At 48.2% G+C, this 70,698-nt stretch overlaps 4 protein-coding genes across 4 annotated transcripts; 3 read left to right on the top strand and 1 right to left on the bottom strand.

Moving 5' to 3' along the window:
- Positions 1-7,647: 7,647 nt before the first annotated feature.
- Gdf10 (growth differentiation factor 10) lies at positions 7,648-20,464 on the top strand. The gene is made up of 3 exons (XM_020153862.2): positions 7,648-8,252; positions 16,965-17,893; positions 19,496-20,464. Exons 1-3 carry the CDS (start codon positions 7,940-7,942, stop codon positions 19,685-19,687), a joined length of 1,434 nt encoding a protein of 477 aa, XP_020009451.1. The 5' UTR covers positions 7,648-7,939; the 3' UTR covers positions 19,688-20,464.
- Positions 20,465-30,552: 10,088 nt separating this feature from the next.
- Gdf2 (growth differentiation factor 2) lies at positions 30,553-36,122 on the top strand. The gene is made up of 2 exons (XM_020153864.2): positions 30,553-31,091; positions 33,646-36,122. The coding sequence occupies exons 1-2, from the start codon at positions 30,749-30,751 to the stop codon at positions 34,593-34,595; spliced, it is 1,293 nt and encodes a 430-aa protein (XP_020009453.1). The 5' UTR covers positions 30,553-30,748; the 3' UTR covers positions 34,596-36,122.
- A 3,914-nt stretch (positions 36,123-40,036) lies between these two features.
- On the top strand, positions 40,037-51,179 carry Rbp3 (retinol binding protein 3). Its single transcript, XM_020153863.2, has 4 exons — positions 40,037-43,913; positions 45,860-46,050; positions 47,686-47,828; positions 49,293-51,179. Exons 1-4 carry the CDS (start codon positions 40,866-40,868, stop codon positions 49,613-49,615), a joined length of 3,705 nt encoding a protein of 1,234 aa, XP_020009452.1. The 5' UTR covers positions 40,037-40,865; the 3' UTR covers positions 49,616-51,179.
- A 2,351-nt stretch (positions 51,180-53,530) lies between these two features.
- Znf488 (zinc finger protein 488) lies at positions 53,531-58,238 on the bottom strand. Its single transcript, XM_074077921.1, has one exon. It carries the CDS (start codon positions 58,092-58,094, stop codon positions 57,123-57,125), a length of 972 nt encoding a protein of 323 aa, XP_073934022.1. The 5' UTR covers positions 58,095-58,238; the 3' UTR covers positions 53,531-57,122.
- Between the last annotated feature and the right edge of the window lie 12,460 nt (positions 58,239-70,698).

Below are 70,698 nucleotides of genomic sequence, written 5' to 3'. Positions count from 1 at the left end.
CCCAAACCTTCATGGGACCTCTCTCCCACCCTCTGGAGCATGTTTAAGTCCTTAACACTTTTTGCCGATTCAATCTGATTTATAGAATGTCATCAATACCAAAGCAAAGCTCAGTGGACTATCCAGATGGTCCAGATCTATGTGAACTATCATGACAGACGTGATAGTGTTAATACTGCCCTAGGTGATAAAATACATATGCCAGTAAATGTATCCTGGTACCTGCTCTATGTCAATGGCAGCTACTTTTGAGTCTTTGAATGGGATGGAAAAGAACACATTTACCAAATCAACAGCTGCATGCCATGTACCTGAGGCCATGTCAGTGTGCTCAAGCCAAGATGCCCCACCAGGCATGGTTGCTGTAATTAGGGCTATTGACACCATACCTGGTTCAGTTTGCAGTCATACACTGTCATTCCTTGGTATCTGCTTGGTGTCTGCAGGATCCAGACCAGTGAATTAAATGGGGTATGATGGGAGTCATCACAGCTGCAACCTTTATGCTTTGAAGTATGGTTTCAGTGCTACCATTCTCCCTTGGGATACAAGGCTAGAGCAGAGGTGAGGGAATGGTTTCAGAATCATCTTCTTTGACTTCCCTAATATGGCAACTCTTACCCCTCGAGCTTCACCTTGCCTTCCCCCCATCCTAGATCTTACTCTGTTGGCAAGGAACCAATACAAAATCCATTTAAGGTTTGGGGAAATGGCTACTCAAGAGTCCATGGCTCCAGTAATCTGGGCCAGAGCAGGCATCCATTTATACAAAACTTCACTCTAACAGAGGAGTTATAATGATGCCTGGGTCCTAAGATCAGTGTCAACATGGTCCCTCTGTCCTTGAAGAGCCTGGATGTCCCCATGTTCATTTGTCACCTGAGTAAATGATCACAGGTCCCTTTGAGGAAGGATGAGGTATCATTACCTTCTCTTCTTATTGAGATGTGACAGGCACCTCTGAGGACTTGGCCTCTCCTTCTCTCTGTGTTCCAGGTCCAAAACCTGGTTCAGATCTGAAATTGGGCAGGAGAGTATGACTCTTATTGCAGCGGCTGCCCTCAACCTTATTTATTCAGGCTTGATTTATTTTTGACTACACAATTTGAGCAATATTCTTGTTGGCTGCCCAGAAACATGTCCCCTGAGGGCTCCACATTTTACTAAGCACCTCCATAGCACTGTGTGAGTTATGAAGCCTGGCTTCTCTAACTGTGCCTCTCATTTTGATATTTTTTTCCACCTTGATGTGGACAGTTGAACACTCTGTTACTTTGTGATCCTTGCATTCTCATTTCTGCTAGGAAGCCCAATTCAATAATAACGTCTCCCACCCTGAGCTCCAGAACACAGCCATCACTGAGCTTTTCACAATGCACACAGTCCCTCCTCTAGTGGCGTCCTTATCAATTTGCTAGGTGAAGAATCCTCCATTCTTCCACGTAACATAGGGATTGGTGGTTTTCTGGTTTTCTGTTCTGTTCATATCTCTAAGCATTTAATCTGTTTAATCTCCATCATTTGTTGTAGCAATTTTGGCATTGATACTTCATTCAGTGTAGGCCACTGCTTTTTCCAATGCCTAAGAGCCAGCCCATAAGCTGATCAACCACATCCACTGGTGCCCTGGCCTGGGTGTAAACCCTGCACCATGGGAGAGCACTTCTGTGTTGGTAAACCTGTCCATCCTCTTCCATATCCCATCTCCTTGATCCAGCACCATCAGGATCTGGTTCCAATTATTCTCTCCCATGTCCTGCAGGTGTATGTCCACCGGTCTACAGTGTCCTCCCCCCCATCCTTAGTGGCCCCAGCACTTTCCTGCATATGTTAGGAAGTGACACCACTTTCTGTTTCATTTGGCAGGTATGAGTAGAACATGAGAGGGACTTATGTTACTGTTGCATTGTCTTCAAGCAAAAGAGCAGGGGCTCCCTTGGCCTAAGAATGTTCATAGAAATGTAGAGTTTTAAGACTCTTAAGTACATCACCATGGTACTCTGGTGCTCACAATTCTTAGGGACCCCTCCTTCCCAACTAGGGCCCTGACTTTGGCACAACAGACTTGCTGGGGTTAAGAATAAATCATCTCTGGAGCTCTGCCACTTTCCTATTTAAATGTTGGGCCTGATCCCCAGCTGAACCAGCTGTAAGAACTGAGGGCTTCTTGCTGCCAAGAAGGCTCTCTGATGTTCACATTTCACCTTCAATTAGTGATTAGTCCTCCACTTCTCATGGTCTATCTCCAATGCCCCCATGACACTCTGCAGAGCCAACTGTGGTCTTCCACATCATTCCTTTCCCTGAAGCTCTGGAAGATTTGAGATACTGATCCCTCTGGCTCTTCAAGGCAGAACCAGAGGTCATCCAGACACTAGCTGCACCAGTCACAGAGTCTTCACTGCCACGGAGCAGCATATGGCTCAGGCCTCAGATCCATCTCAGAGCCCACCCCCTCAGATCCTTCTTGGAACCAGCGGTATCAGGGCAGGTGTCCCAGGAACCAGAGAGTGATGGAAAGGTGAGTGCAGAGGTGTGTGGAGAGTGCTGGGTGCCACAACTACAGGGGCTGGAGGGGACAGGATTAGCTGGAAGAAGCCAACTGTGATACAGCTGCAAAGGGAGACTTAGCAGAGCACACAGGGAGTTCTGGAGCCCACTGCCTAATTGCCCTTCAGAGCTGTCCAGGCCTCTGCACCCTACCTTATCTAGTCATTGAATTTGGCTGTCCCCAGGGAAGGAGGAAACTTTGGGTGAGGCAGCTCTCATCTGCCCACTGACAGCACTCCTGGGGAGGGAGGCTCAGTTGTGAATCCTCAGTTGGTGGCAAGAGGGCATGGGTCTTGGAGGGACATTAGGTGGTGGATAGCAGTATCCACAATTGGGGGGAGGGCTGGGAAAGCAATGCAGGCTGCTGTGAATTTTGGGGCAGGAGAGGACAGCAGGAAGAGACTGGAAAAAGACTCGAGCAAGACAGACAGGACAGATGGGAAGGGTGTGAATGCCAGGACAAGGATAGAAGGCTTTGTCCCTTCCACAAAGGAGATAAGTCAAAGATTTTGAGGAAGATTATTTTGTGGCTGTAAGAAGGCTGTGTAGCCCCAAAGGAGTCCTAATTTCCAAAGTGTCCCTTTGGCTGCCTCCCCCTCAGTCTCCTCTTAACTGGCTGGCTCTTGCCAACTCAAACACACACAGACACACACACAACCCGCCACCCTTCTCCCCCTAAATCGGCTCCCTTCAAATTGTCACTCCCCACAGTGCCGCATTCATGCATCAGTTCTAAATAGTCCCACTGTTCAGTTTTAACGAGAAGTAAGACCAATTCCCATGTTTGCTCAGAGAGCTCCATATTTCATCAAACCAGAGCCCATGCCGGCTCAGATTACTGCCCGAGACAATGTTCTGTAATCCTGGTTTATTCACATGTCACGGGTATTTTAGCAAAACAGAAATGAATGGTCCTCACCACCCTAGGAAGTAGCGAGAGAGTTGGGTTCCCGCCCAGGGGAAGTCATGCTTTCCCCGGCCACAGTTCTCAGCGGAGCTGACTCTGATTCTCTGAGTTTTCCCAACTCTGAGAAAGAGAATACAGGCTGAGGAGGAGTCACAAACTGGGTAGTTATTTTCCTATAAAATGTGAACTCCACGGATGGATTTTGCCAGAGCAAAAATAAAATCTGTCATTGATTATAAAGTTCTTTGTGCTTGTTATTTCACAGATTTATTACACTTTGGCCCGGCGGCATGGGGAGGCCCTGGAATTCTTGTCTCTAGCGCCCCACAGCTCATGCCCCCAACAGGAACAGGGACTTGCTGGCATTTCTTTTGTCCTTAAGGAAAAAGAGCTGTGAATCACCTTCCCACAGACACTGATAACAACAGCTTGGCAGGAGAAGGCTAAGGCTTCCTAATCAAGGAAACATTCTCCTTCCTTCTTCTTTCCTTCTCAGCTCCTGGCACTGTGCTCTAAGAAATATATTTCCTCTGCAGAGCAAAAAACAGTCAGGCTGAGCCTCTCATCAAATCTTCTAGAGTCTGGGTCTACTTTGAATGTGCGATAGCTTCTTCTTTCAAACCCACCATAGAAAGAACAGCAACAATGCCATCAATTCGATTTGTTCCATCTCCTGTTAAAACCTTACTAAAAAAAATCCCCAAAACACCCTGCTTGTGTCCCCAGTTTAGAGTTGAAGAAACTGAAACCCAGAGAAGGCAAGTAAGTTGCTAAAGGTCACACAGCTAGGTAGTGGCGAAAATAGGGACGTGAACCTAATCTCTATTGATTCCACAGGGTCACATGGAGCCTCCCACTTCCAAGAACAGGTTGACAGAAGGACACAGACCTAACATAGAGTCTAGGAGGTGAAACAGGGACTGGGAATCAGCCTTACAAGATTCAGAGAGGCCAAGGGGCTGCCCCAGGGTTACAGAGCTGGTTAGAATCAGCTCAGTCACAAATTAACAGGATAATACCATGAAACAACTGCATGGGAACATTTCATATTTTATTTTTATTGGGGAGAAGTTCTTGATAAAACTCAAACTTAGCTTCCTTTTCAGAGCTATGTGATAGCTCTGTCCTTCACATGGGCACAGAACTTCCAACTATGGAACCGCCTTACTCCTTCTTACCATTTTCTGAGCTTGATGATACTCTGCTATCCCAAAGTGTGTGACAGAGGAGCTGGAAGACTGAGGAGCCCCAAACAAGCTTCCCTTCTCTGGAGAGAATACTCCTTGCCCAATCTGCAAGTTCAAGACCTCAGCGTCCCTGCTCATAACCATAAGCTATTCCCAGGAGAGGAGTAATTGTGTAGGAAGCTGGCAGAAATCGTAGATCGGAAGACATAGCCACAGTCTGCGATCTCGTCTCTTTTTTTGAGCTGCAGCCCGAGCTATTAAAAACAAAACATGCTCGTTGGCAAGATCTACAATTAGCCTCGTTTCCACGCTAGAAATGTTGTTTGACATGAGCTACATTTGCACAGAGATTGCTTCTTGTCTTAGCTATGCTGTTTCAAGGGCTGTGCTGGGAGCCAGCGAGGATGTGACCCAGTGGTAATCTGAATTGCTTCACCAAACACATTTTTATCCCATCATCGCGGCCACATGAAAGGGGGCCACAGTGTTCCAGCGTTCAGAACTTTACAGTCCTGCTGTTCAGCAATAAAATGAGGCAAGAAATATTAGCCGTCCCTGGCTGATGCCTTAATTCTTTCCCAACAATGTCAGAGAATCTGTACCCTACAGGTTTTAGTGCCTGCTAAAGCCTGACCCTCAGGCTAGCTTGAATGGAGTGGGAATGAGTTAAGGGGGACGAGGAGGCTTTAATGGACACAGATCCGAATAGCCCAGCTTGTGCCGGCCTCCCGCAGACTCACCCTCCTTTTCACAGGCCTTGATTGTGTATGGCCCCAGCAGAGACAAAACTACCCCTGAGCAGAGGTTACCCCCAACCAGGGCAGGTCAGAGGCATTCTGGGGGAGAAGGGAAGAGGGGAAGTGAGGGGCACAGGGAGAAGGAGGGAGGTGGGGGAGGGGAAGGGATAGTAAAAGATGATCTGATGGTCCTGATCACTTGTAAGGAGAGATTCAAGTCCGAAGTTGTGATTTGATTATCTTAGCTCCAGGAAAACTGCTTTTGGAAAACCAGTTCACAGAACAATGGAAGTTATACACTAATGGGAGGTTCAATCCAGTGTGAACTAATTTTCAAAATAAGTAAAACACTCCTCTAGTTTTCCAAAAGCTACAGGCCTGAAGTTCAGAGGCTCTGGAAGGATGGCCTTTAATTTGACAGTTTGAGATTTTTAAAAATTACAAATGCGTTGTGCACACCAACAGAAGCTTTTTTTTCAGCAATTTTTCAATTATTGCATTCTGAGTCCTTCAAGAAAAGTAACTATTTTGGTTCACATAGCCCAAAGTTACTAAGTAAAGGGAAGAGTGCATTCACAAGTTTGCAGATTGTTCTTTGAAATGTAGCATAGATGGTAATCCTGGAGCTTTCTGGGTTTGAAGGGGATTCTGTCTTTCCCTCAAAAGGATTCTTAAATTTTTAGTCTGGTAAACCCTGTGGACCCTTTCTCTGTCACCTGCAATCCCAGCTACTTAGGAGGCAAAGATCCAGAGGTTCCAGGCCAGCTCAATTAGGGAGACCCCATTTCAACCAATAAACTGGGGGTGGTTGGGGCACACCTATGACCCTAGCTGGATTGCAGTCCGAAGCCAGCCAAAAAAATAACTAAATAAGCAAAAAAGGGCTGGGGGTTGGTGGTATGGCTCAAGCAATAGAGTACCTGCCTAGCGAGTGTGAGAAGCCCTGAGTTCAAACCCCAGTACTACATAAAAATAATGTTTTTAAAACGCATAAAATGAAATATGCAGGATTGCAAAGAAAACTAACTGCATAAGAGTCTAGCTGTCAAAGTATTTTTAAAACAACTTTGCAACATAGTGACAGTAATGTATGTCTTCTTTCATTAAATTCCTTAGCTAGCAGGGCCTGACAGTTACTATAATTTCAAAGTAGCAATGAGCAAGAAATATGAAACCACTTTTTTGTGATATGAAAATGTCCATGGATGGTGTCCATTGGTGACAAAGTCACAGGTCACTGAGGTTGGTTGCTTGTATGTATAACATTAGGCAATGCTAAATTTCAGTTAAAGTTAGTGAAAATAAAGATCTAATTTTCCCCCTCAAGTTTTCAGAGCCCTGGATTCTATCCATGGGGAAGTAACCTTGCTAGAAGCAAAACAAAGTTCAGAAGCTTCCGTCCTAGGGCTAAGCTGGCAGCTAGAGGCAGGGCCTCACTGCACTGCGCTTCCTACACATGCTCTTCTCTGAGAACCCTTTCTGGGAGTCATGGGCTTCTCTCTTCCTCCTCTGATGCTTTGGAAAGATTTTTTAAATTATTTTTTTAAAAGCAAGGTCTTTTTAAAAGCATGTCTTTTTTTCTTGCAATCCTGTCCAAAGATTTATAAGGACCTTTGATGTATTTTTTCAACAGCTGGAATCACTGTTGCCAAATAAAGGGTCGGTTAATCGACTAATTATAATTCTGGATTTGGATCTTGCTCCCATGGCCTTAGGATGGTTTTTAATTTTTAATTTCAGAGGCCGCTCAGGAAAGATCCGTGTTCCCAGCCTGCACTCTTACATTTTGGACACAGGCTGGCTCAGAGACAACTGGGCACACACACATCCCCTCTCTGGTCCTCATGGGGGAGCTGTCATCTTCCAACCACATAGCCATCGCATGCCATTACAGGGGCAACCCGGCAGGCGGGCCCCCTTCCAGAGGCAGCCCAGCCCCCGCGCAGCCCCGACCAGGCTGCCGGCGCCGACACACAGGAGCCGACCACGGGGCTGGGTCTCCGGCTCTCAGCAGGGGAGCGAGGAGCGCGCTCGCCCACACCCACGCCCCCCGCACTCGCGGGCGCACACCGGGATCATATCCCGGCGCGCGCACGCCGCACACAAGGGCGCAGGCATACCGCATCCCGGCCACGGACTGCGGGGTGGGTGGCGGCCACCAGTGGTCCAGTCCGGGGCGCGCAGCCGGGTCCCCCGAGGGCGCCGCCGGCCGCCCCGCCCCGCCCCGCTCCGCCCCTCGAACCCGCCAGGCTGGGCGCGTCGTGGGCTGCAAAGTTTCGCGGCGCAAGTCAGCCAAGGCAGCGCGCTGGCTCGGGCTCGGCTGTGCTCCACGACGCTGGGACGGCAGTGACCGCTGGCCAGGGTTCAGACGGAGTGGATGCACCGCGAACCCCGCTGCCGTGCCCGCGCGGATCTCGGTACCCAGCGTCTCACGTCCCCGGTTCCCTGCGCCCCTCACACGCCCTCCAGCCGCGGAGTCGATCTGCAGCCTCCGGTGAGCCCGCGCTCCCCATACTCCTCCTGGGCTCCGTCTGGCCCTTCGTCGCCATCACCCCGCCATGGCTAGTTGCCCTGCTCAGACCAGCCTGGTGTCCAGACTGCTACCGCTGCTGCCACTGCTCCTGCTGCTGCGAGGCGCTGGCTGCAACCACATGGCTGTGCACCCCTCCTGGTCCGCGCTGCCAGCGGCTGCCGACGGCCTGCAGGGAGACAAGGACTCCCAGCAATCCCCTGGGGACATGGCAGCCGCGCTGGGCCCAGGCGCCCAGGACATGGTTGCTGTCCACATGCTCCGGCTTTATGAGAAGTACAGCCGGCGGGGCGCGCGGCCAGGAGGAGGCAACACAGTCCGCAGCTTTCGTGCCCGGCTGGGTAAGTAGAGGGTGCTCCCGGAGACCCCTTTCGCCTCATTCTCCCCCTTCCTCTCACTTGTTTGAACTCCCCATCCCTATACCTCTGCTTTTCCTCTTCCTTCTATTCATTGACTCATTCATTCGTTCTTAAACTAGTGAGCCACTCAGTACTCTGTCACAGACTAGATCCTCCAGCGGGGACACCAAAGTGATACTCAGTGGCACAAAATTCCTGCCCATGGTGGCCTCCCATACCTGCTGGACAAAAAGCACCCATTCACAGCTTTAGGTAGAAATGAGCGTGGGCTGGGGGAGTGTCCATGTCATTAGGGCCAGTTGTGATGGCACTTGCAGGATGAGAGAGGAGCATAAGATCAGCCTGATAGAAGTAGGAAGCACCATGCCCAGGTAGGGAGCACAAACCTCCAGCCTGAGGCAGTTAATGGTTTTAGTGGTAGGCAAGCAGTGTGCACAAAGAAGGATTCTGGTCCCCTGGACTGAGGACTTAGGGCCACTGCCATGAAGTGTTCAGGCTACAGGGGTTTAAGAAGCTGTCCAGAAGCTTGGTTAGGAGGAGCACCCAGCCGTCTGCTGTCCGAGCCCACCTTTCCATTTTCTTCACACCTTGGATGGAGCTGGACAGATGTCCTCCTTGCCCTAGGCTTTCTGGGCCCCAGCATCAGCAGCCCACCAACTGGGCTGATGGAGCCTCTACAAGCCCTGGGGCAAGCAGAGGAGGCACAGCCTGGGCAGCAGGGGTGGTGGAAAGACCCTTGTTGCCATGGTGACTGCTCATGGTTGCAGAATGCTGTTCCAGAAAATGTGGGTGGGGGTCTCCTGTAGCCCTTTGAGAGAAGAGGATATTCATCAGCAGAAAACAGTTCAGTTTGCAGACTACTCTCCAGAGATGGAGGGGAGCAGACCCAGACAGCTTTGGAGCTATACAGTCTGGGGTCATGTCTGTCACCTGGTGCTCACTGGCTGTGTTACTCTAGGTAACATCATAGTTTCGGAGCTACATGTGGGAAGCTTGGGAGCATCAAGCTTACAGGGCAGCACCTGCCCGCAAACAGGACCATCTCATCCTCCACTGAGCAGACTCACAAGGATAATGTCCCCATGTTCCTGACCAATCACATGGAGCACTGTCCTCCCTAGCACCTTTTATTCACTACCTTGGGTCCATTTCTGGAGCAACATTACAAAATTAAGTCATGTAAGAACCATTTGGCATGAACACGACCTTAGGAAATCACCAAAGCCACGTGGACTTCATTGTATTGTCTATAAAATGGACACAGCATGCTAGTATATCCCCTATGGGGTTTGAAGAAAGATGAAATGAAGTAGTATGTGTAAACTCTGAGCACTGGCCACATTAGGTATTGTTGCATGATTTCCCCCTGGGAGCACTCTGTGTTCATATGGGTTTAAACTTGACCTTGCTTGCCCATTAACTCAATCCTCAAAGCCTGTACTTGAGGAAGTAAGGCCAGCAAGGTCACTGCTGTAACAAGGAGTCAGCCCAACCACCTGTGTGGTCTAGGCACAGAATGGGGATAGTACAAGTAACAGTGAGTACGCGATTTTAACCCCCAAAGGACCTGGAGATACCACCACTCCCATTTTACAGATAAGGAAACTGAGACAGGGGAGGCTATTCATAGTGGCCGTGGTGGATACCTCCATCTACCAAGGCCAATCCATACCATTCTCACAGCCACATACCTCTGCCATCTCCATCAGAACCAAGCCCAGGGCCTGGGAAGAGTAAGGTAAATTCTGGAACAGTCTGGAACTACCTGACAAATCCTTCTTCTTTGGAACCCTGAGACAAACTTGGGCACAAACCCCACAGCTACTGGCTGTGTGCTGTGACACGTGCTACTTTCCTATTGGAGCATCAGACTCCTCGTGTACACTGAGAGGAGATGAGGATTGTATGGGAAAAGGTAGGTTTTGTGTCTGGCATAGAATGGGTGGATTTCTTATCCCCCTCCCTTGATTCACCTAATTGTTTAATACCCAGCCCTGACCAGCCCACAGGTATGCCTGCCTCCATCCAGAGAGCCACCTGTGAGGCGGTGTGAGCCTGGGCAGGGATCCCCCATCTCATGGATGAGGCCACGAATGTAGAAGACTTTAGCCCCGGTCTTGGAACACACCCATCCCAGGCTGATCTGTGATGGTGGCTCTCTGCTGCTATCAGGGATGGTGCCTTCTCCCAACCAACCTATGCATCCATTGCTGCAACCTCATTCCAACAACTGCGCCTCACCTACAGCACGGCTCAGGTGCGAAGTGCAAGCTGGCAACTCCATGATTTGGGGTTGTTTTCTTTTCACTTCTCAAATCTGGCTGATAATGTTCCCTTCCTGACTGATGAAAATTTTTTAGTTAATGAACTCAGATATGGCAAGTGCTTATAACAGTTCCTGGCACGTGTGCCCACAGTTTCTTGACTCATTACACCAGCCTTTCCTCCTATTTCTCCCATTGCTCTCAGAAGTGCATTTTTCTTCCCTAATATGCATCAGAGGACAGTGCCTTGAGCCTGACCCTAAGGGTTAAGGATAGACTATCCACCCCCATGCTCTCACCAATGACCTGTTTAAACTAAGCTTCAATACCTGACACTGTGATAATGAGCTTGTTTACTTTATCTCTAAAATGAGAGCGATACTATATGCCAATCTGTCAAAACTACCAAAAGTCAAATTCATTTCAGTTCCCCAACTGTGTTGGTCTATTTTGTGTTGCTATAACAAAATGCCAGAGGCCATGTAACTCAAAAGAAGAGAGGTTTATTTAGCTCATAGTTTTGGAGGCTGAAGGTTCAAACAGCACGGTGCCAGCTGTGATGAGGAACCCGCTGGCTCTGTCACAGCATAGCACATGGCATCATGGTTGAGGACATGTGAAAGGGAGAGATCACATGGAAAGACAGGAAGTCAAAGATGAGAGTGGCCAGTGAAGACTTCACTGGGCAGGGGAGGCCCAGGAGACTTTGGCCAACAGGTCACATAATCACTCCCTGAGGAGCTAACTGTTGGGAGGAGTCCCAGGAAAATTATGTAAATCCTTTCTGAGGGCAGCACCTGCAGTGGTCTAATGACCTTCAATTAGGTCCCACCTCTTAAAGCTTATACTACCTTTTAATATTGTTATACTAGAGTGATGATTAAATGAAAGAAGGTGAGTTTTGTGCCCTAGCAGATGAATCTTTGGGGGACAAGCCACATCCAAGACACAGTCCCTCATTTAGTAGGAGGTAAGCCCAGTATTGGCCCTACTCAGAAGACTCTGGGAAGTGGCAGGGCAGGGAGAGTAAGCAGAAGCAGAGTGAGGCTACAGAGTGATGAAGAGTGGAGTGCTCCTCAGGAGCCTCAAGGGCAGCACTGGCCCAAAAGATAGGGAACAGTGAGGCTTTCAGAGCAGGGGAGACCCCAGCAGACTCTGATGCACTGGGAGTCTCAGCCAGGGGTAGACATTAGCCACTGTGTCTGAGAACTGTGAGGCAATTCTCAAGGGAGAGAGATAAGGCACAGAGGTGAAGAAGCAGGTCTCAGCTGGACCACAGAGAGCCTTAAGTTTGCCTATATGTGTACGTGCCTGAGAGAGAAAGAGAGAGACAGATTGAAAGGGAGAGGGGAGGAGAATAAAGAAGAGGAGGGAGACAGGCTGTCTAAAACAATCACAGTAACAAACATAAATCATCCCTGATTATATACCCAGAGATAAACAGAGTTAATGTGGCATTTTGGTGAGATTATTTCAGAACCACTATATATAATAGCAATGGGGACATAACTCAAGAGGTAGCAGATTTGCCTATATAAATATATAAAATACATGTGCATATATAGACATACACATAGGCTTTGCTGTAATGGGCCATATTTTCAACATTCCCATTTGAAATTACTTTTTCCATTCCTGGTCATCCTGAACTGTTTCCCATTTCCCATGTCTGTTGGCCATTTGCAAGTTCTCCTATGAAAACTGCCTCCTCTTATGGGGGGGGTTGTTTTTCTTTACTGGTCTGCAGAGGTTCTTTACATAGCGAGGCTATTAACCCTCATCTCTCAGAGGTGATTTGCTTTTGAAGCATCTGTGTGACATGGGGGGGTGACAGTCCTGGGATGGCTATCATAGTGGAGGCTGGCCCTGAATGAGGTCATGGTGTGTAAAAACTGGCTACAAAGTCAACAGGGACTGAGAGTTGATTAGGAGCAGAGGGGAGGAGGGCAAGAAGTTCTCGGGCTCTGCTGGAGGGGTTGGGTGGATAGCAGATCTCCCACTTGACAGGCCTGCATGCTTCAAAAGCAAATCACCTGTGAGAGATAAGGGTTAATATCTTGAGGATATAAAGAACCTCTGCTAATCAATAAGGAAAAAAACAGTTCAGGATGACCAGGAATGGAAAAAGTAATTTCAAATGAGAATGCCAAATGTTTTACCTGCATGATGAAAATGCGATCACATGAGGGGAAAACTCACAAGTCTGTATGTGTATATATAGGGAGCAGGGGTGGAGTAGCCTGAAGGTAGTGACAACCTCGGCAACCACTTGGCCGTGTGTTCTGAGCATGTCCCAGGTGCCAGACACTGATCTGAACAAGCTCTGCAGAGCCAATGTCACAACTTCAGGAGGTGCATACAAACACTCTGTTAAGTTTATGAATGAGGAAACTGAGGCACAGAGCAGTTTCATGTCTTGCCTAAGGTCCCATAGCTGTTAAGTGATGCCAGGAGGGGTGAAACCTCACCCTGGGAGCCTGTGTGAAATAGAAGCTCAGCCTGTTCTACTCCTGCCTCTCCGCAGCCCATGAGTGGGACCTCCACTTCCTGTCTCCAGCTTGTGTTGGTGTTTGCATTTTCAGCCCAGCACTCTTACTCTGGTCTTCTTGATGGCTACTTAAGGGTCAATGAATGAAGGGATAAATCTCTGGGCAGCTTGGATTCTATTTCTATAGGGCAGGGTCATCTGAGGGACTGCTCTTGGCCTGAGGGTTGGTCAGCAGGGAGCTGTCCCATTCCCACTAACCTTGGGGAGAAGCATAAGTACCCAGTCAGGTGGTCAGGGTCCTGAGAATGCCAAAGACCCATAGAGAGATCAACTTGTATAATAAATTCAGTCCTTTTCTTCTGGCAGAGTTACAACTCAAAAACATCCAAAATAATGGCTTGTGTTTGCAAAACCTATTGAAGTTTACAGAAGGTAAGGTTAGTCGGTTCATTCTTAGGCATGTCACAACAATAGTAAGAGCAATTATGAGGGAGCAGTGGGCTTGGGCTATGTGCCCTAGCTCTGCCCCTTCCCAGCTGTGTGACTTTAGGCTCAGTATACACCCTCTTTGAAGGTCCAGCTCTTCGCACAGAGAACGAGTGACCCATCCCTGTTCCTCTTCTTGCATAAGTGAGGAATATGCATGCCAAGGACTCAGAACTCCATAACTGGCAAAATATATTACAGGTTCCCAGATTGAAAATCCTAATTCCAAAATGCTCCAAAATCCAGAACATTGTGTGCACTGACGTGATGCCACACATGGAAAATTCCACACCCAACTTCATGTGATGTGTAAAGATGCAGACAAACTGAAACTATCGTACAAAATGACCTTCAGGCTACATGTACAAGGTGTATGTGAAACTCATGTTTGGACTTGGGTCCCATTCCCAAGATAGCTCTATGGATATGCATATATTCCAAACCCCAAAAAGAATCAAAACAGTTTTGGTCCCAAGCATTTCAGATAAGGGCTACTCAACCTGTTTAAAGATGAAAAAATTGAGTTCCAGGGAATTCACTGGCGAAAGATCCAGCTGCTCAGTGTCTCTGGTTGGATTTGCATCATCAATAATATCTTTCAGAAGAATGAACCTTTCTGGATCCCCAAAGGGTATGGCTCCTCAACTCCAGGACAGCAGGCAAGAACCCCCCAACCTTTTTTTTTAACTGAAATGACAACCCCACTCTTGCTCTGTCCCTTCCTGCCCTCATACAATACAGGAGCCACTTGGGCAGGATGTGCACCAAAAATCCCATGATCTAATACCTATTTCAGCCCATTGCAATCACTCAAGCCTAGTGCTGGGATCTAAGGCTACAGCAGATCACACAACTGGAAAGGCCCTGTCCTTTCCAGTATATGTCTGGAGGGAAAGGCAAACAATTAGATGAATGTACATCAGATGTCAGGAAGTTTTCTGGAGATAAATGGAGCAGGGGTGGACAGACTGACAGGTGACTCTCAGCCACAGGAGGCACCCTTTGTTGGGGATGCCATATGAGTGAAGACCTGAAGGAGGGTTGAGGGAGATCCAGAGGAGAGTCATGAAGGCAGAGGGAACAGCCAAGGCAAAGCCCAGAGACAGAAGCCACATTCAGGCAGGGCAAGAAGCCAGTGTTACCAGACAGAAAAATGAGGTTGAGGCAGATGAAAGTGGACAGGTTGGCAGGTCAGATGGAGTAGGGCCTTGGTAATGGTTGGAGTTTTGTTTGGGGCAATGGACGGCTCTGAGCAGGGGGTGACCTGTAATTGAATGTTCCCAGCACACAGGGTCTCACTTGGATAGTGCTCTACAAAGCTATGAGGTGACAGGTTCGTGAGGATGGCTGTTGTCACCATTACCAGTTTGTGTCCCCGCTAGGTTGAGTTCTTCCAGGGCATCTTTGGTAGATGAAAGCAGAGAGTAAGGGAAGAAGGACTTCTTCTCCCTGACTGTAGGACATGAGCCACAGAGCACCAGCACCGTTCATGGGAAATGGGAAATGGGGACTTCTCTGGCCTGGGCATGTCTTAGCTAGAAACTTAAGGGAGATGTCCCTGCTCTTAGCCACAGTCTAGAGCCCTGCATTGCAAGCACACATGTTCAGAGAGGGCCAGTCTTTTGACCCTCAAGGTCTGGGGTTGGGAATGTGACCTCAACAGTTCCTGGCGGGGGCGGGGGTAGGGGCGGGAGGGGGGCAGTCTTCACATGGTAGGATGCCCAGTAAGGGGTGAATGCCCTCTCATCAGAGGGATTCAAGCCAAACTAAGACACTTCTCACCTGACCTCTAAGACTCACCTGACCTCTAAGACTCCTCCCCACTCAGAACAGTCAATTCCGGTAAGTAGCTCAAAGATAAACAGCTGCTGGATTAGCTGGTCACAAACCAGATGATACTCTGATGATCAGTGAGGGGTCGGGGGGGAGTGCTCAAGTCAGTGCAGGAGGAGTTTGCTCTGCCACCCTCAGTCCTCTCGTTGAAAGTGGCAGAGAAGAACTCTCTGAGGCACCTCCCTCCTACCTGGCACATCACATTGGCTCTTTCTTTTATCCTGCAGTAATCAGATGAGATAGATTCCATTGTCCCTATGAGGTTGATGAAGAAAGTAAGGTTTAAAGTGTGGTAGTGTCCTATGGGGCCTGGGAACTTGTTTCCTAGGGTGTTTTCTAACTGCATTGTTAGTGAGTGTCCCCACCCATGGGTTAGTGAGCAGGAGGCAGGAGGAACCAAAGGCTGGTCCCCTCTCTGGATATAACACAGGGGCCTTAGGCTATACCTTAAGAGCAGGACACCACTCCAAAGTTTCCAGGTAAGAGGTGCTACAGATACACAGCCTCCACCACTTGAAGTGCTTCCCAAACTTCCTCATGTTTAGAACCCAGGGGTGCTGGTTGGCATGACATTCAAAGCCACAGTGTTTGGCAAAGCCAAGTTTAAATGTACAGCAAGAACCAGCACTGCTTCATACGTGCAAAGCATGTGGATGGGCCGTGATACCTACGTTGTGGATGTGTTGTGAGCATCTTTAGCCTTTACTGGCACCTCTCCCTTGCTCTTTCCCTTCCTCTCAGGGCCCATTAATGGTATGTGAACATTCCCTTTGGAACCAGGCAAGAAGGACTGGATGATCAGCTGTCCTAGGGAAGCAGAGACCATCTCCACACTGCAGATATGATGGCTGAGTGGTCCTAGTCCTGACATGGCTAGTGTTTCCAGAGGGCAACTTGGCCCTTGTAGGTTTTGTGGAGCGTGACCTTTGCAATCCTGAAACTGCCTGTGTGTGTGTGTGTGTGTGTGTGTGTGTGTGTGTAACAATCTTAAAAATCCTAGGATAGAACAAACAGCAGATGCCAAACAACTGCACTCTTAACCCCAGATTCCCTTAAAAGGGGTTCAAAATGCAGTGGAAGCTATGAAGGTGTCTTTGTTTCATCTCACTTGGAAAAATCACATTTAATGGAATTGCATTTAATGTTTGCATTTAAAAACTGACTGCATAGAATAGAGGGCTGTGCAAACACTGAAGGGCAAGGCTTGACCCAACCCCAAGCCACCTTGAGTGCTTAACGAAAGTGTCAGTGACACTTTATCTGTTCTTTGAGAGGCAGTGAAGGGAGGGCGGGGAGGAAACAAGCAGGATTTTTAGCCTCTATCAGGCCTGAGTGCTCACTCTACTGCCTTCTCTTTAACTCTCTGTACCCACATTCCTACTATGTGAAGGCTCCCTACCTATCTGACCTCAGTTGTGCATATTGATTGAGGGCATCAAAGGGCGCCCCCATCAGTTTATTGTGAGTAGTGCAGGAGAGGAAGAAAGCAAAGTGTGGGCCCAACCTGGAAGTGCTGGGTCAGGGAACATTGCTCCACCACCCCAGTCCTGGCAGGAAACCCCGTGATCAAGGTGTAATTCCTAGAGCAAACCTAACAGCCTGTGGTCTGCCCTTCCCAAACAGAAGTGGTCAACCAGAAGACTGTATACTTCTTCAATCTGACGTCCATGCAGGACTCAGAAATGATCCTCACGGCCACCTTCCACTTCTACTCAGAGCCACCTCGGTGGCCGCGGGCGCGAGAGGTGTTTTGCAAGCCTCGGGTCAAGAACATGTCCTGTCGCCTGCTGCCTCCAGGCCCACCAGCACGCCTGCACCTACTCTTCCGCAGCCTCTCGCAGAACACAGCAACACAGGGGCTTCTCCGTGGGGCCATGGCCCTAATGCCCCCGCCACGTGGCTTGTGGCAGGCCAAGGACATCTCCTCCATCATCAAGGCTGCCCGCCGGGATGGCGAGCTGCTGCTCTCTGCCCAGCTGGATTCTGGGGAGAAGGACACTGGGGCACACAGGCACAGCCCCCACATGCCCTATATCCTTGTCTATGCCAATGACCTGGCCATCTCAGAGCCCAACAGCGTGGCAGTGACGTTGCAGAGGTACGACCCCTTCCCAGCTGGAGATCCCGAGCCCCGGGCAGCCCCCAACAGCTCAGCAGACCCCCGTGTGCGCCGGGCCACTCAGGCCTCAGGACCGCTCCAGGACAATGAGCTGCCGGGACTGGACGAGAGACCAGCGCACGTACCCCATGCCCAGCACTACCATAAGCATGAGTTGTGGCCCAGCCCTTTCCGGGCGCTGAAGCCCCGGCCAGGGCGCAAGGACCGCAGGAAGAAGGGCCAGGACACATTTGCCGCCTCTTCTCAGGTGCTGGACTTTGATGAGAAGACAATGCAAAAAGCCCGGCGACGGCAGTGGGATGAGCCTCGGGTCTGCTCCCGAAGGTATCTGAAGGTGGACTTCGCAGACATTGGGTGGAATGAATGGATCATCTCGCCCAAATCTTTTGATGCCTACTACTGCTCGGGAGCTTGTGAGTTCCCCATGCCCAAGGTAGGATGGGTTTGAGTACCACGATTTGTTCTACTTGTTGTCTCATCCTAACTCTCTGTTCTGCCCCTATTGGCACATCCCTCTGCCTGCCTCACCTCTGTTTTACCGTCTACAAAATGGAATAACACCTCCCATCTATAGAGAGAGGCAGGGAGTAGATAGACAGACTTTGCCAAGTGGCAGCCTGATGGATGGACACAGTCCACAGAAGTATTTGGTTTGGCTATGTTTTTGAAAGTGTTGGCTTAGCTAAATTGGAGTTTTAAAATCAGAACAGCAAGGAATAGCAGGAGGATCCATGTGTTTGGAAGTGCCTTCCCATATAGTGACCATCTACAGCAGTTGGGTGCACAGGGCAATTTCCTGGCCTGGACCCTGGGGCACTGTGACCAGCAGGTGTTAGTCTCAATGGCTCTCCCATGGTGAGCTCCCTCTGGTTCTGGACACCCACAGGGCAGCCCAGATTCTCATCTTCCCTTCAGGCTGGGGTGTGGCTCTGTCCATCCATCTTCCTGCATCCTGTGTGGATATCAACTCTCACACCCAGTGCAGTTTCTTCCTGCTTAGTTACTCTGCGGAGTCCTCCTGGCTTGCTCTCCAAGAAGGGAAATCAGTGCATAAATCCAACTTGAACCTCACTAAATCAGGCAGGTGGGAAAGCCCAAGACCCAGATCTGGTACCACATTAATCTGTTCAGGAATTAAGGGGCTTCTCTTCAAAGCCATACATGTACAAGACAGAGGAAGGGAGGTACCTCCTGACAGAGACTAGGTCTGCTTAAAGGGCTTCACATGAGCTTAGGGCAGATACAAGACCTGAACTCTGCACAGACTTACAGCTGGCTGACCCCAGGCTTATCTTATCAACCTGTATTGCTGCCTACTCACCTTTCCAGGATACCAGCCAGGACACTACTCAGAGGCCCACACATGCAGATGTGTTTGCCCTGTTCTTGATGCCCCTCCCCCCACCCCAACAAGAAAAGGCTTCCTTGTTAACTGCACCTGTTTGGCCAGCCTTGAGCTGAAGCTGGTGACTTGGCTGAATCAGAGGTTTTCAAGCTTTCTGACTGAGGGGTCTTGGTTAATTCACTTAGTCATTTTAAACCTTAGTGTTTTCACCAGTAAAATGAAGGTCATATCCTCCCCATAAAATTCATAAGATAGCTTAATGGGATGATGGGATAACACTGTGCCTGCCACCCCAATTCAGGCACATTCTAGCCCATGCACACACCAGGTGCTCCCCTTCAGTCTCAACCACAGGATGACACCAGGCATGTCTGCTGCCAGGCCTCCTCTGCTTTCCCTCTGGACAGCTTCTGCCCAGCTACAGGTGTTCCTGGGAGATGTGTGACATGCAGGCGCCCCCACATGGCCAGTGCTATGTAAGGGATGTGCTATCTCAGGGAGGTGACAGTGAATGGTGACTCCGGGAGCTGCTATAGGCCTCCACTGTCTTTATGGCTGACTCCAGAGGAAACCTGTGTCCAGTCCTGGGCACTCACCTTTCCTTCTAGGCCACCATTGGCTGGCTTCAGTCAAGGAACAGCAGCAGAGCATGAGGTCTGTGAACTAACTCTATTCCTTTCTCACCTGCAGATTGTCCGCCCATCCAACCACGCCACCATCCAGAGCATTGTCAGGGCTGTGGGCATTGTCCCTGGTATCCCAGAGCCCTGCTGTGTTCCAGACAAGATGAGCTCCCTTGGGGTCCTTTTCCTGGATGAGAATAAGAATGTGGTTCTGAAGGTATACCCCAACATGTCCGTGGAGACCTGTGCCTGCCGGTAAGACAGCTCCAGGGTGGTTGGCAATACTGCCCCATCCCTGCCCAGCAGAGCTGCATTCTTGGAGCCTACTGGAGCCAGGACTTAACAAGAGGCAGCTGCAGGTGCAGGGCAACCCTGCTGGGACCTAGAAAGAGCTGTCCATCGGGGCATCCTTCTGGGGTCTTTCTCTGCTAGTGACTTAGCCTCTAAGTTCCCTGAAGGCATCTGCAATTAGCCCTGGCCTGAAGGTTGCCCATCAACCTTGCCCACTGTTCTCAAGACCTGGAAATGGCACCTGTCCACAATGTTGGCTCTGTGCATTCATCATCTCAAAACCTAGAAAGACTATGCAAATCTTGGGGCACTCACTCTTGTCACATGGAAAGAACCTCTGTCTAAATGCTCAGTTTAAAGTCCTTTGGACCACATACTGGAAAACGGGGCTTAAATTATGGCATAGTGGCTGTTTTCTGTTACACTCCACTACAAAAGCTTTTTATACATACAGTATGCACATATAACCAATGTGGGTTTCTTTCTCTTAATATATATTTTACTTTAAAACAAAAAAGAAGGGAATTGACACCATTTCCTAAAGAGATAATCATGGTGGTTAGGTGTGGGTTGATTAAACATGCATACAGAAATAACACATACAGTAATATGTTGGAATACTAAAAAATAACCAAGATTTTTTATATTTTTGTAAGTTATACTTTGTATACTGTAGATCGTGTGTGTTCTGTGTTTTATGGAAAGATAATAAATTAAAGGTACAGTAGTATCTTGAAAAACTGAATATCACCCATTGCAAAATCAGTGGGCCCCCATCAATCCATATGGACATCGGAGTGTCTCCTGGGAGCATAGCACCCTATAGGATCAGTAGAGTACTCCAGGTTATCTCCATATTCTCTGACTTGTCACAACCTGCAGAAACCGAGTGGCTTCTAGGCCTTCTAGAATCCTGTCCCACCCCTCTGACCTGCAGATCCCTCTTGGACTGGCATCAAGATAGGCACAGTGGCCTTTTGGAGTTTCCTCATTTGTCTAGCTCAGAGAGGACCTCAATTGATTGGGAGGTCTCTGAGGCATTTCAAGAAACATCTGTGGTTCCTTCTCTTTTAGCAACAGGAATGGAGCTTTTTTACTTAGGGTAATTCAAAAGGAAGAACAGTCAAGGGGTCTCTCCAGAGGACCAGAGATTCAGAAGGGTCTCCTTGTTTATAGGATGAACAGCTGTCACTCAGCAGCCCTGTAGAAAACTAGCCACCCCCAAATGGCTCTCCTATGCCTGGCATTGACATCGCCTTGCTTATGGCCATTGTGCCTGAAGCCTATGGATAGGCACTTCTGGAGGATCTGGGTCCGATTTGGGGTAGGTGAACTACATTCTCATCGGCAGGACTTGAGAGAACGACATGGCCCTGCTTCTTACCTGCAAAGACTGCCAAGCTGCCTGGGCTTCTCTACAGGGAGAATTATTAGAGAAGCATCCCAAGGCATCTGGCTTAGGCAGGGCTCCCGAGATCAGGGCTCCCGTGTGAGGGGTGGGTAGGAAGAGACACAGGTACGAATGGGTAAAGCAGGGAGGAGGCCAGGTGCTATGCATCCCTGCCACATTCATCTGAGCCTCTGGGGAGCTCTGAAGCCTGCATCACTCCTCAGAGGAAGTCCAACATTGAAGACAGAGAACTGGATGTGCAGTGCCTCCCAGCTTCAGGCTGCCTCTCGGTGGGGAGCTGTCAACTCCCAGTTCTCTAGCCCTCTGCTAGTGCAGCTACAGTGGCTGAGGGAGCCCATGCAACCTCTGAAGAAGGCAGCAGTGACAGCCAGTTGAGGCTGAGTGACTGAGCCTCAAGAGAGCACCCAGAACAGGTAAGTAGGGATTGAGCGCACCTGAAGGAACCTGGCAACACTGGCACAGCCCCTCCTCTGTGGTGCTCCCTTTGGTTCTGGGACAGGTGCATGAACAGATGCTCCTGAGCCCAGCTGTAGGCGGCATCTGCCTAAAGGTCAGGTGAGGCAGAGGGATGGTCCTCCCACCACATGCTTCCTAGTCTCTTACTCCTGAAGGACTATGCATGCAACTAGCTGGTTCCTTAGAAGCTGCTATAGATGGATCTCAAACTGGCCTGCAGACTTGGTGCTTGGTTTGCCATGTCTAGTCCTTTTTGGAACATGGCAGGATGTAAATGGATAGCAAAATAAAGTAAAATGATGGAGCTTGAAAAGACTCAGAGTCCCCTTCCTCCAAATATTAGATCTTTCATGTTGCCTCCCCACTCCAATTTTTCCCATCAGACTTCTCTCTCTCCATCATTGATAAAGGTGCATGTCCCATTTTTTTCTTTTTGGCAATTGTAGTTTCCAAGAGACCTTGGCGAGTCCCTAAATTCCTGGGACTTCTGAGTCTTCATCTTTGGAATTTTAGGATGTGGGAAGAGCAGCCTGGTAGAGTCCCTGGGGTTCAGCCATGGACAGGAAGACGCAGACCTGTTTGGGATGGACAGTTCTCAGTGAATGCCATCTTTCCTGGGCATGCAGTAATGACTGGGGTTTGGAGAACAAGATATGTGGATGATCCATGTCCCCACTCTGCCATGGAAGGACCTGGTGTCATTAGTGACCCCCTCTAATAAACAGAGCAGCCTGCATCTCACTTTGTCTCATTGCAGCCTTGCTACCTAAGGGGTATTGCAGAAGAACAGTCTCAGAAAGGATAAGTAATATGTACACCAATGTCCTACCAAGGTCACGGGCAACTTCAGGTTTCATGCCAAAGGCTGCCTGAGTCATAGCCTGCATGGCTAGTACAGTCTCTGAACTTCCCAGCTAGTGAGTCAACTAGCATTTCCTTCCCATGAGTCTACTGACATTGTCCCAAAGGCATGTGTGCTGTCACAGTAAAGTAAGGTCTAAGAAGAAATGTATGCATGGAATTACTTCTTTTCCCTTAAAAACAAAATATCAATATTGCATTGTCACAAGAGTTAAAAGGCTCAGGCACACTGCCTAGATATTCATGGGGCCTGAGGTCCCTCAGTTGGGCCTGTGGCAATCTAGAGGAAGCAGTAGGGTGGCCTGCCACTGGGTCATGTTCCTGAACTCTGTACCCTTTAGAAGGGTTCCATTGTCTTAGAGATGAGCTCGTGTGACCAATAGCACAACTAAGAATTAACTTGAAGGTTGGAGAAAGCTTTGGGAAGCTTCTGATTCAACTCTTTTCCTAAAGAGGCGGGGAAAGTCCTGGTACTGCTAGGTATTGTGCCCAAGGCGCCAGGCACCTTTCTATGTCTAAGTCACTCATAAAACGTGATCAAATGCCAGTGACCTCTGTGGCCAGGATGGAGAGGAAATTGTGAGGGAGGAATTTACAAGTGTCTGGGGAGGAGGGGGCAGGGCAAAAGTAGGGGTGTCCAGAGGAGGAGGGAGGTAGATGACTCCACAGACAGGCTGACTTCGGGGATAACCAGGTAGGAAGAGCCAGACTTGGCTGCTGGAGTAAGGACATTGCAGATTGTAAAGAGTGTTTAATGGCAGCACATCAAGGAGGGCTGGAGCTGGTCTGGGTGGGAGACCAGGATGCAGACCAGCTTTCCAGCTCTGGTAAGTACACCACCTCTATTGAAGTTAGAGTTCAAAACTATTTCCCTTTACCAAAACCTGGAAACAGAAAGTCATTCAAAAGTTACCAAGACTTCTGAGATTTCCATTCACCTCTCCCTTCTACTCCCCAAGATGGTGATGCACATTCAAGCTTTGGTCCCCTTACCCTGGTTCTGTCACGCAAGTCTATGCCAGTCCTAGACTCCCTTCTCCAATCTCTCTGGACAGTCTTGTTTGTATAAGTTAGGAATGTAACAAAGGGAGAGCAGGAGAATGGACTTGTGCATTTATTCAATTATCTAGTATCTACCATGTGCCAAATATTGTGTTCAGCAATACAGCTGGCTCTCAATAGCTACAGGTCACACTTCCTCAGATTCAACCAGCCTTGGATCAAAAATATTTGAAAAATAATTGCACCTATACTCAACATGTGCAGTCCCTTTCCTTTTGTCTTGCCATTTTCCCTGGAACAATACAGTATAACAATTGTTTGTTGTATTACTCATTCTAATTAATCTTGAGATGATTTAAAGTATATGGGAGAATGTGGGTAGGTTTTATACAAATACTATACTATTTTATTTTTAAATACCTTTTTAATTGCAGCATAGTAATTGTACATGTTCGTGGGGTGCAGTGTAGTACCTCGATACCTATGCACAATGTAATGTGCATAGGCTCATTTATCATCTCAAATATATACTGTGTCTTTGTGTTGGTGACATTTAAAATCTTCTCTAGTAACTATTTCAAAATATTCAATTAATTGTTGCAGACCATTGTTGTCCTACAGTGCCATAGGGCACTATATTAGCAGAAGTTACTCTCCTACCCAGCTGCACCCCTGTACCCACTAACTAGTCTGCATGCCATGCTATAAAGGGGACTTATGCGTCCACAGAGTTTGGTATCTGTGGGGGTCCTGGAACCAATTTTTCATGGCTACCAAGGTAAAATTATATATTCATATTTTATTTATTAAAAGGCTCATATGAATTCTCTTTTATCAAAATCATTGTGCTTAAAGAGGATGGTTACTCTGTGCAAGGCCCTGGGTTCAGTCTTCAGCACCAAAAAACAAAATGTGCAAATTTGAATAGGAATCACCCCAAGGACTTGACACAGGTTGCTGCTGGGCCCATCCCTAGCAACAGATTTCTGGTCTAGGCTGAGACTTTGTATTTCTAACCAGTTCTCAGGTACTGTTGGTGCTGCTGGTGGTCCAGGGACCACACTTTAAGAATCACTGTTCTAGGGAATGTGCTGACTCTCTGGCCATAGTCACAGGCCAGGAGCTCTCAGTGGCTGAGTACTTATGGTTTGCCAAATGGAAGCAGGCTCTCAAGGAGGCTCTGCACAGAGTTGGAAAGTCATCCATTCTAGCTCTCTCTGGCTTGGCCTCTCTCTATGCAGCTTCAGGGTAAATCTAGTCTTCATTCCTCTGAGAAACCTGGGGTTGGATGGGGATCTCAAGAAGGTCAGAGAAAGAACAAGTTTTCTCAGTCTCCTGAACAAAAGGAGCTCCTAACACCTTCAGGCAGCCATGTCACAGAGACTCAGGTGGACTTTCTCTCATATCCATGAGTGGAGGCTGAAATCAATCTCACTGCTTTGGAAGAATGAGCATCAGAGAAACTTGAAATAAATGGATGAGCCAATCAGCCTCTCTAGTTCATTACATTTTATTTCTCTCCACCAGTGAGGTGAGAGTCAGCCTCCTGTGAGGCTGAAGTTCAGACCTTGTGATACCACTCACCAAAATATGAAGTCCAGCCCAACTAGCAATGAGCACTTTGTTGCTCATTAAGTTACTTTCAAAAGACATGTTACAACACATTTAGTTTATTTCTGACTTTAAATAAAAATTTAAAAATATATAATTATAAAAAATAGTAAGCATCACTTATAATTTTTTAAATTTATTTTATAAATTATATTATATGGAATTTATATAATATTTTACTTATTTATAATTATTATGTTATATGAGTATTTACATATAATGATGTTATCTAATTATTCATATTTATATAAATACAAACTATAATTTATATATTGTTATACTTATAATTTTATTGTTTATCTATAAATTCATTACATGTTTATATGTAATTGTTTACATGTAATTTATATATAATTGTTTATGTATCATTTACATAGGCTATATAAAATACAACAAGTATTCCAATGAGCCAAACAGGGAAGTGGTGTTTTATAGAGAAAAAGTGTTTACAAAATCAGAAACAGAGAACGAAAAGAAGATTTGTCATTTCAGTGTTGCTCTCCTTACAGTTTTAAAATAAAGGAGTATTCCTTACCAGGCTGGCTCAGGTTAACCAGACTCCTTTTCACTGATTGCTACAAAACCCCCATTTTTCTGGACAACTGACCTGTTTCAGAGTTCAGTTTGGTTACATGGCACTTAGCATGAGTGACTCCATTGCAGTTTGAACTTGTCTGCTGGGGCCTAAAGCAAAAGGCTACAATTGGCTCTTATAAATTTTATTTAAAATTGCCAAAGATTAGAAAGAACTCTTGGGGGTGGGTGGAGATGAGAGAGGGCTCTGAGGCTTGCCTCATGGGAATGAGTATTAAGAGAACCTTTCTGGAAAGCAGTTTACTAATGTTTACCAAGAGTTTTATACCCATTTGCACATACTTTGCTGTAGACATTCCATGTATGATGATTTGTCCTAAGAAAGCAACATAAAATATTGACAAGAATAACATAGTGTATCTGTTCTACAGTTGGAGAATGTTTGCATTACTTAGGTGGTTCATATAATTGGACAGTGTTCAGTCATTAAAAAATGGAAAAGTTTTTCATGATGTGGGAAAATATTTACACAATCCTTTAGTGGCATCTTCGTCTAGTGCTTAGGCCTACAGCCCTCTGGAGATCATCTCAGCCTGACGCCTGTGCTGTTAAGTGTCATCACTTCGGGTGAGGATAGGTAAGACACCTAAAAAACTAGCTAGCATTTGTTGCTCTTAATGCAGAGAAACTAAAGCAGATACCTTAAAGCAACTGAGGCCAATAGGAAAAGGGGAACAGGTACTAGAGAAAAGGTTAGATCAAAAAGAATTAACCTAGAAGGTAACACCTACGCACAGGAAATCAATGTGAGTCAATACCCTGTATAGCTGTCCTTATCTCAACCAGCAAAAACCCTTGTTCCTTCCTATTATTGCTTATACTCTCTCTAAAACAAAATTAGAAATAAGGGCAAAATAGTTTCTGCTGGGTATTGAGGGGGTGGGGGGAGAGGGAGGGGGCGGAGTGGGTGGTAAGGGAGGGGGTGGGGGCAGGGGGGAGAAATGAACCAAGCCTTGTATGCACATATGAATAATAAAAGAAAAATGAAAAAAAAAAGTGTCATCACTTCCAATGCTGGGGGCCTAAGCCAATCAGGGCATTGAGTTCCCCTGGCAACAGTGATTGGCTGGGGCTTAGGCAAATGATCCAATCAGGACCAGGAGACCCCATAGGGCTCACTGAAATGCCTGGCAAAAGTTTTTTGTTTTTTTCTCCCACCAACCTCACATGAAAGAGATGCAGACCTGCTGCTATCATCTTGCCATGACAGGGATGGCACACAAGCAACATGGTGGAGGGCAGGACTGAGAGGAGAAAGCATTGGGTCTTTGCCCATTCTTTAGCTCAGGCTGTTCTAAAGTTATTGTCAATCTTTTCCATTTTTATTAGTCAGCCATAATCCATTTTGCTTAAGCCTGTTTGGATTCTGCTTTTCTTCAACTTGCAACAAAAGGAACTCTAAATGACAGAATTTTTAAAAAGAAGCCAGGAAGGTATCTCAAGCCTATAATCCTAGCTACTCAGAAAGCAGAGGTCAGGAGGATCTCAGTTCAAGGCCAACCCCAGGCATAAAGCAAGATCCCATCTCAACCAATAAAAGCTGTTCATGGTGGCGCACACCTGTCATCCCAAGTTATCAAGAAGCATAAATAGGAGGATGGTAGTAGGTGGTCCAGGCCAGTCCAAACACAAATGTGAACCCCTAGTAGAAAATACCTAAAGCAAAAAGAGTAGCCTGGGCATGGCTCAAGAATTAGAGCACTGCCTGGCAAGCATGCAAGGTCCTGCATCCAAACCTCAGTGCTGCCAAAAAATAATAGTAATAATAATTTGAAAAAAAGAAAACCAGACCTGTATGCACCAAACCTTATATACTAAATGAGTTCAAAAGTAAATCTAAGGCAGAGATTGCAGACATGCTAGTCTGGAGTGTCTTAAATTTATGCCTGCTTTTTATTTTCTGGTCTAGGGGTTGAACTCAGGGTATTGATTATTTTTTGAAAAGGTCTTGCCACCCAGGTCAGCTTGTGCTTAACCTGCATAGCTGGGATGATAGGTGCATGCCACCACATCCAAACTGCAATCCTCCCAATCTCTGCCTCCTGAATAGCTAGGATTATAGGCTTGAGTCACTGTGTCCAGCCAAGATCTTTGGTCCTTGAATAATCCTGTGACTGGACTTTCCTGGAAAAAGTAAGTAAAGACTTAGAAAGTACATAGTTTGGGGGAGGAGGAAAAGAGGAAGTATGAAAGATTTTCTGTGGTAAGTCAAGATAGCCCCTTTCTGATGTGCTAGCAATACAAAGCTGGTGACAGGAGGGAGGGGACCTTTTGAATGAGAATCTTAGCATCTTCTGGGAAAGACAAACCAAGACCCAAACCTTGACTCTTCACAATTAGGGACCTATTCAACAGACTAGGAGCAACAAGGAAAGGTAACAGGTCCCTGAAATCACCACCTAAGGAAAGTGGGGGTCAGTCTCCTCACAAGAACCTAGTGACTGTGGAAAAGAGGTGTCTTGGGATTCAAGTGTGGCCATGGCTGGCCTCTCTCTTGACCCAGCCACTTGCCACAGTCACATGCCTTCCAGAGAACAAGTGGAAGCACTTGTTACTTTGGGGCCTGATGGGGGACACCACAAAGACATGGGCAGGAATCTGGCCCAGGCAGCATCAGTTAGATGGGTGAGGCCTATCCTCAAAGCAAAGCCAGGACTGCTGAGAAGCAACATCAAGTAGGACTTTTTTCTCTATTCGCATTCTCAGCATTAATGCAGGGTAGACATCATTCCACACCTATCCCCTTTGGGCAAAACAAGCCCATGGGGCACTTGCATAATTCAAGAAAGAGAAAGAATAGACTTCTTGATACTATGGATCAAGAAGAAATCATTAAAAACAATAAAGGAGATATGAACATATCGGTATCTCGAGTTTAGGGGGAAGATAGTGGCAGAAATCCCACAGTCATGTTGCCCTGCATAGCCCTGGGGAGAGACACCCACATCACAATCTATGTGACTGGAGCCTCAAGGCAGAGTGCATATGCAGCTTCCATTGCCACAGGTGATGGCCTCTTACGTAAACAGGACCACAGTCCTTTATCTGAGATCCCCAAATCCAAAGCTATCTGAAACCCTTAAGTTTCTTCTAACTCCTATAGCAAAACTTCACCTGAATAGATACTTTTGTGTTTCTGAATTTGTTTCACTGCAAAAACAAAGGTAATATCTTTGGGGCTATTACAACATATGCACCATACCAAATTTTCCCAATCTGAAACTTCCTAATCTCAAAACATTCCTGGCCACCAGGGTTTCAGATAGAGAATTATAGAGCTATGCATATCTCAAAAGTTAACTCTGGGCATTGCTGGAAGATGATGAGATTATAGATTATTTTTATGTTTTTGTTTTACATTTCCCAAATATTCTCTGCTATACACCAGTGTCATAATTGGGGGGAAAGTATGTCATATGCAGCCTCTTGCACCTCACTGAGCACATCCAAACCACCCCATGAAGTTCTTTTGCTCAGCCTTTTCAATGTGGAAGAATCCTCAGCAGCCCCTGGGGCTGGAGCACATGGGGATGGGGCTGCCTTCTTCATTCTCAGGCTCCTCCAGGACTTACACCCCACTCTGCAGCTGCAGCTCTGTTTCCCAGGCTTGGCATCCACTCATCTTCTCCCTGGCCCATGGAATTCTTGCACTGAGCTGGATCAGTGCCCAGCATACTTCCTGCCCCCTCCCCAAGCAGCATCTCTGAAGCTGTGCCCTTCACCCCTCCTTCTTTCATCATGTCCCCAAAGAATGGGGACAGCAAGTTCTTTCCAGGACCACCATGCACAGCCTCAAGTATTAAATTAACTGTCCTCATTCTTTGCTTTGGTTAACACCACTTATAATGGAAATGGACAGAGGCTAAGTGCAGGCAAACTGTTCTTAAAATAACACTGTCCTTGGGGCCTTCCAGACCCTACCTGGGCTGCAGCATGCTCTCTCTGGGCATGTACCAGTCTCAGAACTGCCACCTACTCCTCTGTCCACCCCAATTGCACAGGTCTCCTGGTTGACAGGTATGGTCCAGGTAGTCTCCCAACTGACAAAAGCCAAGAACTCCCCCCAATCCCCAACACGCATGCACGCACATACACACAGACCAGTGACAGATCTGGGATTCCAAGCCAGCAGGATACTTGTGTTTGTGGTGCTGCAGAGAAGCTGGGAGAAACATGAGGCTTCCTTCCCCAGCTCCAACTCAGTTAAACCAAACTGCACAGAGGTGGCAGTCAGAATGCAGCCACCCAGCTGTCTGGGTGGATGCTGCCATATGTGAACACATTGTCTATTGAAACCCTTCTTAATAAGAGGCTTAAATTTTAGCTGAAGTGACCTGCTCCAGCTCACACTTGCAGGGAATCAGTGAGGGAGCTGGGATTTCACCTCTGATCTGTGTTGGCTCAGAAACTTCTCTCCCCCCTTCCCCACCCCACTAAGTGATGCATGTTCAAGTTCACTTTCACATTTCATCTCCTACGCACCAGAGGTCCCTCAGCAGAGGGAGCAAATGAGCTACACTGGCAGATCCTGATTCCACAAGGAGCAGACCTCTCTGACTAACCCTGATGCCATCCCACTCCACACCCACAAATCCCGGCCCCCATGGTCTGTGTTGTCTTCTGGGTGTTTTGTGTTGTTGTTTCTATATTTGGAAGATTTTTTCATTCACGTTTCTTGGATTTTTTTGTTCCCGTGGTTCAAGAAATGAGGCATATGTCACTCTGTCTGGGGATTCTTCTAAACAGAGCTAGCAAGGAAATGAAAAGCATCCTAATTAGGGGCAATGACCCCCCGGAGAAATGCAGTCCTTTACAGTAAGCCATGTCCTTCCCACAAGCCCTGTGTGTTTGTCAAATGTTTATAAAGCCTTCATTAACAGAGAGCTCCATTAGATAAGAGGTCGGAGAGCAACACTGATAGCCAGATAAGAACAAGTGGAGGACCATCCGGGAACAGTGTGGGAGAGCGCAAGCTGGCCACAGGGCTCCCTGCAGAGCAGTTAGCAGGACAATGCAGGTCCACTCCTCCTGGGCTCCTCTCTGTTACCGGTAACACACGGAGACAGCACTGTAGTCTCTTCTCCAGGACCCAAGATGTCCCCAGGAGTGTGGAGTGTCCTAGCCATGCTATTTCTACTGGCCTGCCCTGTGCGGGGGAAGCCACTGCAGAACTGGGGCCGGGCGTCTACTGTGGGAAACCTGCACGGCAAAGTGGGAGAGCCAGGAGGTGGGCATCAGGAGGGCGTCTTCAACCTGAAGATGTTCCTGGAGAACATGAAGGTAGATTTCCTGCGCAGCCTCAACCTGAGTGGAGTCCCTTCCCAGGACAAAACCAGAGTGGAGCCACCTCAGTACATGATTGACCTCTATAACAGGTACACCAGTGACAAGTCGTCCACTCCGGCCTCCAACATCGTGCGAAGCTTCAGTGTGGAAGGTAAAGTTGGCTTGCCCTAGGGAACCTGGGGGTGGAACTTACATCACTGCCCACTGAGCTGACCACTGTCCACATGCAGCTATTCAAGTTCCCACTAAAATGAATTGAAGTGAAATATGACAAAAATGCACTTCTTTAGCTTCACCAGCTGCATTTCAAGTGCTCAACAATTGTGTGTGGCTAATGGCTTCCCTATGAGGCAGGGCAAATCATAGGGCCTGTCCATCCACATGCCCTGCCTTCCCTAGGCCATGTGCCATACTTAACACAGCAACTGCTCAAGAATGCCAGCCCTTCCCTCTCCTTTCCTTCTCTTCTTCCCCCTCCTTCAGCAGAGCTGTCCACTAGAACCTTCCATGATCATGGACAGGTGCTAATATTTGCATTGACCCATCACCCACATACAACGTCCCATCCTTTCCCACGCTTCCTATCCCCCTTCCTACTTACAAATAGACAACTTATTTAGCCTCAGCAAACTGGTATATTTTTTAATTGAAAGAATATCTATTTGTCTTATAAATTATATTCTGACCTTTTAAGACCCAGAATAAAGCTTTAGACAGAGAAGTGTTAGAAAAGAGCCTCATCGTTTTTTAAATATAAATTTCCCTGATTTAGGAAAACTAGGGGTAAACTTAAGGTCAGTGTCCACTAACTTATCAAGTTCACACAACACAGGTAAAGGGAGTTTCTGAACAGTGCATGCCAGAGTATGTGAGGCCAAGGGCACTTGTGCCAATCAGGCTTGTGTGGAAGGTCGCCATGCCATTTGCACAGAGCCAGCCAGTCCTGCTGCTGAAGGTTCCCCTGATGGGCCAGGAGCACTGGGCTTCTCCCCTTCCTGAGCCTAAGACCTGCAAATGCCCAAGAGGCCCAGTGTGGGGCCATAGCCAGGTCAGGCCAGGCCTGCTCTGCCTAGTCTACAGAGCAATTGCCTGCCTAAAGATACTATAATCCTGACGCATGCTCACTGCTGCTGAATTTTCAGATTGCCCAAAGGAGTATTAAAATCTGGATTTGAAGTGAAGATGCTTGATTTTTAAAAACCCCGGCTTCATTTTATAAGTGCAATCTGCAGGTCACCAAACCCAGAAGACATATCTATAACTTCCACCCTAGAGGAAGGCTAGGCTTCTTTGAATGGGGCTTAAATTGCCATATCCCACAGGCTGGGAATCTGGCATTGGAGCCCAACCAGGGGCACCCGCCACACACACACCCACACCCACATGCATACATACTATGCCTGACCAGCACTCCTGTCTGAGACAGCTTAGGGAAGGTAGGTACTTGGTTTCTAGGTGTCTGACTACAGTCCCACAGCCATTGTCAAAGCCTTCTGGAGTAAAATGCAAAGTTCACACTATTCTACAGGAGCTGGAATAATGCACCTATGCTGGGTGATACGACGACAGAGAGCCTGAGCAAAAGGCTGTGTGCTTTGCTGCGCACAGATCACGTATGTGGGTCGGGAGGAGAGGAGGCACACAGACGTATTGTAACAGAGCATCTGCTGTAAGCCAGCGACTATGTCTGATGCGTTCCATGTGTCACCTTGATAAAACCTCACACCAACCTGGGAATCAGGTAGGATGATGTGTATTCTACAAAAAGGGAAACTCAAGATATTACATGGTAACAAACTTAGCGAGGGACAGAGTCAGGATTGGCACTTCTGCTCTTCTCCCTGCTGGGTCTTAGCACAGCACAAGGCCTCTGTTCATCAGCCCTGTTGGTGTCTGAGGTTCCAGTTACCCTCAGTCCACTGTGGTCCAAAAATACTAAATGGAAAGTTCCAGAAACCAGCAATTCACAAGTTTTAAATCACTTGTGAATTTTAATAAATTACAATATACTGTGCCAAGTGTTCAGTTTTACTACTAATCACTGTTGTAAATTTCTTACTGTGCCTGGTTTATAAGTTAAACTTTATCATAGATATGAATAGATGTATAGGAAAAGAATGCAGTATTTACAGAGTATCCACATCCACTTTGCTTAGAAGCTGCAGTTCCAAATGGTCTCTACACTACTTAGATGCTGAGATTTCTACACAGCGTCTACTACAGGACTTTCACCATACCCAACCAGGGTCTCTCCTTTCAGTTCATCCACTCAGGATCTACCCTCTGACAAGTTTTGTGGTTTGCTTTGTGCAAGGATGTTCACTAGCTGTGTGCACTTTGCCAGTTAAAGATCTTGAATCCCGGTCTCCACATCTATAGAAGTGGAATAATAATTCGATTCTCCCGGGGCAAGTGTAGGGGTTAAAGTAAAATACATTATGCAGAGCTCCTAGCATAACACCAGACACTTAGCAGATGTTCAATGAATGAGAACTGTGAACCCCACCTGGGGACACCTTCCTCTTCTTTTCCTTGGCAGAGCCTCAATGCACCTTTGAAAACACTCTTCTACTAAGGGCTTGTGTGAAACCAGAATAGAGATAAAAACTATCTTCCCAAACGTCCTTTCATTCCAAACCAGGAGACAGATCTGTGTCATGGAAACCGACACCAGGCAGATGCCCATCCGTGTGTTTGTGTTTCAGATGCCATCTCTACAGCTGCCACAGAGGACTCCCCCTTCCAGAAACACATCCTGCTCTTCAACATCTCCATTCCCAGGCACGAGCAGATTGCTAGGGCCGAGCTCCGTCTCTATGTCTCCTGTCAAAATCACATGGACTCCTCTCATGGTCTGGAAGGAAACATGATCATTTATGATGTCCTGGATGGAGAAGATGCCTGGGGTGGTGCTTCAGGAACCAAGACCTTCCTGGTATCCCAGGACATTCAGAACGAGGGCTGGGAGACGTTGGAGGTCTCCAGTGCTGTGAAACGGTGGGTCAGATCAGACTCCATCAAAAGTAAAAATAAGCTGGAAGTGACAGTGGAGCACCACAGGAAGGGCTGTGACACGCTGGATATCAGTGTCCCCCCAGGTTCAAAAAACCTGCCTTTCTTTGTTGTCTTCTCCAATGACCGCAGCAATGGGACCAAGGAGACCAGGCTGGAGCTCAGGGAGATGATTGGCCATGAGCAGGACAGTGCGCTCAGGAAGACACCCAAGAATAGCTATGGGGGAGCAAATGAGAGCCATGAGTTGGAAGAGCAGGACATGGATAGCCACGCAGTTGTGGGGTCATCTTTAGCCAGACAGAAGAGGAGCACTGGAGCCAGTAGCCATTGTCAGAAGACCTCACTGAGGGTGAACTTCCAGGACATTGGTTGGGACAGCTGGATCATTGCACCCAAGGAGTACGAAGCTTACGAGTGCAAAGGTGGCTGCTTCTTCCCGCTGGCTGATGATGTAACACCAACGAAACATGCCATTGTGCAAACCCTGGTGCATCTCAAGTTCCCCACAAAGGTGGGCAAGGCTTGCTGTGTGCCCACCAAACTGAGCCCCATCTCCATCCTCTATAAGGATGACATGGGGGTGCCCACCCTCAAGTATCATTATGAGGGGATGAGTGTAGCAGAGTGTGGGTGCAGGTAGTACCTGCCTCAGGGGCTGGGAGAGGCAGGGTGGATGGAGGGTCCTAATGAGAGACTCTCTATCCCTCTGCATGACAGGAACTCAGTCAGTCTGTATGCCAGTAGTCTGGGAAAGGAAGGGAACCCGCTATCTCTTTCACACCCCACCCAAATCACACACCAGCTGGGGAATATGATGGCGGAGAGATGTGGGAATGGGGTCAAAAGAGGAGAGCCTGGAAGTGTTGTTGGGTGGAGGGAGAGGATGAGAAGGGGAGGAGAGAAAAGATAATCCAGAGTTACACCCCAGTGAGATGGGCAATCATGACCCGGATTTACAGATATAGAAATGCATACTCAAGCAGGCCAATTAATACTGGTCAGTGGTAGGATTCCATTTCAGGTCTTTGGGATACCAAAGCCTGGGACTTTCCCCATTGCCCACGGGGTCTACCTGGCCACTCTGTACTGAAGGAGTATTTAGACATGGAAGGCAGGAATGCTGTGGCTAGGCTGGGCTGAGCCAAAGTCAGTACCCACCAGCATGGATAGGCTCCTTATTACATCCAGGGCACAGTCTGCCAGCTTCATGCCCGTGCTCATTCTGTGGTCAAGTGCTTTATCACCATTGAGTCCCTGAGAAACTGCCCCAGATCAGCTGCAGGATGGAGAGAGTCAGAGATGGGTCAGAACAAAACCCTCTGACACACGTTATGGCCAAGCTGCTTTGCCTGCTCGTGCAGTGCTCGCACAGTCAGGGGTTCACGTGAGGCCATTGGCAGTCTTGGAATCAAACTCTGTGACAGCCTGAGAGGGACATCCTGTGGCCTGGGGTTCTGCAATTATTTATTCAGCATGGCCACCTCCACAGCCTGCCCAAGGACTCCACGAGGACAGAGTAAGGTTTGAATTTGTCGGAACTGAATGTGCTCTTGGTTTGGTATTGAAAAAGTCCCTGTTTTTACTCCCTGGTGACATACACTTGTGTGATAAGACCTCCAGCCTTCCTGGGTGCAGCTCCCAGCATCTGAAGAATTTTGGTCCTCATTGGCTGCCATGGGCTATGCCTGCATTTGTGGGCTTCCTTGAGCAATACGTCCAGCCTCCCGCTGACCCCAAAGGAGGATAGCATTTCTATTGCCTATGTTTCATCCTCCAGTCTGACTCTCCTGGCTGCACATGGGTCTGGGTGATGTGAGGAAGAGCCAGAAAGTGGTGAAGATTCCACCCCATGGCCCCCTGACTTCTGGCCAGGGTGGCGCCAGGAGAGGTTTAGAAAGACTTGGCCACTCCCATTGGTTGAAGCCCCCACAGATTGCTTTAGAAAATGGTTGTGTTAAATGTTTACATGGAATCAATGAACAACTTTAACACAAAAACACAATGAAGCATTATTGTTTAACTCCTGGAGTTATGAATTCCTGGTACATGCTAGGCAGTGTGGTATGACAATGCTGTTCACAGTTGGGTGCCATCTTCTTCCTGTCCTGGTGGTGTTTCTGTGCCTGTGTGAAAGTTTGCCCTGGAAATAAAGTCAAAGTCAAATGCCTTTCCTGAAAGTGAGACAGAAGTATGAGTGCTCTCCAGTCCCACCCTCCTGCACACCAGGGAAAGTGAGAGGGGCTATCATTTTCCCTGGGGTAGGAGGCAGGGAGGAAGGACAGGGGGTTGACACAGAGGTGGGTGGACACAGATGGTCTGTGTCTGCACACTGAGGTCAGTGGGTGCATTTCTGTATATGGGCTTCTGTGCATATGTGGACATGAGCTCTTCATGGGCAGAAGTTTGCAAGTAGATAACGGCAGCTGCCCCACTTTCCTTTACTTCTCCACATGCCAGAGAAGGGCTTGCAGCAAGAGACATAAACAACTTAGGTCATCTCTGCTCAGTGTCCAAGGGCCTGAACCTTCCACCAGCATCTGCCTGCCATGCCCCAGTGCAGGCACCCAGTTCTAGTTAAGCTCCACCCACAAGGCCACTCCCTGTTCTGCCCCCTCCTACTCACATCCCCACCTGAGTCCAGCTATCTGTGAGGGAGGTCCATGAGTCCTCTGGAGACAAAGCCAGGATCCTCTCACCTTGGTTACTCCCAGAGGCTTAGGACAAACTGATGTGATCAGATGTGCAGGGACAGAGTGTGTGAGGAGAGACCCAATATGTGTTCTCTGGCTTCCAGTTCATGTGGTTATTCTTTGCATAGGATTCACCAAAGCTTGTTCACCTACAGTCAGAGAATTAAATGCGACATTGCCATCCTCTGGGTACTAATAGGGCCAGTGGGCCCTACCTACTGACTGCCACTTTCAACACAGCCTTAGAAACTTCTCCTAAGCATTTTCCTCTTTATTGTGTTAGAGGTGGTGATCTTGTGCTGTCACATGTGTAATGAAGCCAAAGAGCGGGGAATTGAGGAGCCTGGAAAGAGCAGTGGGGTTTTCCTCTGCCTTCATTATGACCTGCCCCTCTATGCCAGGAATGAGTGGCAAGAGGCTCAGGGATGCTGAGCAAAAAGTGCCAGCCAGACAAGGTGAAACAGACAGACAGTGGGACAATAGGAGGCAGAGACAGCCCAGAATGCCCTGAGAACTAGCCCTGGCCTAACACACCTATAGGGTTTGGACAATAGCCAACAGAATATTTTATGTGGCATTTCATAAATACAGACTAGATGGAGGCATTTGGAGGCCTCACACCTTTGCTAAAGCCACTGCTGGACCCAGGATTTGAACCCTGATTTATAAGGCCAGGCTACATTCTCTCTGCTACCCTGATGCCTTCCTCAAGGACAAGGTAAGGTCATGGTGGCAGGAAGATTCAAACCAGGCAGAACTTACATTTCCTGGGCAAATGCTGCTTTCTCCAGGGCATTACCACTCACCATTGACCTCCCCTGGCCCACTACCCCCTCACAGTCCTCCCCTGGCACCACTTTTCCCGCACCATCTTCCCCTGGGCACCGCCTTCCCCATACTGCCCACCCTGGGCACTGCCCTTCCTATACTTCCCTCCCTGGGCACTATCCCCATTGCTCTCCCCTGGATCCCACCCTCCCTACACTGCTCTCCCCTCCCCTCTTCACTGCCCTCACCTGTCTCTACTCTCACTGGGTACTGCCTTTTTTACCCTGCTGTGGAAGATCCTGTGGTCAGCCAGGCACTTGTAGGGAGCCACTCACTTGAAAGAAGTTCCATTAATAATGTCATTTAACCTTGCAGCTGGATCACTCCCTGAATTCTCCCAGAACTGGATACAGGCAGAATGCCTAATCAGAACTTGTTTATAGTCTTCTCTTTTTCAAGGCAGGCTTCGTTCTCACGTAGGCTGAGTCAACAAGGCCAACAAGGTAGGTGTGGGATGTTCCGTCCTCCTGAGCACCTGGTGAGCACTAAGGGTTTGCTTCTATGTCCAGGTTATCTGACCAGGTCTACCTATCCTGAGCTCCTGAACATCAGATTCTTCTTTAGACTGCTCTCCATAGGACTTCCATATCTGTACTCCTGAGATGGGCCCCCTTGAACCCAGAGAGACTCTCATACCATCATCTTAGATAGTCAAAGAGAGAGAGAGAGAGAGAGAGAGCAAGCTTAGGTTACTGGAGCCTGGGTCTGGATATATAAAAGCTCATGGCAGGGTAGGGGCCTAAGAAGCCCAAACTGAAGGTACACGGGTCCCCAGGCCAGCCCCTGCCTCTCACTGTGTCTTTCTCCAATCCTACAGGGGTGGTCTAATCCCAGGTAGCTCCTGCTATGTTCTCAGCATTCTTGCTATGACCTCTAACATTATTATACAGAATCCCTCAGAAATACTGAGGCTTGTCTCATTACCCTAGTTCCTTTTCTGAGGAAGTCGCAGAACCAGAGCTATCTGATCACCTAATTTAGTGTCTAATCCTAGAAAGTGCTAGGATTTGGGATTAACTTCTAAACCCACACTGGACAGCTCTACCCTGTGGACATTTGTATAAATGAGGGCTTTCCAACACTCTTCCAAGTCCAAAACTCAGCCCCCAAGATGACAACGGGACTTGCTGTAGTCAGCCTGGGCAGGAATTTGGCAGGGGCTATGTAGAAAGATTTGGGAATCCTCCCAGCCCCTGCTCCAGGCACTTGCTCAGAACATATGGCCGGTGATAGACTAAGGAAACCTCAACCTTCTGTTCATATCCAGCCCTCACTTACAAGCCACCTCAGGCTCCTAGAGAGTTTGGAAAACTGTGGGGACAGGATATGCCCTCTCACCTGCCTTGAGTTGTGCCCACAGAAAGTACTGCCTCTCCCCCAGGCACTGTCCACCTCAGGTACCCCCATGGACATGCAACAGACTTGGTTCTTTTTCTCAACTACTCCTGAGTTGGGGGCCATTCACACAAACCAGTCACATTTTGTACTACTGCTTTTTTCCTTCCCAAAGGGACCCCATTCCTGGTCGTCCTTACCGCCAGCTCTTCCTGTCTAGAGCTCAGCCTGGACTCCAGCAATGACACACAAATGCTTCGGAGGACCTTGGACAGCATGCTCGGAGTTGGGTACCCCAGGTGGAGGCAGAGCAGAAGGCCTAGTGGTCCCTGTGGGACCTGAGGAAATGCAGCAGATGTATTTTTAAGGAGTGTCTATGGCATCCCACCCCCAACCTGACTTTAATAGTAAATCAGGCTCATTCCCATTGGCTGCAAACCGTGGAGTGATGTGACCATATGTCACTTGGGCATTAAACAAATCCTAATGAGCTAAAAATATGTTTGTTTTAGCTAATTGACCTCTTTGGCCTTCATAAATCACTTGGTAAACATCCTCAGATAATGACTTCCTAAGAACAGATTGATTCTCGGCTATATAGAGAAAGGTCCCCTGCCCGAGCACTACCATCTCTGGCTACCTGCTGGGGCACAAGTAGGATCCCACCTGCTTCCCACTCAGCCCAACAAATGTGTGCTGGACACAACTCATAAAACCTAGGAAGCCAGAGCCAGAGACAGCTCTACCAACTGCTGCTCCCTGACGTACAACCTGACCAGTGGGCCAGGGGTGCTTTGTCTGTTGAATGAGAGAAATACCCCCATCCAGAAGGGCACATCAACAAGGCAGGAGTTCTAGGTAGTGGCTCCATGGTAGCCATTCTTAGATATCTGTAGCAAGGCAGTCATAAGTGAGACATACACCATTTCCATGAGAAGAAGCAAGAGCTGGGAGCCTGGAGTCCAGCAGTGTACCTGGGACTGGCTCCCACTTGTGTTCCAGGCAGATAGAGAGTGTATCCTAGATTCTGTGTGAAACCAAGGACCACAGAGACCCATATCCCCCTATAATTTGGTTCTTTTTGCAAGTGGCAGGCTGTGGCAGGCAACTATAGGGTGTCCTTTAACCAAAAAAATGATGGTCACCCCCATCTCAGGGCTAATCTCATTCGATCTAGAATTACTGGTCCCATGATGTCCCCTGCCACCTGACACACCCCACGGTGAGGTCCACATATTTCATTCCTCTCATTGGACAGCTGTGAGGGGATCCAGCTGATGCTCAAAGACATTAGCAAGACGTAGGTACCAAGGGCTAATGGGCCTGAGACTCAACCTCTGTACTCAACCTCTGTTCTTTCTGAGCCCACTGTGGCCTGACTGGTTTCTTCCCACAGCCCCCCAACTGTGCCAACCTGAAATGATGGGCTCAACTAGTTACTGAATTCTCTGGTCTATTTCTCTGACTATAAAACATAAACTCACAGCAACTCAGTATTTCCTATTTGCCAGGCACTGTGAAGTGCTTTACACAGATTTTCTCATTTAATTTATCCGATAAATAAGGGTCTTTTCTAAGCCCATAGAACTAGACCTCCAACGAGATCTACCTAGTGCCAGAGCCAGGGTGTCCCCCAAAGTGGTAGGGAAATGCTATTTACTTACAGGCTAATAACTCTTCTTTGGAAGACTTTGGTGAAAACTGTCAGTTTGCAAAACATAGTACAGGGCCTGGCATGCTGCAGAATCTCAAAATAAACAGCAGTTATTCGTGTTATTTTATGCAGAAATGGCTCAGCAAGATGAGATGCACCGCTCCTCCTGGGTCAAACTACCCTGGCCCCTTCTCTCCAGTCCCCCAGGGCTGATGCACTTGAATTAGACAGGATTAAAGGCTTACTGGAGCTGGAAGCCTAGCCCCAACTCCTGAGTTGAGCCTCAGACCTTCTGTCCACCCGCTGAGAAGGACGAGGGGGGAAGGCAGCTGCACAGAACAGGACTGTCGTCTTTCACCCGGTGAAGGAAGCTTTTGTTCAGGAGCCAGCTCCTGGGATCCCAATGATGAGAGAATGGGTGCTACTCTTGTCCATGTTGCTCTGTGGCCTGGCTGGCTCCACAAGCCTGTTCCAGCCAAGCCTGGTGCTGGACATGGCCAAGATCCTCTTGGATAACTACTGCTTCCCAGAGAACCTGATGGGGATGCAGGCAGCTATTGAACAGGCCATGAAGAGTCATGAGATTCTGAGCATCACAGATCCTGAGACACTGGCCCATGTGCTGACTACCGGGGTGCAGAGTTCCTTGAATGATCCACGCCTGATCATCTCCTATGAGCCCAGCACCCTTGAGGCTCCCCGGAAAGCCCCAGCACTCACCAACCTCACCCAAGAGGAACTGCTCACCCAGGTGCAGAAGAACATCTACCATGAGGTCCTGGAGAGCAATGTGGGCTACCTGAGGGTGGATGATCTCCCAGGCCAGGAGGTGCTGAGCAAGATGGGGGGATTCCTGGTGGCCCATGTGTGGATGCAGCTCATGGGCACCTCTGCCTTGGTGCTGGACCTCCGCTACTGCACCAGGGGCCACGTTTCTGGTATCCCCTATGTCATTTCCTACTTGTCCCCTGGGAACACCGTCTTGCATGTAGACACCATCTATGACCGTCCCTCCAATACCACCACGGAGATCTGGACCTTGCCAAAGGTCCCGGGACAGAGATACAGTGCTGACAAGGATGTGGTGGTCCTCACGAGCAGCCGCACTGGAGGCGTAGCAGAGGACATCACCTATATTCTCAAGCAGATGCGCAGGGCCATTGTGGTGGGTGAGCGCACAGAGGGGGGTGCCCTGGATCTCCAGAAGCTGAGGATAGGCCAATCCAACTTCTTCCTCACGGTGCCAGTGTCCAGGTCTCTTGGGCCCCTGGGCGGAGGCAGCCAGACGTGGGAGGGCAGTGGAGTACTGCCCTGCGTGGGGACACCAGCTGAGCAGGCCCTGGAGAAAGCCCTAGCCATTCTCACCCTGCGCCGTGCCTTGCCAGGAGTTGTCCACCGCCTTCAGGATGCTCTGCAGGACTACTATACACTGGTGGAACGTGTGCCAGCCCTGTTGCACCACCTGGCCAACATGGACTACTCTACAGTGGTCTCAGAAGAAGATCTGGTCACTAAGCTCAATGCTGGCCTACAGACTGTGTCTGAGGATCCCCGGCTCCTGGTGCGGGCTGTTGGGCCCAGAGAAACCTCTTCTGGGCCTGAGGTTGAGGCTGATGATCCCCCGGTGGTAGACCCCGAGGTGCCCAAGGACGAGACAGCCCGGCAGGCCCTGGTGGACTCTGTATTTCAGGTGTCAGTGCTGCCAGGCAACGTGGGTTACCTGCGTTTTGACAGATTTGCAGATGCTTCTGTGCTGGAGGATCTGGGCCCTTATGTACTGCGCCAGGTGTGGGAGCCCCTGCAGGACACGGAGCATCTCATCATGGATCTGCGTCACAATCCCGGGGGACCATCCTCCGCCGTGCCCCTGCTGCTGTCCTACTTCCAGGGCCCAGAGGACAGCCCTGTGCGCCTCTTCACCACCTATGATCGCCGCACCAACATCACACAGGAGCACTTCAGTCGCAGGGAGCTTCTGGGCACACGCTATGGCAACCAGCGTGGGGTGTACCTGCTCACCAGCCACCGCACCGCCACAGCCGCTGAGGAGTTTGCTTTCCTCATGCAGTCACTGGGCTGGGCCACGCTGGTGGGTGAGATCACCGCAGGCAGCCTACTGCACACCTGCATGGTGCCACTGCTGGACACGCCTGAGGGTGGCCTGGTGCTCACTGTCCCAGTGCTCACCTTCATCGACAACCATGGTGAGGGTTGGCTGGGTGGTGGTGTGGTGCCCGATGCCATCGTGCTGGCTGAGGAGGCCCTGGACAGAGCCCAGGAGGTGCTGGACTTCCACCGCAGCCTAGGTGCCTTGGTGGAAGGCACAGGACGCCTGCTAGAGGCCCATTATGCTCGGCCAGAGGTCATGGGGCAGACAGCAGCCCTGCTGCAGGCCAAGCTGGCCCAGGGAGCCTACCGCACAGCAGTGGATTTGGAATCACTGGCCTCACAGCTCACGGCTGACCTGCAGGAGGTGTCAGAGGACCACCGCCTGCTGGTGTTCCACAGCCCCGACGAGCTGGTGGCCGACGACATGCCCCTGCCACCCCCAGCTGTTCCCTCCCCAGAAGAGCTCTCCTATCTCATTGAGGCTTTGTTCAAGACGGAGATACTCCCAGGCCAGTTGGGCTACCTGCGTTTTGATGCCATGGCTGAGCTGGAGACAGTGAAAGCCATTGGGTCGCAGCTGGTGCGGCTGGTGTGGCAGAGGCTGGTGGACACAGCCGCACTGGTTGTCGATCTGCGCTATAACCCTGGCAGCTACTCCTCAGCCGTGCCGCTGCTCTGCTCCTACTTCTTTGAGGCAGAGCCCCGCCAGCACCTCTACTCTATCTTTGACAGAGCCACCTCGAGGATCACAGAGGTATGGACCCTGCCTCAGGTTGCCGGGCAGCGCTATGGAACCCACAAAGACCTCTACATCCTGATGAGTCACACTAGTGGCTCTGCAGCAGAGGCTTTCGCTCACACCATGCAAGACCTGCAGCGGGCCACAATCATCGGGGAGCCCACGGCTGGAGGGGCACTCTCTGTGGGCATCTACCAGGTGGGCAACAGTCCCTTATATGTCTCCATGCCCACGCAGATGGCCCTAAGTGCCACCACTGGTGAGGCCTGGGACCTGGCTGGTGTGGAGCCTGACATTACTGTGCCCATGAGCGAGGCCCTCTCCACAGCCCAGGATATAGTGGTCCTGCGTGCCAAGGTGCCGACAGTGTTGCAAACGGCTGGGAAACTGGTGGCTGATAACTATGCGTCCCCTGAGCTGGGGTCCAAGATGGCTGCTAAGCTGAGTCGTCTGCAGAGCCGCTATGCAAGGGTGACCTCAGAAGGGGCCCTGGCAGAGATGCTGGGGGCTGACCTGCAGATGCTGTCTGGGGACCCACACCTGAAGACAGCCCATATCCCCGAGGATGCAAAGGACCGCATTCCTGGAATTGTGCCCATGCAGGTGAGAGACAAGGGAGGCTTGGCCCCACCCAGTCTTGGGAGTAATTTGACTAGTTGTTGGCATGTGCTGGGCTATGTGCACAGTGCAAAACAATGGCTTCCAGTCTTGTTTACTGTCACCCTGTGCCCCATCAACTGTCTGTGCCCAGGGTCCCTGAGCACCTCTGTAGAGCACGGTACTCTCAGGAACCCAGTGGTCAGCTGGAAGGCAAGAATTTGCAGGGGGTCAGTGTTAGGGAGGGGGCCAGAAAGTCACCTAAGGCCCCAAGCTGTGATTTTCTCCTCTGCAAATGTAGGTTTTGTGTTCATCCTTACTGTACCTGCTACAATGGTTGTGTGAATGAATCAGAGGCAGAGTTAGAGAAGTGGGAGAGGGGGTGGGGAAGGAGGCAGAGGCCCCAGCCTCATGCCCTCAGATTAAAGCACGAAGCTTGGACACAGGCCCTGGAGTGGTCAGGAGTGCCAGGGCACAGCCCTGCCTTGGTTAGGAGCCCACTGCTACCTCCTCCCTCCCACAATGCAAAGCATGCGCCCTGAATGAGCTACACGGGGTAGACATACACCTCATCCAAGGGCCTACTGGACAGGAAATTTAGAGCAAGGCTGCTGTAGTCAAAGTATTTGGAAGCCAGAGGTGGACTAAGGCAGAGTATGGCTTCAGGGTGAGTGGGCAAGAGAAAATTCTCTGAACCAGTGGCCAAGGTGGCCATAGGATTTACCAAGGGCCCTACATTAGCCAAATACTCAATCAAAACCAGCACTTCTGGTATCACTCCACAGTTTTCTCATGGGTGACTATGTGTGTGGTCACAGTGAGTTGGCAGGGCATGACACCCTTGAAAGGAGGCCTGAGGTAAGGGCTTGGGAACTCACAGCTGATCTGGGAAGTGCTCACTGAGCAGGGAACCAGGTGGGAAGGGATGGAAACTGACACCTGGTGCATTACTAAGCCTGCTGTGTTGAAGACAGTGGGGTGAGCTCACCAGGATCCTGACATGTGTGAGAGGGCCTCCTGGAGCTGTCTCTCTTCTGGTGGAAGAGAGCCGGTGGTTCCATCCTCCATTGATGAAGGTCGATCTGGGGACATGACTTTCACATGCTGGGGCCAAGCAGGCTTACCCATGTGTGGAAAACCTAGAGAAGAGAGTGAAAAGACAGGCGGTGCCACAGAGGCCTGTCAGTGGGGCAGAGTCAGCTACAATCAGATGGACTGGGGACAGAGCAGGACTGCAGCCAGTCCCCACCCACACAGGTTTCCCTGCCCACTCCTTGCTCTCTGCCCAGCTCTCTGAGTCCTGCCACTTCCAGTAGCCCTGCAGCTCCCTCAATTTCCAAATTTCCCACTTGTTCCTTTCCAACATAGCCAGGGTTCACAGTAAGGAGTCAGTTGTGGATTCATTCGGGCTTTACCCCTTACTGACTGTGTGACCTTGGGCAATTTACTTGATCTCTCTGTGTTTCAGTATCCTCATGGAAAGGTAAGAATAATGGTGTCTCCTGTATAGTGTGACTGAGGTGATGATAAGAGCCAAACCCCAGGCAAAGGTAAGTAAGGTCTTTCCTTCCTGCCCCAGTGAAGGAGAAGAAGATGAGTCCAGGGGCATTAAAAAGTGTCTGGTGAGGTCAGAGGAGCCAGTGAGGAGACCATGCCTGGGCTTTTCACTCAGGACACCAGGGTGTGGAGTTGACAGGCCTAAGCATCCTCTGCAAGGAAGCTGCTGACCAAAGGGATGTATGTGGGTTCATGCTCAGACCCACCACCCACAGGATGACATCCCAGACACGCTGTTAGGAAAGTCTCCAGCCCAGTAACTCCTTTAGAAATCTTAGTTCCCTTCCCACCCCATTAACATTTCCCAGGATGTAAAGGGGACCTATAGCACCACCTTCCCGAGGCTCTGCAATCTGCTCTCTTCTGACACTGAGCACTGCCTCCCACTCTTCCAGATCCCCTCCCCAGATGTCTTTGAAGACCTGATCAAGTTTTCTTTCCACACTAACGTGCTAGAGGACAACATTGGCTACCTGAGGTTCGACATGTTTGGGGACTGTGAGCTGCTCACCCAGGTCTCTGAGCTGCTGGTGGAACACATCTGGAGGAAGATTGTGCACACGGCCGCCCTGATCATTGACATGAGGTCAGTGGGCCTGGCAGTGGTTCCTGGCCAGGCCACAGCACTCGCTGAAGAAAGCCAGAACTGCAGGCCACAGCAAGGAAGAAAAAGGACCATGTGACAGAGCCAAGGAGCTGAGTGGGACCAGGCCACCTGCCTATCAGGCCTTCGGCCAGCTAACTCAGGGGTTTAGGTTTATCCCAGCACTGGTATTTTTTAAGCTCCTTTGATGATCTCAATTTCAGGTTAACAAATATCCCAAATTTGTTGCCTGGTCACAGAAATCAAACCAAACGGCAGCACACTAAAAATACTGATTCCTGTGCCCTACCCAGGCTCCTGCATCAGGAGCTCCAGGGGCAGGTGTAGTCTGGATATCTAATAGGCATTCCAGACCTGTTTGGGACAACTAAGCCCTCTACATATAGTTGTGATTCAGGTCATACAAAACCAACCTAGTATTTCCCTGTTATGAGAATCCCCAGGCCAAGGTTCCAGGGAGAATTTGAAAATGAACCACTAATGCTGCAGAAAGAATTCTTTGCATCACAAAATGGTTGTTGGAAGGATGTTTTCAGCTATCATTTCCTCTTGATTTCTGCAAAAAATGAGCAGTTTTGATCACAGAGCAGCCTTCCCTCCCCAGGGTGGAAGAGCCTTCAGGCCGTGGCCAGGCCCTGGTTTCCGGTAACTCCTGGGTCCATTTGTGGATGTGCCCTGGACACCTTTTGTGGACTGCTCCCCTCCGATGGGGATCTTTCTTACCTCCCCTGCTTCCCAAGAGAGCCTCAGGGGATGGGTGATCAGAGACAGCCCAGATTAGCTGCATGGCTCTTAGTCATCACTAGGTGGCACTGAATCCCAGAGAGGCCGATTCTCCCTAGAAGGTAAATCATTTCCCCCTGTCTGGTTTCATGTGTATCCTGAACGTGGGGCTTCTGTGGTTCTCTGATCATTTTATTCCTCACTCTAGTGAAACCTGAGCCACCTTCATGCTGAGTCCTTTTTAAAAAGCGGCCCCAGCCTACAGGTGCTCTTGGCTTAAAGGCCCTTCCTTTGCTGATGCTGGGAGATTCAGATGCTGGGGTCACAGGCCCTGAACCCAGCCAGGCAGTCCTCAGCTATCAACTGAAGAAGCTCCTAACATATTGCCAACCGCAGATGGGGAGGCAGGAGCCCAGCAAGGTCATACAGTGGGACTCAGGGTGCCTACTCCCCCATGTAGCTCCATAGCTCTGAGTACACTGCCACACTAAGTGCCACATTAGGACACCTGAGCTAAGGCACTTGATGGGTTTTGCAAAATTTTCACAGAATGCAGCTGGGGAAGATGGCATTTCTACTCCCAGGCAGGATGAGTCCAGCGAAGTGGACCTTGTTCACCGTCTGGGGGAAATATGTGAACAAGTTCCTAATTGCAGGACTTGTCAGTGTTATTCAGTATTTTCCACAAAGTCTTTCGGTCTTAAGAGAACTGGTACTCTGGGAAATGGTCTGGGCCATGCCCACCCATGAAGTTCTGAAGGAGGAAGGGGTACTAGACTGAAGCTAGTTAGAATTAGAACCCTTTGCAGGGCAAAGATCCCTACCCCCAGAGGGGCACGGAGGGTCCAGCTGTGAGCTCACTCTGCCCAACAGACGCCACTTCCTTTCCCTCAGGTTCAATATTGGCGGTCCCACCTCATCCATCTCTGCCCTGTGCTCCTACTTCTTTGACGAGGGCCCCCCCACTCTGCTGGACAAGATCTACAGCAGGCCCAATGACTCTGTCAGCGAACTCTGGACTCACACCCGTCTTGCAGGTGCGTGAGAAGGCCTTCTCCTTCCTGTTCTCATTCTAGAAGTTTCTGGAAAATCAAGGGGAAATGACTTGAGATTAGGTAAAGTAATAGGGACTGGAAAAACATAAAACCCCTGCCCTGACCCATGCATTTGGTGCTATGACCTATAATCTCAACAAAACACCCACTATTATGCTCACTTTCTAGAGGAGAAAAATGGGGGTCAATTAGGTTGAATGTCTTCTCTAGGTTACTCAGCTAATAAACAAAAGAGCCAACGTGCAAATGTTACTTTTCTAAAACAAACATGCCCCCACTTTCAGCACTTCCGCCAGCAGCCTGCAGTACAAATGCAGACGAATCTCCCACCCATTGGTAAACCTCTAAACCCAGTAGATCTCCCAGTGCTCATCTTGCTTATAATTCTCATCAGCAGCTCCTCAGAACTGCCAGACGAAAGTTCCAGATGCAGATGGGCCTTCCCTTACCTGCCCTTGGCCCAGAGCAGTGTTTGTTGCTGCAGAGGCAGCCCCTGACCTTCATAAGCCCTGAATTTTCAAAGTCCATGGCTGGGAAGATGGCATCTCTCCCTCTCCTGCCCAGCGTGCAGAACCTAGGACACTGTGCTCCTATCCACAAGAGGGCGCGAGAGAGGTGGCACCTCGACCAATTGCCATACTGCTTTAATTCCTGCACTTCCTCATTACACAGCATAGATCCTGGCAGCAAAATACAGACAAAGATCAGAACAAGGTGAATCCTAAATTCAAACAGGCATTCAAGACAAGGAGTTGAAAACAGACTCAGGTCTAAAGATCATAGATCTTAAAACTTCAAAGACCAATATGGGAGCCACAAGCCACCTGTGGCTACTGAGTCCTTGAAATGTGACTTGTCCTTAGAGAGATGTGCTGTAAGTGTAAAATACCACTAATGGGGCAGAGGGAAGGGAAGGGAGACAGTAAGTAAAACACTTCACTGCTTTTCAGTTGATTACATTTGAGATGAACATATTTTGGATCTATTAGGTTAAATAAAACATGATTAGAATTTGCCTTTTACTTGTTTATTGGCCATTGCAGTCCTGGAGTGCTATCCTTGTTAAATCACAAATTTGGCCTTTCCGAGGATCCAAAGCAAAAAGGGATTCAGGTCAGACCCAGAGTTCCCGTTGTTTACAAGGAGGTAGCATCACTCCTTCACCACCCCGGCCCCTGTCTTCAGGAAAGTCAACTTTCCCTTCATTTAGCTATGATAAAAGAAGCTGCATAGGGAATCCTCAGACTCACAAATACCTGTGATTGATCACACACTCCTGTCCCCATTTCACAGAGGCAGAAACTGAGGCTCAGAGAGGCTCAGCCTGCATGTGAACCAAGCATGCAGGACTGAGCCCTAGGCCCCTCTACTACAGTCTGGCTTCACAGAGAGGACAGGCCCACAGGCCTTGTCCTGACCTAAGGCTGATGGGCCTCTGTCTTCCAGGTGAACGTTATGGCTCCAAGAAGAGCGTGATCATTCTGACCAGTGGTGTGACAGCTGGCGCTGCTGAGGAGTTTACCTACATCATGAAGAGGCTAGGCAGGGCACTGGTCATCGGGGAGGTGACCAGTGGGGGCTGCCAGCCACCACAGACCTACCATGTGGATGACACACACCTCTACATCACCATCCCTACAGCCCGCTCTGTGGGTGCTGCAGATGGCAGTTCTTGGGAAGGGGTGGGCGTGACACCCCATGTGCTCGTCCCTGCAGAAGTGGCCCTCACCAGAGCCAAGGAGACACTCCAACATGCCCTTCAAGGGTGAGGCAGGTGGGCAGGGCACAACTGAGGGTCCTGTCTGAGGCCTCAGGGGCAGCACTGGGAGTACACAGCCTGGAGCTCATCCATCTGACCTCCTCACCACTGCACTGATGCTCTGCCTGGACCCTCACAGATAGGGAGCTCGGCCCCTTCAAAAGCAGTCCCACCAGAGAAGTTATTTTGGGGAGCCATCATCCATCTCCATCCTCACCCATGCTTTCTAATCACCAACTCTTGCTCCTGGAACTGTCACTCAGCGGCTCCATGGAGAGAATAATGTAAGAATGAAATGTCACTTTGCATTTTCTCATAGTCACATTTGTAAAAAGTGAAAAAAACAAGAGATCAATTTTCATAGTATACTCTAATGGTGCAGGTGCTCCTTGGCTTACAATGGAGTTGTGTCCTCATAAATTCATCTTGACTAGAAAATATCATTAAGTCAAAAATGCATTTGATACCTGGATAAACCTACTTTTGTAAAGTCAAAAAAACCCACAAGTTGTAAGTTCAGAGAGCATCTTTATAATTTATTTAACCCACTGTACCAGTGGTAGTATCATTTCACTACATGACACATACCAATGGTAATAAGTAGCATGTTCTTATACAAAGTCTTTGAAGTGTGTGCAGCTGGGTGACAGAACATCTCCAGAAATCGGTGGCCATCTGCAGCAGTGGTCCCAAAAGTGCAGGGGCCCCACTCCTTAAGCATTCTGTCCCTACTAGGGCACCTCCCACACTGCCCTGAGGTCATCTCTCTCGTCACACTGTAGACCTCAGGGGCAGCACTGTCCTACTCATCTCAGTCACCTGCTGCCTGACACCTGGCAGGCAAGATACAGGACTTGAAAGTGAGAACCCTCAAAGGCCCTGCTCACAGTCCTGGTGGAGGTGAGAAAAGTCCCAGCCAGAACTGCAGGAGTCCAGGACCCAGGACTGTTGAGTGAGGGTCATGCACAAGGGTCTTCACATCTGGTAAAGTCAGGGTGCAGCTTGTGGGCTCTGCTAGACCAGAAAAGCTCCCCAAAGACAACTCATCCCAGGCACTGGCACAGCCCCGACCTCCCCAGCCCTCTCCACAGACTCCGAGGAGCTATGGTGTCTGGGCAAGCCACTGGGCCACCCAACATTTCAGGGATGTGGATGGGACAACCCTTGAACTAACCCTAAGTAAACTGCCCAATCTAGTGTAAAATCTCACTGAAGTTCCTTCTGCTGCTGCTCCATTCAAGTAAGGTTATATGTAATCATAGAATTTTAGTTGTAATGTGTAGGATATGATCTCACCTTTGTGTTCACTGGACCCATTCATCTCCAGGAGAATATGCAACTACTCTTCATGGCTTAAATCCTTAAATTCTAGGGCTTCTCTCTCCTCTTGTCCCTCTCTCTGTATATAGAAGATAGATAGATGATAGATAGATAGATAGATAGCTCTCTAAAGATCACCTAAGTTTTAACCACGTTCCTAAGTGACAGAATTATGGGTAGTATTTTTCTCCTTTCTTCTTAATATTTCTACCTTTTTCTAGATCCTCTTACTGAGCAAATATCATCATTTTTCAATGCAGCAGTCATGATTCCAAAATATAAAATAAACTATGCAATTGAGCCCCTAATTGAATACAGCGACCCCTGGTGGTTGTTACCTATGTTCTTTTCCTGGGTTTTTCTTTGGAATCATTGGATTCCTTTGTCTGGCACTTAGGGGCAGCTGATTGGGTCTAATTCGTGGTCCCAGAGCTATGGAGTCAGCAGATGGCAAAGGTCCCAGGATCTTCCACAGGGTTTCGAAGGGGTAGAGAGGCTGTAGTTGAGATATTCATGGTTTTCTCTTCAAAGTCTCCACCATCACATGGTAAGCTGCTGAGTTGCAGCCAGTTCAACAACCTTCTGGAGGCCACACAGCCAGAAGAGTGGATGCTTTTCCTTCTTGAGGCCGCCCAGCATTTTCACCTCCCTTGGATGTTCAGAGAATCTCTTCCCATCTGTGCCTGTGGGAAGCAGCGTCACTAAGCTGCAGCAAAGTGGTTAGGAGCCCAGGTTCTAGAATTAGCCTGCCTGGTGGGAAGACCAGGATAGCCACTTCCCAGCTGTGCAATACTGGGCAATTTACTTCAGCTCTCTGGGCCTCAGTTTCCTCATCTGTTCAATGGGAGAGATAATTCTACATTTGGGAATATGAAAATTATATGAGTTAATCCAGTACCCAGTCAACATTAGCTGACATTATTCCCTCACTCCAAACTGGACAGCCCAGAAGCCTGGGTGCTAGAAGCACATGTCCAGGTGCTGTCTGTCAAGAACTAGCCATGCCTCTGACAGGAAGGAAAAGATGACCTTGATCTTCAGATTCTTGCTGGAGATGTGAATGGGAGTCACTAGCAACCACAGCAGCCATATACTCCATCCAGAAAGAAATATGGAGGTGCACCTGAGGGGCCCCACAGAGCCCTGTCTTCAGGACAGGCTGAAGCACTGGAGGGGAGGACCCCAGCACATTTCCCATCTCATTCATCCTCCTATCCCTGTGTCCCCATATCTGCACCCCTACACACATAGTCCAACACACAGTGGGTGGCCACTTGGACATCAGTGAAGCCTGGCTACCCACAAAGCTGGAATGCCCCACTCCTGGGCAAGGACACATGCTTCCAAATTTCCACTGGAGAGCCCTCATCTGCCACCTCCTCCTTCCATGGGATTTAGCCAATGCTTGGCCTAAGGATCTCTGCTCGGTCTTGCTGACCAGAGTGTCCAGTACTGAAAATAGCTTAATCCAAACAGCTTAGAATAACAAGGGAATCAGGCGCCAGGGCCTCTTGCCTCCAGCCCCAGGGAAACACTTTCCCACCCCTGCATGAGCTGCCTCCCAATTCCCCATGCAAAACTGATTTTCCTAAAAGTCCTAAGAGTGTCACAAACCAAACCATGCTGGGGAATGACTTATTTTTAAAATAAGAGTCAGCCCATGAGAGTCCTATCTCTTATGTTATATGATCTTTAGCCCTACCAGGATTTCTAAAAAACACCCCCAAATTTAGGCAAATGACTTTCTTCCTAAGGAAGAAGTCTCTTTCTGGGGGAATAAGGGACATGAATAAGGATAGAAGGACCAGGCCCAGCCCCTGGGCTACTCAATGGCTGACAGCATGTTAGAATTGGGGTCACCTGCTGGTGGTTCCTGCCTCTCCCCATCACCACCACTACTGATGTGCTTCAGTGAGTCCTTGCCATTTTGGCCATCCATCATTGTTTAAAAATATGTTGAGCCAATTGACAAGTACTTTCATAGGAAGTCCTGATCTCTGGCCTCTCTCAAGGCCTATGCTTAGTCATCACCTAAGACGTATGAGTGTCAAATACCAAGACCCATCAGCACCACTGCCAGACCCAGGAACAAGGTCAGAAGGGCAGACAACTTCATCCATATTAATTAACCATGTAGTCATCTGTGTTTAGGATCCCTGGGCTAAAGACTCAGGAATTGGAGCTTAAATTTAGGATCCAGACTTTTGATGAGTTTTTCTTCCCTCCAAGATAAGAACAAAAGGAAACCCCTATCTTGGTTAAAACTGAGAACTAAATTGCATCTCAATTCAAAATGTCTTATTATAGCCTTGTTTTCAAATTTTGAGGACATTTTATAAACCTTTATTGAATGGCTGCTGTTGGGAGATGGTTTGTTAGGGCACGATTAACATTTTCCAGGTGCTATTAGGCATTCTTCTTTCCTGAGTTCTAAAAAGGTAGCCAAATCTATTTATTCATCATTTCAGTGACTTCTTGTGTTACATACCTAACAATAGCTGATGTGTGAGTCAGTGTCATGTTTCTACAAGGAAATACCTGAGGCAACTAACTTATAAAGAGAAAAGGTTTATTTGGCTTATAGTCAAGATCAGGTGGCCCCATTGGTTTGACTCTGACAGGTCTAGTGAACACAAAGGTGAGATCATATCCTATGCATTACAACCAAAATTCTATGATTACACATAACCTTATTTGAATGGAACAGCAGAAGGAACTTGAACAGATGGCAATGGTGAGAACACATGTTGGAGCAAGTGCTCCCATCACCAGTCAGGAAGCAGAGAGAGACAGGGAGGAAGAGATCAGGGTCCCACAATTCCCTTCTAGGACTCACCTCTAATACCTAAGGACCTCCCACTAACCACAAAGTTCCATAGCACTTCCCGATACCAGCAACAAAGGGAGCAAGCTTTTGCATATGGACATTTGGGGGACAAAACCATCCAAACCGTAGCAGCCACCAACGCCCTAGATCCTCAGAGAGGCAGAGGAGAGAAGACAGAGAAGCTCCAAGGACAGAGACAAAGACAGCAAATTAAGCTGGAAGAGGGCCAGCTCTTCAGGTGGAAGGTGTTGGGGAACTATCCATGACCTTGAGAGACAAGAGAAAGTTTGTAATACTGGTATGCATATCCTACTAAGCCACATAATGGGGTGCCAATCCTGTTAAATTAGACATACAGAATCTAAGGCATATGACAATTCTTACCTCAGAATTGTAGAGTAAAATTTACGCCTGCGGCTATGATGTGTTGTGGCAACATCACCTGACAACCCTTAACTGGCAAGCTAAAACAAAATACCACAGACTGTAGGAATTCATTGTTCATAATTCTGGCAGCTGGAAGTCCAAGATCAAGGAGTCAGCATGGTGGGAGTGAGGAGCTGGTTCTCTGAGGATTGCTTGTAAAGTATAAGGTACTACCGAATAAAGACCATGCCACGTGTGGATAAGAAAGATTTATTGGAATCAGACCACAGGACTGTCACTCTTTCAGATCCAGAGTGCAGGGTTTGGCTGAAATGAGTAGTGGGCTTTATAGGAGGAGCCAAGCCATGGGAGAGGGAGAGAGTTTCTGGTCTCTGATTATCTGCAATCACCAGATGGAACAGGTCAACATGCCTAGCTAGTTGAGTAACTGGAAGTTCCTGAGTTGTTTTGCAAGCTGAGAAACAATCGGGCAGGGAACAAGCAGGGGAGAAACAAGCAGTCATAAATCAGGGGGTCTAGCCTCGGGAACTTTTGCCTGCCCCAAGAATGCCAGGGACCTAACATAAAGACAGTAACCCCTGTCTCTCACAGACCCCCTTTCCTCATACCATCACCTTGGGGGTTAGGATTTTCACATGAATTGGGGGAACTCAAACATTAAGATCATAGGCATGGCAGAGAGAGCTCAGGCAGCCATGATTTAAAGTGGCTTCTCTCTAGTAGGAATGGAAGACAGGAAGAAGAGAGTATTGACTTCCAGAGGGACCCTGGAACCCAGCCTGGTGCAACTAAGGAACTGCCACATTAATCAACCATGTCACCATGTCTGTTGATTTGAATGGCTGCAAAGCAACTTGCATCTAAATTCATTTTTAATCAAGATTAACTCCATCTTAAAAGTTAATGTTTAGCAAAATCAATTCATCTTGAAAAGTAGAGTTGGAAGAGGTTTTGTTGTGTTTCTTCATAACTTCAAGCAAATGCATGTTCTACTCATGAACAGTAGAACTGGATGTCCTTACGCACGATTACATCGGAGGTCTTTCTGTGCATGTGCAACCTTGCCTCACTGCCTCTTGCCCTTTAATGCCGAGCACATCAGTTCATGTTGTGTACCTCAAAGTTCACAGCTAGAAAGTGAAGGGTGGACTAGAAACCTAAAGTCTCTGATTCAATTTCATGTGCACCTTGCAACAGGACATTTTTTTTCCTTTCAAAATGTATTGGATTAATCCAATAAGCCAGAGAAGGACAACTGTGCTCACCATTTGTCAATGCCCACCCCACCCCAAGAAGCTGATTTCAGATTGGCAGGAGACCAGAATCAGGCATTTCATTCATTTATTTCACTTATCCATTCACTCACTCAACAAATGTCTCCTGAGTGCCTACTGTGTGCCTACATTGTTCTAAACAACAGGGATACATCAATGAACAAACCACAAATCCCTCACAGAGTCTTCATTCTAGAGATAGGAGCCATAGTGAGCAAGATAAATTCACATAATAGTGAAAAGTGCTCAAAAGAAGGGCAATGAGAGACAGAGAGAGGGAGGGAGGGATGGAGAGAAAGAGAGAGAGAGAGAAACAGAGAAAGAGAGAGATAACCAAGTAATAGCAAGATTAAACTGAAATCTGAGGCAAGGAGTCTAGGTCCACCCCTCAATTCCAATTCTATTTTTTTTGCTTGATAGTACGGGTATTTGAACTCAGGATCTCACACTTGCCAGGCAGGCACTCTACCATTTGAGCTACTCTGCCAGCCCACAGTTACAATTCTTGAATCACTTGCCCTGCATGGCCTTTGGCCACATGACACATGGCAGGCTGGAGACACAGGAGCTCAGGGTTGGGGATCCTGGCGTCTTATGCTTTCATTGCTGCTCCAGAGTGATGGTCTTAGGAAAGCTGTGAACCTCTTTAGCTCAGTTGCTTCTGCAGTAAGACAGGCATGAGTATCTAAGTCCTACACTGTTGTGGGGTTAAAATGCTAGAAGAATGTCAAGTTCCTAGTGTGGACCTCATGCTGTGCCCACCCAGAACAGCAAGGGGAGGATGGCTCCTGCAGCATCAGCCAGAATGAATGGCACTGCACATATTCACAGTGTCTTTCCACATACAATGTGAAGACCCATGGAGCAGGCAGACTGAATGCCTGGTCCTCATTCCCTTATCATGGCTTCACCAAGACCAGCACATCATCTGGTTCTGGCTGTGTGACTTGCAGTGGCCCAGGGGAGGGGACAAATGTGACCCAGGCAGAGGCTTGGGATGTGGCCTGTGCATCTAGGCTCACCTCCCTCTCATAGGCTTCCCTGTGAGAGATGCTGGCTCTAGGCAGTCCATTGCCCCAGCAGAAAGAAAGTGTGGACTTGAATCAGTCTGCAACAAGCTCACCCCCAGCCTCTCTCAGCTGAAAAATATGTGTCAATGGTTGTTTGTCCCTGATATTTCATCGATAATAAAGAAAACTAGTACAGAGAGTGACCATAAATCTCATGTACTCAGTACCCATGGTATGCCAGGCAGCAAACTGGCCACTTTTCATACACCTTTCTTATGATTCTGATGACATCCCAAAGACATAGGCATTATCACACCATTTTACAGATGAGAAAAACTGAGGTCCAGGATACAGCTCATAGGTGAAATAGCCCAAATTAGATGCAGGCTGGCCTATCAGCAAAGTCAATAATGTGTGCCAAATGTGCTTCGATGCCAAGCAATAGGAACGGAGCCGGGAGCAGCCCGACCTTCTGTCTGTGAGTCCCGCTAGCCTGGATGAACAAAGTGCATCCTTTTAATCCACAACCTAACTTCCTGCAAAACACATCACAGGGGCTGGATTGTCTCTTTCAGACTGAGTGAACTGTTCATCTGTGGAAACTGGAGTCAGCCTCTCCTCAACATAGGCCAGGAACCACCTCGGCCTCACCACTGAACAATGGATGCTGCACCCAAGGGTTTGCTGCTCAGCCGTCTGCTAGCTGTGAGAAGTCATGTGTCTAGAGAGATGGTGGCGCTCCCGGAAGTACTCATGGCAAACGGGGCAGGTGAGGGCCTCCTCCCTACGCTTCTTAGAATGCGGGTCAGGCCCTGCATGTTCCCTTTGGTGGTGAGACCGCATGTGGAAGACCAGGTCAGCTGTCAGGTGAAAGGCCAGGCTGCATTTGGCACACCAGTTCTGGGTAGACAGGCCCAGAGTGGAGAGTGTAGGTGGCAGAAGGGCCTGTGAAGTTGTGGCAGAGGGTACCAAGGGTGCAGATACCCGGGCCTGGTTGTGCTCCGGCCATGGCATCAGGGCCCCTTGGAAAGCAGTGCAGAGCAGAGAGTTCTGTGACAGCATTTGCAAGTTCCAGAAATCACTCACAAGCTTAGAACTTGACAGTCGACTCCAGCATGGGATGTCTGCAGCAGTGAGGAGACCTGACAGTTCCCCCAGGACATCTCCAGTTTCACCTGTTGGGAAGATGGGGAAGCAGCCAGGCCTGTCTGTCAAGCGCTTTGTTGGTTTGCTGAAGGCGCTTCTCTGCTCACTTCGGGTTGTGTCAGGCCCCACAGAGCAGACTGTGCTGCTGGTCAGGGCCCTGGGGATGTCTGGGGCCAGCTTCTGGGGACCAAGCTGGCTTTCAATGTCCTTGTACTCCCTGTCCTGGGCCTGGCCACCACCCAGCCTCACCTGGAGCTGTGGCAGTTCTGTGAAGGCGCTCTGCCTCTGCTCAGTGCACACTTTCTGGACCAGTGGCTTGCCAGGTCTGGGTTTGCTGGGTACTGTTGACACAACCAGCTCAGCACAGGCCACCTCTCGGCTACCCCTGCCTAAGGCAGCCTCAGAGCCCAGGTGACTCATTTTCTCAAGCAGCACTGGCTTGCAGCCCTGGCTCTGCTCAGGCTCACTAAGCTGCTGTCTGATCTCAGCCAAAGGGCTCTGAGGAACTCCCTCTCCAGCAGCCATGATGATCAGCAAGGTGGGACTAGCTGAGCAAGGTGAACACTCCAGCAGCCATCAGTCTTCAGAGCATTGAGGTTCTGAGGCCTGGCCCCTGGGGAAAGCCATGAGTTCTTAGTGATGGCTGAGCCAGACACACTTAGCCACTGGGCTCTGCAGAGAGAAGAAGCAACAGATGGTGAGAAAGGCATTGGTCACTCGGTGTACCTATAGCTGATATCAGATAAATCACTTGATTCCCTGGTCTCCCTTCCTGTTTGTGAAATAGGAATAGTGGTCATATTGCCTCCAAGGAAAAGGAAAGAGAGGAGAAGACTGTGTGAGACCTATGTGATGTGGACAGCATACAGAGTCTTCAGGGAGCTAAGCCACGTGCAGTACTGCTGGAGGGAGAGGGGTCAGGGCACAAGGGATGGTGTGTATCCCTGTAGCGTGTCTACCATACACTATGGTGATGTTACTATGATGCAGTTGGTGGGGGGGAGCTATATTTTCTATTTCCTCGTATTTCAAAACTATGCTGGCCATATTTTAAAAGAATCTCAGTGTTTTGTTAAGCAGCCAACCAACTATAGGGGGCTGTACCCTTCCTTGCTTGGATTGGGGCAGAGTTCTGCAGTAGTACCCCCATAGCCAGGAGGACTGCTTTGACTCAGGGATGCTGTTTACCTATTTGCTCTGGGGAATCACTCTGAGGTAAGCTTCCCGCTCCTTATTCTCCCTTGGGAAGAAGGACTTCTGGTCCCTATTCCAGAACGCTCTGGTGAGAGTTTCCTGGGAACCAAAGGGCCTGAGAGACATGTCAGACACCCTTCGTGCTGGGGGACCTGGAAGCTGGCTTCTTCTGAGTGCTTTGGGTCTGTTTCATGCAGCCTGGAGAGGTCCCACCTTCACACCAAGCCTGGGCCTGGGGTCTGAACAGGCATCCCCAAGCCATAGGAACAGAAGAAGAGTTTTAAGAGGGGACACATCCAAACACTCAGCTTAGGTCAGCTTCTGAGAAAAGATTTCATCTCCGTTCCTTGATTCATTCAGCTACTCCATACATTTTCAAAAAGCAAACCTCCACACTTGGCAAGTAAGAAATTCAGTCTAGCTGGTGGAACATGCCTGTAATCCCAGCTACTCAGAAGGAAGAAAGAACTGGGAAGATCAAGGTTCAAAGTCATCCTGGGCAAAAACTCGAGACCCCATCTAAAAACAAACTAAAGGCAAAAGGACTGGGGATGTGGCTTAAGTGGTCAAGCACTGGGCTAGAAGGTCAAGGTCTTAAGAAAGAGGGAGAGAAAGAGAGAGCAAGAGATTCAACCTGAATACTGGACAAAGGTTAGGAACAGCATGCTTTGCTGGGTTTTCCCTCCTTAGCAACTTTCTTAAAAGAAAAATCAAAATATCAATGGCAACACCATTTTTTCTAGTATCTGAGCTCAGAGAGTATAAAATCTGCATTTGCCTTAGCAAATAGACTACTGCTTCTCTTTCAAATGGAAAAGCACAAAGTAAAATACAATAGGAAGGCACAGGTTGTAGAGGTAACAGAAATATGTAGATTTGACCCTCATCTCCACACAGTCATCACTGAGCTTTTGGTGTATAATAGGACTCCTCTGAATACGACAATGGTGTGAATGGGTGTGGTAGAAAAATGAATTAGACTAAACAGGAAAATAACATCTATAAGGAACCTCTTCCATGCACAACCTAGTGCAATGCTTCCAAGAATGTGCTTTTCTTTCTTGGTGGTCAAGAGACAGAACAAAATGATGAAACAAATGGATCAACCACCACAATCTAGCCCCACTGCTGGGATGCATCCTCCCTGCCCATGCGGATGAAGGCCAAGTCTTCCCAGAGACTCAGCATCATCCTCATTACTGAAACAGTGGTTCCTAGACATGCACAATGTGCCACTTTCTTAACTGAATCAACACGGCCAGTGGGCTGAGGAAAGGACCGCTCAGGGGTCCTGCCCAGTGCATTCTGAAAGAAGCCCAAACACTGAGGTCTTGGGTGGTCCACTCACGTATGCTGCTTTCTTCCCATTCCTTCATAGATGTCTGAATGTTCTTCCAAATCCAACCAAAACTTGAGGCAAAGCAAAATAACAACAACAAAAAACTTATTAAAAACTCTGCTGGTTACACTGGGCACCAGGTGACTCACGCCTATAATCTAGCTACTTGGCAGGCTAAGATTGGGAGTATTGCAGTTCAAAGCCAACCTGAGCAAATAGTTTAAGACCCCATCTCCAAAATAACCAGAGCAAAGTGGACTAGAGGTGTGGCTCAAGTGGTAAAAATACTTACTTTGCAAGAGTGAAGCCATGAGTTCAAACCCTAGTTCCACCATAAAAAACTTCTACTGGTTAATAGGGGGCAGGACATAAAGACAGTACAAGTTAAGACACTTGGGTTGTAGCTTAAAGGACTTCCAGATGGCCTTGGTCAGCCTTCCTTCAGCTGTAAAATGAGAAGAATGGACCAGATAGCCTCCAAGTTTCTAAATACCAACTGGCTCTCAGTGGTGTCTTTATATGAAACCAGGATGCATCTGTCATGATCAGTCTGGTTTTTTTGGATAATTTTTGGCCAGCTAGTGGACAAAAAGTAGAATAAGCAGATGACCCATGGAAGATCCAATAACCACCATGTCACAGTTTGATATTTCTCTCACACATGCCCAGACTGTTGCTCTTCTAATATTCATGAATCTTCAAACACACACAAGGCTCTGAATTCCTTCTAAAAGAGGATTAATAGGCTCAATGAGCAGATCTCTGGTTACCTTCACGCCCTACAGTGATTATTCACATGGTTTAAATTCTAGCAATCAAGGATTTCCAGCTGCAGACAATGGTGCCTGCCCAAGAGGTGTTTTATTAGTTCATGAAATCTCTGGGAGAGCCAGGGACCAGGCTTAGCTCCTCTCCAAGGGTCACAATAGCCATACCTTGGCACTATCTAGCAGAAATTCTGCTAGTAGCAACATCCATCATAATTCTAGAAACTCTGCCACAGCTATCCCCACAAGACCAGATGCCCCTGTCTCTGTGTGCTAGGAGATCTTTCCTGCCATCACATCTAAGTCCAATACATGCATATTGCTGTTAATGTCAAAGTCCTATACTCTAGCTGCAAGGGAGTCTGGGAAATGCAAACTCATCGTCCAACCTCTACAGTGCAGGAAAACCAAGAGACAGAGACGGTGAAAGTTAAGACACTTGGGTTCCAGCTTAAAGGACTTCCAGATGCCCCTGCCCTTCAGTAGCCCTCACTCAGCTGTAAAGTGGCACTTAATAAGCTTACCCTTTGAAGAGGCTGAGAGGACTCAGCCATGCAACTCAATCCCTATGGGTCTCTCTCCCCACTTTTTCTGAAACATCAGGTTTTCCTAGTATGTAGCCAGTGCAGTGCTGGAGCCAACTCACAATGGCTTGTGAGATTTTCAGGAATTTTGCAAGCTACAGGTTTCAACACAGATGTTGTTGAAAACTAAACTGTACAAACTTATAGTCAAATATATTGTGTTAAAAAACAAAGGTAACAAATACTCATAACTCATCATTTCCTAGTTATTCTACCATCTTCCCTATTGTCTCAGCCTTGGTGCCCTCTGCATGTGTTGTACATGCATGTGGGTGTACAGGCTTGCTTCTGTGCCTTTCTTTTCCTAACTCCAAGTCTGGTGACATCTTTAGGGACTTGAAATCAGCCATGAAGGGAGAATTTATGGCCAGTACTATAAATCATGGCTTGACTTTTTTATTTTGTTGATCTGGACTTGACAACATGAAGGAAAAAATGTCAATAATGCACATTAAACTAAAAACTGTCTAGTCTTCAGCTGTCAGACTGTAAATCACATACAGAAAACCGAGAGACTATTCTTCCACCCTATGAACTCATATCTGATCTAGCAAAGAAGTCACTCAGGTCACTTAAACTGAGTGATGTTTGGACATACAGTCATTGTTCCACTTTCATTTTATACTTCACTGTAAATAAGATTATCACCCAACATTTGTGTTGGAACTGTACTACACTCCAAGAGATAGTTGTTAAGTGTTTACCAGCACACCACAATATGTGTCCCCAAAAATGGAGAGTGCCCTGAACTTGGAAGAGTCTAGGAGACTCTTTTGGAGGGGGCAGGAAGGCCTCTGAAGAGCAAGCAGGAAAGGAAAAGGAAAGAGAAGGCAGAGGGTACTATATAAGCAAATGCCAGACAATGACAAGCCCAAGTTAGAATAAAATGCAAAGGACCATTCATGAGTAAGACCACATAGCCAAGCTACAAGCTCCTGTCCCATACCTCCTATAGGCAACAGTCATTCCCATACTCAGTAAATACCAATCTTGATTAGCCCTGGAGGTAGGAGAATGAATAACAGGAAGCAGCTATTCCAGATTTACCAATGAAGAAAATACCTAGTCAAAACAGGACCCAGGATGCAGATAAGCCTGCCTTTATGGTACAGGACAGTCATTGACCACATCCTGCCTGGGGGATTTGAGGAATGCTCCATCAAGAAGGGGGTGACAACAGTTCTGGGTGTTGATGAATAGATAGGAGTTTGCAAAGCAGGGTAAAATGACATAGGCAACATTCTATTGACCAAGAATATGGGACATATTTCAGCTGTGTGGAAAATATTGAGGGTCACAAGCCAAGCAGAACACACACACACACAAACTATAAAAGTGGTTTTTGTGTGTGTGTGTGTGTGTGGTAGTACAGGGGTTTTGAACTCAGGGCCTTGTGCTTGCTGGGCAGGTATTCTACCATTTGAGCCACACACCCAGCCCTGAATCCAGTTCTAATGAGTGATCTGGGGAAGGAAAAGGGAGAACTTTTTTTTCTGTACTGGGGTTGGAACTCAGGGTCTTGAGCTTGCTAGAAAGGCATCCCTCATGGAAGTTATAATCCAATGTATTACATTCCGGGGCACTCAGCAATCCCCTGGTGTGCAGACTTCTGGGTAACCCTCAGACCACCACCCACAAAACAACAGAATGGTTTTCATCTGCAGCCTATTCACACTGAACATTCAGGGTTGTCCAAACAGAATGCCAGGCTCAGCCTGCTCTGCAAAGTTCAGCGCCACCCCTCTCCACACATTCCCTGGTGGAAAAGCCCATGCCAGTGTTTTTGGTTTTATGTTACATCCTTTCTCACTGACCCAATTTTCATCTGGGAAAACACCTGGGAAATGCTTTCCTGCTTATTGAGGCTCTCTGACACCGCTTAGTCCCTTGTCTGTTTCCAGATTCGTTATTCAGTCATCCCTCTGATACTGAGATCTACCACTGTCTCAATCCACCCCACTGTAACCTAATTAATCCTTCTTGGCTGAGTTGGCCAGGGCCTGATTGCCCTAAATGTGACAATGTGACAACTCCACCTAACTCAGAGCATTATGCCCCCAGGACTCTATAAGGGAGGAATGAAAACAGGACACACGCCATAGACACACACACACACACACACACACACACACACACACACTCTGGCTGCCACCCAGGACTCTATAAGGGAGGAATGAAAACAGGACACACGCCATAGACACACACACACACACACACACACACACACACACACACACACACACACACACACACACACACACACACACACTCTGGCTGCCACCCAGAGGCGCCCCTGACTCTGCTCAGCCCCTATGTCAGTCAGCATTTGGGCATGAGCACCAATTGCTATATTAACAAAGCACTCCCAGCCTCCACCTGCCAGCTTGGCTTCCCTGACAAATCTAATGTGTTTGCAGCCTGATTGAGAGCAGTGTTCTTTCCTTGCTGGTTGGTATGCTGATTTTCTTCCCAATAGTCAGTAACGCCAGACTGCTTCAAGCACCTGAGTATAGAATCTTCTACAGGTGCACGTGGTCACAGGGCTAAGGGCTAAGAGCAGGAGGAACCAGGCTTGGCAGAATGGGTCTGGGCTGTGCCTGGCCCCCTCTCCACCTGGCCTTGCTCTTGGCTCCAGTGTGAATCTCCCTGGTCTCCATCACCAGAAGCACTCACTCTTGGCTCCCCCACACAAATAAATCCACTCATTTCTCCTCTGCTTGCCTGACAAAAATTTGTCAGTTGTCTGCTTGTGCCAAACTTCTAGAAATCCACAGGTGGTCAGCCTCTCAGGCTGTGCCCTGGGAAGTGCCATGGTTTTGAGGAGCAGCATATCGTGATCACTGATGAGGGTGGCACCCAGAAGGAGCATGCCATCAGCCCTCTGGGGAGGCTGCCACCCCTGCCCTGCCCCTGGTTCTGAAACTAAGAAACAGAACCTTGAGTGCCCCCTTCAGGTAATGAGCGGAACTGGTGGAACCAGGCTCCACCCAGCATTCCAGAGTTTTTATCATGTGAAAATTTTTCCCCAAGCCCAGGGTGGCTAGAAGAGTAAATGACTGGGCCTCCTGACTCGCTGAGCTCAAGGCAGCAATATCCTCTCCCCACCTCCTGCCCCACCCATGAAGAAGCATGTAACACTTGTGCCCAAAACCCTGCTCTCAGAAGCCCTCAGAGTGATAAAACAAAAATTGGTTTTTTGAGGGAGTAAAAGTACAAGAGAAATTGCCCAGAAAGCAGCAAAGGGGAACCTCACATGCCCTCCTTTGCTAAAAGTCTTTGCACAGCCACTGTGGGTAAACGCCAGTCCAGTCCTCCAGACTCCTCCCAGGTGATGCCCAGGACTCCAGGGGTTTTGTCACATTGTGTGCTGTCAGGAGGACCTTAGTCACGCCCAAAAACCTTTCTAAGCCACATCCTCAATGGAGCTGCCAATGACATCAGACATTAATGTCGACCAGCATTGCCAGAAAGGACAGAAGCTGCAACATCAAGTCACAGAGTGATCCTGAACAAAGCATTCAATCTCCTCTCAGAACCCTCGGTCCCCACCTGTAAAACAGGGTTGAAATATCTCCACAGTCCATGTCGGCTCTCTATGCTACACTAGGAGAAGCCAATTCACCCCCTTTCTCAAAGAGTAACAGGTATTTGAAGCCCATCACTGAGCTTCCACTCCATGAGCTCACACACACATGAACACACTCACATACATGCACACACAGACACATATACACACATACACTCACACACACACACTAACACATGTGCACTCACATACACACACTCACACAAACCCTCTCCCTCTTTCCCTCTCTCACACAGACACCTCCAGAGGACAACAGAGATCCACACAGTATTGTTCCAAGGCTGCAAAGGAGCCTGCCTTCCCATTCCCTGACCTCACTGCATCCACCACCACCTCTGCAGACATCCACAGAGCTACCCTCAAGGCTCAGGTAGCCTTCATCAACTGGAGCCATATAGTCCCTGGCACCAGAATTGTTCAGGGCATCCTAAGTAAGAGATGTAACCACCCTCTTCTCAGCATTAAAGAGGGGACACATGGTCTTGCAGCAGTACAGAAGAGTGGGTACATGATATAAAAACAAAAGTCTTCAATTATCATCTGTGTGTCTGCACTTGATTTCATTGGATTTTCACAACAACCACATAAGGGAAGTTGCATATCTCAAACCAAGTACGTGATCTGCAGCCTGCCATGTGCCATCTTGCTCAGCTCAGTGCAGCATTCCAGCTTCTGAGACCACTGTAGGTCCTAACACCGCTAACTGCTGAATCAAGTTTCCCATCCAACTTCATGCTCCATCAAAAACACCATCATCCAAATCCTAGAAAGGAGGACAAGGAGTGAAAAAGAAAAGTAGGAGGAAATGAATATACGATAGTACTGAGAGGCAAGCAGAAAAAAGTGGGAGACAAAATAATAATTACGGGGAGGAGGAAGAAAAAGAGGAACAGAAAATTATGAAATGGCTGGGGACCTCTGCCTACCACCCAGGAGCCCCCTGAAGTCTACCTGTGCCTAAGGAATCAGCACTGCTTGGGCACTCAGGCAAGTGCAAAGGTGTACTCCAAACATCTCAGGCCCTTCTCTCAACCTGCCCACTTTGTCCAGTCACCAGATGGAAGCCCCTCAAAATGAAAAGTAGTCTGATGTGGCTTATTTCTAGGGAGCCTTTGTGGCCTCCAAAGGCTCATCTCTCCTTGGGTATGGACCCCTAGCCCTTCCTTTTATCCCAGGACCTTTACCACTCCTGCAGCATTCAGTGCTGCCTTGCTCCTCCTTTCCTACAGGGACCTACCACTGCCCTGTGTGCCTGCAGGGAGTGACAGGGTCATTCTCTGTCCAGACATTTTCTATGCAGAGTGGAGCTGCCCCTTCCTCTTTCGCAAACATCAGCTGCCCTCAGTAGCAATGGATCTGTGTGATCCTTGTTCTCCAAACTTAATATGAAAAGACTCTTTGTTGTCCTCATCTGTCCTCAGTGGCCTCAGTTCATCCTGGGCTCTCCGCCCTGATACTCTTTACTGGTCCTCATCACTCCATCATTATGTGTGTCCTGAGAAGGGCTATTCTTGTTTTCCCTGGCCTTTTCACTCTGACTTGAGCAAGATATGTCTCTGAATCACATAGATATCATTCAGAGCCACCCCCATATTCTTCCATCTGAAAGAACCTGACTGAATTTCAAGAGTCTCTAACCCTCAGAGCCCTTAGACCATGAGATCAAAAAGTGACAATCTTGGACACTTTGTGATACTGAGCTCCCCAAGTCTCCAGGGAGAGTATTTCAGCATGCCAGTCTTTCCTGCCATAAGGGATACATCCTAAAGCTCCCAACTCTTCAAGGCCACCAACCAGGGTGCTCCTATTGACCAACACAGCAAGTGCTGTGTCCTGGGAGATGAAGTCTTTCCCAGGGTGGAAAAGCATATGTTTCTTTATTACCCACCATGGGACTTGACTGAAGACTGATAATTCCAACATCTGGGACGCTCTGGCCACATCCTCCCATGTTATCCTGCTGCCTGTGCCTTAGCCAGGTTGTCCCAGCTAATCATTGAGCCTTACATCATAGAGAGGTCAAGTGCATGGGCTCCTGAAACAGAGGCCTGAACTTTAATCAGGCTCTGCCTTTAACTATTCTGTGACCTTGGTGTCCATCCTCTCCATGCCTGTTTTGCGATCTGTAAAAAGGAACACCTGGGTGCCTACCTCCTGGCCAGCTTCCATAGGCTCCCCATCCAGCTATGGCTATACACCTGGGCGCCTATCTCATTGTTGTGAAGAGTAACTAGATTAATATACCTAAAGTGATGAGGAGTATGGTTAAGCACATTTTATAAAGATAAGTTATTGTCATACTAGCACAAAGGGATAGAGTCACCTCATAACCACCTTCCCATTACTTGTGAGTTCTCAGGAACCAGTGCACAGCAATGTTTAATGAACGACCAAATGGCCTGAGCATTTCTCTTCTTCATGTTCCATAGACACGAACAATTCCACAGACAATAGAACTCCTGGTAAATAACTGGATGACCTCATTTTCCTGAGATGTCTGAAGGTTCTCTCCACTCCAGCCTCCAGTTTCTCTGAGCAGCAGATCAGAAACCAGGTCTATTTGGTGACACCATGTACACTGCCAGGAGGTCCCCTGCTATGTCTGCTTTTCTCTTCAGCTAAAACAAACAATAACAACAAAAATAGCAGGAAATACCCCCTGTGACTCCAATCTTTTGGTGCCCTTAGTCTCTGGAGAGGCTTTCCAGACTCTTGGGAGATTCCAGCAGATGATCATGTATTAACTTCTTCTTCATAAGGATAGTGAGCTCTGAGGTTTTCTTAACGGGAATACAAATGTCTCTAGGCATCCTCATAGTCCTGGAACACTGAGAAAACTTAAAGCTGAATTCTGGAGGCTATCTGGTGGTATGAGAAAGCCGGAGAGAGGATGGATTCCTGGCCAACTCCCACAGGCCCCTGTCCAACTATGGCTATACTCCACAAGCAGCAATGCCTGGTGGGCTCAAGCAAAGCCAAGTGCAGGTTCCCAGGACACACAGCCAGGCTGCAGGTCCACAGTAAGGTTGAACTATTTCAAGACAACTTGGTCACATGGACCTATGTAAGGGTAAATGTGATTTAATCACACATTCTGAGTCTGCAGAAGCAGGGCCAGTGAAAGCAGAGGGTAGAATCAATGCTTCACAGGGGCCCTGCTAAGTGGATTCAGAGTCAACCATGGCCAACAATGGCCAGGACACTAGAATGGGGAGCAACCTTTCAACAAACAGTGAGGGAGCCAAAAGGTGGTGCTATCTGGAGTTCAGATACAACCCATACTGGGGGCTGCAGCATCATGGGCTGTCACATAGGGACTGAATTAGCCCTAAGCTCCCAGGCTCCATGGGATAATTTAGATTGCAGGCTCAGTAGCTGTATGACCTTGGACAAACACTCTGACCTCAGTCTCCTTATAAGTTAAATTGGGATAGTGACCTTCAATTCAGAGCACTCCTGTCTGGATTAAGCAGTGGTCTGTGCATGAGTGGTGGTAAGATCCATTAAATGGCAGCTGTCATTTATAAATAAGTTGGGGAATAAAAGCAACTCTCTAACCACCAGCCACAACTCCAGTGGCAGCCTGCAGGAGAGAAAGTCGGTGGTTTACAAGACAGAGTGCTTGGCCAGACCCTCTCACATGCCAGCAATGTGTCATCTAAAGATAAAAAGATAACGATGTTCTTCTTTGAGAAGGGTGGCTCTTCTCAATGACATAGAGATACAAACTATTTAATAAAGAAAAATGTGTTTTATAGCATTGAAGTTCAAGACAGCTTTTTATTCTTTAAAAAAATGGTACAATTATCTGTCTTGAGCAAAAGTTGTTTCCTCCTGGATTTCTGAAAAAGAAATCTGCCACGCAAAGCAGACCTGATGCTAAAGTATTTCAAAAAACATCCATTTCCACACCCCATTAAAAATCTGATTCACTAGAGGTCATTAGCTGAATGACTCAAAAGACAATTGAACTAGCTGGAGGGTGGAGGGGGGAAAGAGGTATTGGGGGAGAGGGCTAACATGATCAAAACTACCATATACCTATATGAAAACATCACAATGAAATACATTGTTTTATACAATTAATATACACTAATAAAATACCTACAACCAAGTTTTTTTTTAACCACAAAAAAGACAACTGAACTCTTCAATCAGAAAACAGTTTCCCAAGTAAAAGTTCCATGCACAGTACTGGATGGATTTCTCCAGTATTCTTTGACCAAATGTGCCAAATTCTTTCACTGAACACACTGCAATCCTCCCACGCCATATTTAATTTCTGTTCATTTCTGTGACTTACCTGCAGCCAAAATTCCTTTTCTGCATCAAATAAGAAGTAAATTGGCTGAATTATCATTAAAGATCACAATACATTACAAGATCAGCTTAAATTATTTCCGTGAAGCCAATGCTCACTTTAGTCGGTAATTAATATCTTTAAAACAAACAACTTAGCATATATGTTTTATATGTGCTTTTGCATTATAGCTATGTATCATCAAATCATTAAAAATGAAATCATGTCTCTCTGACAAGATCAAATTTTCAGCAGGAAACAAAAAATTGACTTAATGTATATTGCTTATATGTTATTCCTCAAAAATTAATCAGTCTTTCTTTCCTAGATTTCTTCACTTGGTATTTGTCTAAGACAATCTTTGCTATTAACGTGAAATATTTTCCTCCCACCTATATATAGAAAACATTAATTTTAACTGCAAATTATGGTTCTAAAATGTCCAATGTCTCAATAATTATGTGACTTAACGCCTGCACATCAGTGACATATATACTTTAGAAATTTACTATTTCTTTCTCAGTCAATAAAGAGGAGAGAGACAACAGGGTTTTAAGTAGACAACCCTGACTTCCCATTGTCTTCCCACAGACCAGCTCTGAACCCCATCTCCTCGATGCCCCCCAGCCTGGCACTGCACAGCCTGCTCAGAAGACAGGCATAAGTGGCATGCCCCCTAAATGATGCTGCAAGGATTATCTTCCTGGTGTACTGTCAGTGCCTATTAGTGAAAAAAAAAATGTCCAGAAAAGGACTTAATCAACACTTTATCTTTCTGCTCACCCTGAATCTCAGAGATTTATAATTTGATCATTTGGGTACTTCTTCCAAGAACAGTTTACATGCCCAGATCTTTGGAAATAATCTATTGGGAAAGGAGCTGGGGCTGGGGCATGGTTCTTACCCTAGCGCCCAGCACAAGCCCTGCTTGAGAAAACAGTGATACACAATGAATGAAGGGATGCATTGATGAAGGGATGGATGCAAGAACTGCAACCAAAACCTCAACCTAGGAGAAAAATTAAAATTGAGTGCAGAAGAGAGGGAGAGGAGAGTGAATCGGAGGGCAGGAGAAAACAGCCAATAAAGAAGAGAGAGACAAGACAAAAGTGCGAGAGAAGACACACAGGAAGGAACAAGGAGAAGAGAGAGGGGTAGAGGATGGGACCCAGAAACTGGAGAGAGATGGAGGCACTGGAGACAGAGGAGCCCTGCAAAGGCATTCTGCCCCGGGGAAAGGCAATGGAGGTAAGAAGCATCCCGCCGCCCCCGCCCGCTCGCAGGTGAGTCCGGGTAGGATAGGAGCGCGCGTCTCACCTGGGCTCTCCCGCAGCGACAGAGAGGCGCGCGGGACGCCAG

Source organism: Castor canadensis, chromosome 7 (assembly GCF_047511655.1).
Source record: "Castor canadensis chromosome 7, mCasCan1.hap1v2, whole genome shotgun sequence".
Classification (NCBI taxonomy): Eukaryota; Metazoa; Chordata; class Mammalia; order Rodentia; family Castoridae; genus Castor; species Castor canadensis.
This window is presented reverse-complemented; position numbering and strand designations above follow the sequence as displayed.

Bases quoted from the DNA above. Each gene is read 5' to 3' on its own strand.
- Rbp3 (XM_020153863.2), top strand. From the start codon at position 40,866: ATGATGAGAGAATGGGTGCTACTCTTGTCCATGTTGCTCTGTGGCCTG. The intron at 46,051-47,685 runs GTCAGTGGGCCT...CCTTTCCCTCAG, and splicing joins GCCCTGATCATTGACATGAG to GTTCAATATTGGCGGTCCCA. The intron at 47,829-49,292 runs GTGCGTGAGAAG...TCTGTCTTCCAG, and splicing joins GACTCACACCCGTCTTGCAG to GTGAACGTTATGGCTCCAAG.
- Gdf10 (XM_020153862.2), top strand. From the start codon at position 7,940: ATGGCTAGTTGCCCTGCTCAGACCAGCCTGGTGTCCAGACTGCTACCG. The intron at 8,253-16,964 runs GTAAGTAGAGGG...CTTCCCAAACAG, and splicing joins CAGCTTTCGTGCCCGGCTGG to AAGTGGTCAACCAGAAGACT. The intron at 17,894-19,495 runs GTAGGATGGGTT...TCTCACCTGCAG, and splicing joins GTGAGTTCCCCATGCCCAAG to ATTGTCCGCCCATCCAACCA.
- Znf488 (XM_074077921.1), bottom strand. From the start codon at position 58,094: ATGGCTGCTGGAGAGGGAGTTCCTCAGAGCCCTTTGGCTGAGATCAGA.
- Gdf2 (XM_020153864.2), top strand. From the start codon at position 30,749: ATGTCCCCAGGAGTGTGGAGTGTCCTAGCCATGCTATTTCTACTGGCC. The intron at 31,092-33,645 runs GTAAAGTTGGCT...TTTGTGTTTCAG, and splicing joins GCGAAGCTTCAGTGTGGAAG to ATGCCATCTCTACAGCTGCC.